The sequence below is a fragment of the Equus caballus genome, chromosome 4 (assembly GCF_041296265.1).
Source record: "Equus caballus isolate H_3958 breed thoroughbred chromosome 4, TB-T2T, whole genome shotgun sequence".
In the NCBI taxonomy this organism is placed as follows: Eukaryota; Metazoa; Chordata; class Mammalia; order Perissodactyla; family Equidae; genus Equus; species Equus caballus.
The window spans coordinates 87,611,616-87,681,726 of record NC_091687.1 but is presented as its reverse complement, the minus strand read 5'-3'; the positions used below and the strand labels follow the sequence as shown (position 1 = coordinate 87,681,726).

The 70,111-nt window shown below is 45.9% G+C and overlaps 2 protein-coding genes across 12 annotated transcripts; both read left to right on the top strand.

The window, feature by feature from the left end:
* The first annotated feature begins 10,591 nt into the window (after window positions 1–10,591).
* On the top strand, window positions 10,592–21,453 carry PRRT4 (proline rich transmembrane protein 4). Of its 10 annotated transcripts, none has more exons than XM_070265041.1 (6): window positions 10,592–10,912; window positions 12,237–12,615; window positions 12,751–12,961; window positions 13,048–13,152; window positions 13,504–13,623; window positions 19,081–21,453. In XM_070265041.1, the coding sequence occupies exons 2-6, from the start codon at window positions 12,310–12,312 to the stop codon at window positions 20,904–20,906; spliced, it is 2,568 nt and encodes an 855-aa protein (XP_070121142.1). In that variant the 5' UTR covers window positions 10,592–10,912; window positions 12,237–12,309; the 3' UTR covers window positions 20,907–21,453. The 10 variants fall into 10 exon arrangements, with proteins under 10 accessions (XP_070121142.1, XP_023495389.2, XP_023495390.2 ...); XM_023639622.2 differs by having other exon boundaries at window positions 10,598–10,912; window positions 12,237–12,961; window positions 19,081–19,307; window positions 20,342–21,453; XM_070265043.1 differs by lacking the exon at window positions 10,592–10,912 and adding an exon at window positions 11,412–11,688 and having other exon boundaries at window positions 12,237–12,301; window positions 12,436–12,961.
* A 3,797-nt stretch (window positions 21,454–25,250) lies between these two features.
* On the top strand, window positions 25,251–55,524 carry RBM28 (RNA binding motif protein 28). 2 transcript variants are annotated; one of them, XR_011437982.1, is made up of 19 exons: window positions 25,251–25,817; window positions 27,068–27,226; window positions 27,538–27,632; window positions 28,344–28,419; window positions 28,868–28,960; window positions 29,749–29,820; window positions 30,636–30,852; window positions 31,020–31,162; window positions 31,999–32,071; window positions 34,549–34,658; window positions 39,413–39,486; window positions 40,567–40,702; window positions 41,690–41,754; window positions 43,546–43,704; window positions 45,556–45,705; window positions 46,036–46,110; window positions 48,359–48,722; window positions 49,351–49,450; window positions 51,426–53,030. XR_011437982.1 is itself a non-coding variant. In XM_001502646.5 (19 exons), exons 1-19 carry the CDS (start codon window positions 25,700–25,702, stop codon window positions 51,558–51,560), a joined length of 2,307 nt encoding a protein of 768 aa, XP_001502696.1. In that variant the 5' UTR covers window positions 25,251–25,699; the 3' UTR covers window positions 51,561–55,524. The 2 variants fall into 2 exon arrangements, 1 of the variants encoding a protein (XP_001502696.1); XM_001502646.5 differs by having other exon boundaries at window positions 48,466–48,722; window positions 51,426–55,524.
* The last annotated feature ends 14,587 nt before the right edge of the window (window positions 55,525–70,111 follow it).

Sequence of the window (70,111 nt, the reverse complement as noted above, 5' to 3'; positions counted from 1 at the left end):
TGATGTCTTTTCCCAACCATTCATTCAATGATTCAATATTTTTGAGCCCTCACAATATATCATTGTCTCCCCTCCTTCCCCCATCACCCCTGTCACCTCGAATACCCCTCTTCGCGGACACTGGCTGTGAGGGCTTATGCAGGAGCAGCCTGCCCGCGTTCCTTCCCCTGGCAGAGTCTGGTCCATCAGGGCAGAGCATGAACTTGCCCAGGGTGCCAGGATGCAGCAGCTCTCCTCACCTCAGCTTCTCAATGTCCACCTCCTGGTTCCCTTATCACCTCCCAAGCTCCTGCCTGCCCCAAATCTCCTGGTGGTCCCCGCCCTCCAAGCTTTTCCTGTCCTTGCTCTCGCAGACATGACTTCACCCTTCTATCAGCAGTGGCCCAGCCCCAAGAGAAGAGGAGGGAAACATTCTTCACAGCCCTGCCCAAGACAGGACTGGAACACAGGTCTCCCAGTTCCCGCGTATGGCTGATTCAGACACCTCATGAGGATTTCAGAATCGGTGATTGAGTTCGATGAATGGCTCATTTCACCTTATAAAACAAGAAGTGTGTTTTAAGCAGTCTGCTCCAATAGTTCCCGAGGCAATCGTATTTCTGGTTAGCCCCCTTCACCCATGTCCTTCTCCTGGAAAGGTTTTACAAAGGGGCTCCTGCAGCCCCCCTCCTACAGGCAACCTGATCAGGAGTTACACCTATGGTACGAGTGGGGCACAGAGGGTGGAAATGATGTGGAACACAAGCTGCTTGTACCCACAGCTTGCACTCTGGATGGCAAACCTCCCACCCACAGCCCAGGAGAGAGGGCAGGAGAGGGGCTGCTGGGGGGAGCAGGAGAGAGACAGAAAGGACCTGGGGGCACCCAGATGGATTCCTCTCTTCTCTCCCACCAGCCCCCAGGACAGAGCACATCCAGCCCCTCATTCCCTGCCCAGCCCAGGCCTTCTGGTAGGTGAGGCAGAAGAGTCACCCCAGCATCAACTTTGCCATTTAGTAATCCTGCCATTTACATAATGAAGGTATCAGGTCTCAGGAAACAGGGAGCAGGGCTGAGATGAAGACCAGAGACTGCTAGGAGGCTGCTTCTCAGCCCTTGGCTGCAGAGGGAGGGAGGCCGGTACAGGTGAGCTGGGGGAGCCGGACCTGTACTGGGGCTGCTGGCATCTCCTCTGGCAGCAGAGGGAGAGGGAGTGCCTTCCCCTACCGATATCCTAACCAGGCCTCATGTGAATGCTGCCGTGATAGCTCTGTTGTCATTCTCCCTCAGCCCCCCAAGCCCCTCAGCTGCTCCTCTCTGTCCTCCAAGCAGCTGAGGGATGGGGACGTTACCAGGGAGGGCGTGGGTCACAGGAAGAGAGCGGCTCAGGGCATCGGGTCTCCCCTCCCCTGCTGCGGGAAACAGCTGAGCTCTCCAGGCACGTGTAGAAAGACTTCAGGCTGTCAAAAGCCAAAGCCCAGCTGAGATTTCCTCCAACCCGCCTTCGTGTGGGAGGAGGGGCTTGGAACAGAGCCACCAAGGCGGCCATCAACCACCCATCACTCCATCCTCCTGATCTTGTGCCTGGGTGGTCCAGGGCTCTGCAGAGGATGGGAGGGGCAGAGGAGGGGACCTGTACTCCAAGCAGGGCGTGAGCTTTTTCACAGGGATGTGAGAACCAGGACACTTTTCCCTGGGGCCTACTCTGCCCTATAAAACTTAAACAGATCAACCTTGCAGATGGCATCACAGCTCCTACCAGCCACAACCTCGTTACCTCTACCTGCCGGCTAGAGCGCACCTTGTGGCCCGTCCCCTGGTAGGAATCCTCCTCTCTGAGCCACTTTCATGTCTCACTTGTGCCCCTCTGCCTCCTGGTGCCCCTATCCCCCACCAGCCTCTTCTGTTCACTGCCCCCAACTTTTCCACCTCATCTATTCCCCCCAGAGGCTTTGCCACTCCTGGAACCATAACACATAGTACTATAGTAGAAAACACTTCCATAATATATATATATATTTAAAGGTTTTTATTTTCCCTTTTTCTCCCCAAAGCCCCCCGGTACATAGTTGTACATTCTTCATTGTGGGTTCTTCTAGTTGTGGCATGTGGGACGCTGCCTCAGAGTGGTTTGATGAGCAGTGCCATGTCCGCGCCCAGGATTCGAACCAACGAAACACTGGGCCGCCTGCAGCGGAGCGCGGGAACTTAACCACTCGGCCACGGGGCCAGCCCCTCCATAATATTTCTATGTGCCATTTCTGTGTGTTCAAAGCACTTCATATATATTAACTCACTTAGTGGTCCCATAACTCTGTTATTATCCCCATTTTGCACATGAGGAATCTGATACACTGGAAAACGACAAGGTTGAGTTAAGTCTAAAGGCGGCAGAAACAAGGAGATGGAGGCCTGCAAAGCAGACATTTGGGAACAGCTGTCCTTGTCAAAAGATTACAGCACTGTTCTTTTTTTTTTTTAATTACAAAGTAATGTGGGCAGCAGACCTCCCTGACCTTTTCCGTCTCCACCCCTGATCCCCAAGAGCTGAAGACACAAAGAGATGAAATGCAGGGCCTCACTGGAGGGACCCTCTGCCAGCCTGCCTCAGCTCCCCCGCCCTAGGATCCAGCAGCAGAAGGAAGGAGGATGGTGACCAGAGCACCGTCAGGCTCCTTGGTCCCCATCTCTATTCCCCAAGCCTCCTTCCCTTCACCATTCTGCTTCTCATTCACCCCCTTTTTTCTTCATCTCTCTTGGAGGGAGCAGGCAGTCACTTGCAGGCACCGGCCTTCTGGGTCCTGGGAAGGTGTTCTGACCTGCTGAGAAGGGACAGCCCCACAGAGCGGGGCTGAGGAGCTCCTGTCCCAGACCTGGCTCTTCTCTCATCACAGACCTGCAGGCTGATTCCTGCCACGGCCCTTTGCTGTGTCATTCCCCTCCCTCTGCCTCCTAGGACCAAACCAAACTCCACTCTCAAGTGGCTGGTGCATAAGTCCCACGCTGTTCCTGGTCCACTGTCCCCTCCTAGGAGTATCTCTGCAACGTAGCTGCAGCCTCTGTCCCAGGGGAAGGGGAAGAAAGCCTCAGAGGATGGTTGGAGAGGGAGTGAGGGAGAACAGCTGAACTCAGGAAGGCTTGACGGGGAAGTGGCCTTGGGGAAGATGTTGGCCAAGCCACTGGGAGGAGGTGAGGGGGATCCTGCTGTGGGACCTAGGAAGATCACAGGATGCTCAGATGGTGGAGATGTTTAAGGTGTTGAGATGTCCACCTGGGTGATGTGTGTTGTATTGAATCTGAAGAGCTCTTTTTTTTTCTGATTAAAAAGTAACCCATGGACAAACCACAGACTGGGAGAAGATATTTGCAAAAGGCATATCTGATAAAGCCTGTTACCCAAAATATACAAAGAACTCTTACAACTCAACAACAAGAAAACAAAGAAATAGATTTAAAAATGGGCAAAAGATCTGAAAGACAGCTGACCAAAGAAGATATATGGATGGTAAATAAGCAGATGAGGAGACGCTCGACATCATATGTTATTAGAGAATTGAAAATTAAAACAATGAGATACTACTATGCATTTATTAAAATGGCTAAAATCTGGAACACTGATAGCACCAAATGCTGGCAGGATGTGGAGCAACAGGAACTCTCAATCATTACTAGTGGGAATGCAAAATGGAACAGTCACTTTGGAAGACAGTTGGCAGTTTCAAACAGAACTAAACATACTCTTACCATATGACCAGAGATCATACTCCTTGGTACTTATCCAAAGGAGTTAAAAATTTATGTCCACACAAAAACCTGGATACGGATGTTTATAGCAGCTTTATTCATAATTGCCAAAGCTTGAGAAGCAACCAAGATGTTCTTTAGAAGGCAACTAGATGAATAAACTGTGATTCAGCCAGACAATGGAGTATTATTCAGCACTAAAAAGAAATCAGCTATCAAGTTGTGAAAAGACATGGAAGAATCTTAAATGCATATTACTAAGTGAAAGAAGCCAATCTGAAAAGGCTACATACTGTCTGAGTCCAACCAAATGACATTCTGGAAAAGGCAAAAGTATGGAGACAGTAAAAGGATGAGTCATTGCCAGGGGTTGGGGAGAGGAAGCAGTAATGCAGGTGGGAGAGTGATGGTGACAGAGAGGGATGCGGGGCACTGATGTGAGAAGTCTTTTGGAGATAAAACTGCCTGGATTTGCTCATGAATTAGATGTAAGGTGAGAGCAAGAGAGGAATCAGGAGCAACAGCTAGATTTTTGGTTAAATTGACTGAGTAGAGAAAGCTAGTACTATTAAACAAAAGAAAGAATGAAGGAGGCTGAAGGAAAAGTTCTTTTGGTGGGAGGTTGATTGTTTTTTTGTGGGAAATGAATGGGAAAAAGAGTTGTATTTTGGACATGACAGGTTTGAAGCATCTCTTAGCTAAGTAGAGATGTCAGGTAGGTGGTTAGACAATGAGTCTGGAGCTTAGAGGTCAGAGCTGATATTTAAAGCCATGTTACTAAGTGAGATTACCTAGGTAGACCATGAGTGGAGGAGGCAGAACGGCGAAGGAGGAAAGCCAGGCAGGTGCAATGTCTCCAGACCCCAGAGGAGTGAGTGTTCAAGGAGGATCAGTGATCAGTGGTATTTACCGTTTCAGGAAGGTCAAGGAAGAAGGCTCGGGTCCACTGGACTTGGCAACCTGAAGGTCATCACGACTTGAAAAGCGCTGTTTCTGTAGGGCAGTAGGATGGAAGCCAGCCTGGTAGGAGGTAAGAAAGTGGAGACAAGAAAGTGCGAACAACTGGAGAAGTTCTGCTGTGAGGAGCAAAGAAATGAGGCAGGGACTTGGCTGGTGCTGTTTCCCAATGCTTTGACTTTCCTGTTGATTCTTGTGCCAGAATCACAGGTTTTTCAAAAAATCATTGCACCTTTGTAACATAGTTTAGTACTTATGTAAATGAATACATACTGTCCAAAGGAGAAAGTTTTTGCCAGACATCCTATTTGTTACGCTTCTTTTTAAAAAGATTCTTAGGTATTTTGCCTGTTTTTCTTACAGATGAACTTTAGAATAATTTTTTCAAATTAAAAAAAATCTCATAGATATTTTAATTGGAATAGTACTCAACATATAAATCAAGTTGGAAAGAATTAATAACCTGATAAAATATTGAGGGGTTCTATCCAGAAACAGGATTTGTTTCTTCATTAATCAAACCCTCTTTAAATTTTTTTCAGCTTTATTGAGGTATAATTGACAAATAAAATTGTAATATATTTGAAGTTTACAGTGTGATGATTTGATACGTGTATACATTCTGAAAGGATTTATCAAGGCCTCTTTTATATCTCTCAGTAAACTTTTGTAGTTTTCTTCACATAGGTTCTTTTCATTTCTTAATACGTTTCTTTCTTACTTTGTGCATTTTGCACATAGTGAATGGGATTTTTCTCTCAAGTCTTATATAGAAAAGCCATTAATGGGGATATTTAGCTTTAATCTAATTATATTTTTTCCTAAACGTTTTCCAAATGTTTCACAGTAGTATAATGACATTTTGACTTCTCCTTTACTCTTTTGCAATATTTTTTACTTATTATTTCTCCTCTTCCTGTTCCTCTTCCTTTTTCTTCGCATCTTTTTGCATTGGCTGCAACTTATAAAACAAAGTTAAATGTCAGCATTGATAACAGAATCTCCATTTCTAATTTTAATAGGAATTTCTCTCGTATTTCACTGTTAGGTATGGAGCTAGCTGTTATTTCGAAATAGACTTTCTGTCAATTAAGGAGATATCCTTCCATTATTCATTTACTTATTTATTTATTTTTTGGTGAGGAAGATTGGCCCTGAGCTGACATCTGTAGCCAATCTTCCTCTTTTTGCTTAAGGAAGATTGTCGCTGAGCTAACATCTCTGCCAATCTTCTTCTATTTTGCATGTGGGTAGCTGCCACAGCATGGCTTGATGAGCAGTGTGTAAGTCTGCGCCCAGGATCCCAACTGGAGAACTAGGCTACTAAAGCAGAGTGTGAGAACTTAACCATTATGCCACTGGGCCAGCCCCTAATTTTGAATATACCTTTTGAATATCTGTTAAAATGATCATATGTTTTTCTTAGTTGACCTATTGATATATTATTTAATACATTTAAATTTTTATTGAAAAGTGTATCAGACATTCAGAAGGGTACATATATAAAAAAAGGAAAAGGTATGTATATCCTTTAAAAAAAATAAAATGAACACCCATGTATCCAGCACATAGGGTAAGAAATAGAACGTGACCACCATCTTAGAAGCCCCCTGAGCTCCCCTCCCCTCATTGTAACCATTCCCTCCTTGCCATAACCACTTCCCTACCCCAGTCTCTTGACTTTCTGGTTAATCCTTCCCTTGCTTTTGTTTATGGTTTCACCGCATACGTGTATATTCCTAAACAATGCTGAGAAGCAATCGTAATTCTAACTGTAAAAGGAAAAGACGATCTTGGGCTACATGAAGACTTCTGGGAGAAGAGATGCTGAGTAGAGCCTCTGGGTCTTGGTTTGGCTTTGGCTTCTCTGAGAATTTACATGAACCTCTTTTGGGAACGTCAGTGGGCAAGGTTAGGCAGGAGTCCTGGGAAACACAGAGCTCACTGCAGTCAGGGCTGTAGTGTCAACCAGACCAGATATCTGGATGGAACATGGTCAGGGCAGTGGGCTGCTCTGTGCTCTCTGCTTCTGAGCTCACTCCTGTCTCCTTCTCTCAGGAGCAGGTCAAAGTGGAGCACTCCCTGAGCAGGCAGAGAGGCATGGAGGGGAGAATCGTGGCTTCGTTGCACTTGGTCAAGACAAGGCAAGTACAAATAAAAATTGGGGCCAGCCTCACCCAGACTATCTGACCTGAGGTTCCAAAGCTGGTGTGCTGGCATCAAGGGTCTTGGTGATGACAGCCGTCAACTCCTCCATCTCCTGAGTCAGTCACACTGCTCCAATGTAAACTGGTGTCTCTCTACATACATGTGGTGCACGGCTGACATCTTGAGATCCCCTTCACTGTCTTCCAAGGAGCTCTCTTTGTCTCTCAACCTGTAGTGGATCTCCTGTGTCCTGCATCCCACGGTTTCTGCTTTCTGTTTTCTTACGTCTTGAAAAACAAAATCATGACAGCAGAAACAAAAACGTCAGTAGAAAGATAAGAAGATAAAGTTGACTAAATCTCATTTGAGATTTACTTTCCAGTTTTGTTAGAGCACTGTCTCTAGTAGCTTTTCCAGAATATGTGCATAGGAGATAAACTTTCTGAAATCTCGTATGTCTGAAAATGTATATACTCTTTTTACTTGATTGATAGCTTGAATGGGTATACGTTCTAGATTGAAAGTAACTTTTCTTCAGAATTCTGAAAGCACTGCTTTTAACTTCTAGTATTGCTGTTGAGAAATCCAAAGCCTTTCTGATATCCAATCTTTTGCACATTACTTGCTTTTTTTCTTTCTGGAAGTTTCTAGACTCTTCTCTTTAAATTGCCTTCATTTGGGTTTATTTTCACCCAACCCACCCTTGTGATCTAGCAGCTCATACCCTTCCGTTCTGGAAAATTACCTCAAATTAGTTCATTGATGATTTCCTTCCTTCCATTTTCCTCTTTTTTTTTTTCTTTTTAGTTATAGTATTTTGATGTTGACTACTTGAATTATCCTTTACTGTTCTTTTCTCTCCTATATTTTCTATCTCTTAGCATGTTTGCTTTACTTCCTAGGGAGATTTAATCAACTTTATGTTTCCATCATTCTATTGACATTATCGTTTCTGCTGTCATGATTTTGTTTTTCAAGACATACTTGTGGTGGTTGCTATCCTGTGAGTGTTCCTTTGTATAGCGCCTGTTCTTGGTTCATGGATGCACTATCTTTGACACTCAACAATGGTCTCTTTGACACTTTCTTCTCTCAATAGAACCTGTTTCCTCTAAGTTACTTTTTCTGATTGTTTGTTTTGTCTCTCTCTTTTACATTAGAAAGTTTTTTGGATGCCTGGTAATCCTTGGCCATGATTAGGGTTGCAGGAGGTGGGAGGGAGGCTAGTCAGAAACTCTGAGCTCACAGGTTGTGTTTGCCACTGTAGGCAGGTCTAGCTGGGCTGTCTGGGGGGAAACCTCTGTGTCAGTATCTTTAGGTCTTTCCTCTTGGGCTGATGAAATACCCCAGAATAGAGTTTTCCAGTTTTCTGCCTAGAGGACAAAGGTCCTGCTCCCAGCACTTTGGGAGCCCGATGGTGGCAGAGGGCTCAGCGTCTCTGCATTCAGCATTCCATACGACATGGTCACTTACTCCCCTTGTTCTCAGTATTTTCAGTATGGTATCTCCGTTCACAACTGTGCTCGAAGCTTCTCCAAACCAGATACCCTCTATCTTACCTCCTCCATAGGCAAATCCTCCAGACTTTACTAGGAGAGGGGAGGACTGTTGCCCAGTGGCTAGCAGCTGGGGAAGAGATCTCAGGCTCTAACTTCTTCTCACCCTGGTCCTTGTTTTAGCAACCTCTTCCACGGTTCCAGAGGTACCTTGGATGGCCGACTTCTGTGCCTTCTGAGAACCTTGCAATGTAAGTCAAATTGGCTCTCAATTTTCCCCCACTGCCAGTAGACGTGTCTTTTCCCTCAGGGCTGATAAGTCAGTAACCACATGGCTGTCTGCCATCCTGCTTCAAAAATTGTGTGGTTGTTGTCTCTTTTCTGTTCTCTCCATCCTTGTAGGTTTATCTCTTGATTTAAAAATCTCTTTATTGAAGTTTTAGTGGGGTTTTGGGAGAGAGTGAAATTAGATATATGCATTCAATCACCATCTTAACCCAGAAATCTAACTTCCCTTTTCGATATATTTTTTTAAATATAATTCCTGGGAATAACCCTACTTGGTCATGGAGGATTGCTATTTTAACGTACTGGGGTATGTTTATTTCTGTGTTTCCATTTAGAAGTCTTTAAGTGAGCATGATTAGCAGGAAATGAGCCTTTCTATGAGGAGGATTCAAGGAAAATGTCTCTAGCGGGATAACTTTTATTAAGTATATGAAAACCAGAAGCTGGATCCCAGTATGCAGGCTCCAGGCAGCCCGTAAAGGACTGGGAGAGGGGTGTCCTGCTAAAGGAGGGACCCTATAGCGACCCCTGAAGGTGCATGCAGGGAATGCCCTTTGCAATATTTTGTTTAGTTACCCAGAATAGATCCCAGACTTCATCGTGACATTCCCTGGAAAGGGGCTCAGCTGGTGGCCTGATTTTATCTTACATAAAATGGGGGGATTCTGTGATAAGACGATGAGTCCTGGATGCCTTTCTGAAATGTAACCCATTGCCCATTTGGGGCCTAGAATCATTCATTCGTTTGTTATTCACTTATCTAATACACACTGAGCACCTCCCCTGGTAAAGTCCTCTGCTAGCTCTCTATACCTGAGACAGAACCAGCCTTAGGTAATCTTTAAGCACCCCCTCCGCAACCTTGCAGAGCAGCAAGGGAGGGGTGGATGGAAAGGGGGTCATGGTCACATCCAAGGCCGTAATACAGTGACAATAATTTTTCCCTCTCTGTGGCCTGTGATGAGGAATGAGTGAGGAGACTCATAAAGCATCCAGCCCGGTTCTTGGCACACAGTAGGATGTCTGGATTTCGAGGGACACTTGAGGGGATCTAGAGACTCAAGACAACATAAATGAACCAGTATCACTTAAATCAGCCACTGCAACAGCATAACATGGTCCACGAAGTGACGGCCCTGCTCCTTAGTCATCTTCAACACTGTGGCAGCCTTGTGGGCTCTCTTACATTCCTGAGTCTGCACACTTTCTTGGACTTCACTGTTCTCCTCTGGCCCTTATTGGAAACAAGTTGTAATCCACCTCTCACAGCAGCTGAGCTCACCATTGTTCCTGGCAGGCATTTCTGAAACTCTAAGTATTTTTGAGTGATCAGTTTTAGCAAAAAGAAGTGTTCCACAGGGATTGACATTTGGCAGTTCACCTGCGAAGTGCTGGAGGCACTTCCCTGTAGGGGTACAACTGTTGAAAGTCACCAGCTGGTGGAGAGGGCATCAGAGAGACTGGGTTCGAGTCTCTGCCAAGCTGTGTAACCTTGGGCAAATTCGCTGCTTTTCTGAGCCTTAATTTACCTATCTGTGAAACGGGGACTAATGAGATAAGAGGTGTAGAAGTGCCTATTACACTTCTACTCACGGCTTAATAAGCACAGTGGTTCTTCTTGCCTGGGGTGCCACCCTGGGGCAGGCTGCCGGTGTGTGCGTGCGTGTGCGCACACGAATGTGTGTGCACGCGCGGTGCCCTGGCCCGCGGGTGTGTTGCCCGGGGAAGGCGTGCGTGTGGACGCGTGTGATGGGCCACCCCGGGCGAGTGTGCTGCCACCGCCGGGCTGAGCACGCGGCGCCCGCGCCGGCCGCGGCTGATTGGCAGCGCTGGGTGAATGAGCGCGCGGGGGGCGACCCGCGCCGAGGCGGCGGCGGCTGGGCGCTGCGGTGCGCGGGCTCGGGCGGGGGGCGGGCCGGGCGAGAGGAGGAGGGGAGAGGGCGGGAGCGAGGCGGGGAGGGCGGGCGGAGCGCGGTGCCGCGGAGCCCGGCGCGGGCGCTCTGGCGGGGAGCTAGGCTCGCAGCCGGGAGGAGGCGCCGCGGGGAGGGAGCGCGGGGTGCCGGCCGGGCTGCCCGCCTGGGGACGGCGCTGCGGGCCGCGGGCCGGGCTGCCAGACCGGGGGCAGCGCGTCGGCGAAGCCGCAGTCGCCGGGACTGGCCGAGGGGGCGTCGGGAGCGGCCGGGAGAGCCGGCGAGACTCGGCGGAGCGTTCCCCAGCTGGGCGCCTGGGCCGCCGCGACCGCCCCTTCTCGGGGGACTTGGCAGAGGAGACCCGCCTGCGGGAGGGAGCGAGAAGAGCAGGTCGGGGAGTGGGAAGGAGAGAGAGAGGGAGAAAGAGAGTGTATGCGCGCCTGCACGGGTGGGTGGGTGTGTAGGGGTGTGTATGTGGGGGGATGACAGTGTGATATGTGTCTTAAAGAGTGTGTGAATGCGTGTGTAGAGGTGTGTGCGCCTATGTGACTGTATATACTGTGTATGTGAGGTAGGAGTGCGTGTGTGTGTGTGTGTGTGTGTGTGTGTGAGAGAGAGAGAGAGAGAGAGAGAGAGAGAGAGAGAGAGAGAGAGAGAGAGAGAGTGGAGGCTGGGAGCTCACAGAGCTTGGGTCTGAACCCACGTAGGAGGGAGGGGGGCTCAGCAGGACCGGACCGAATGTGTGTGTTTATGTGTGTGCGTGCACTGTGTGCAGGGGTGTGTGAAGGGTGAGTGGGTGAGTGTGTCAGGGGTGCTAGGTGTGGCTGTGTATGTGTGATGTAAGGGTGCCCGGTGCACGTGTGTCCCTGGCTGGCCCTCCCCTTCCCCCACCAGATGTGTGTGCGTGGAGGGGGATTCTGGGGAGTGGGGAGGAGTCTGCGGCAGCAGCCCTTTGGCCAGTTTGCCTGCCTGGCCATCTCCCCAGGAAGCCAGAGATGGCCAAACTACCCCTCCCCCAAATACTTCTAGGGTTAAGGGGAAGAGCACAGGCCAAACCCTAGGAAAGGGGGAAAGGCTGAAGGGACAGAGCTTCTTCCTGCCCAGGGCTCCCTGCTTCTCTAGCAGAGCCGGGCTGCCTTCTCCATCTCTCCAGATCACTCAGCCCTGTGCGTTGCCCCTCCCAGGGCCCAGTGCTCCCCTGGGGGCTGAGTGAGTGAGGGGGCCAACATCTTCGATTGGGGCCAGAGGTGGGAGTGGGAATAGGTTGAATAGACTCATCTGTGAGGGTTAGCTTGTTCACAGTTGTATTACCAGAGGGTGCTTGGCACATAGTAGGCCTCAACAAGTATTCGAGGGTAGAAGAGAGGATAGAGAGAAGAGAGGGAGAGAAGGGATCTGGGTCTGGAAGTCAAGTCCACCCCATCTGCTATCAGTCAGGGATGAGGGCAGCTGGTTGCCGTCAGACCCTGGTTCCCAGATTAAGCAGGTCGGGGAGGCAAGGGTTTAGGGAGAGGGAGGCTTAGCTGGAAGAGAAAGGAAACTGCTGGGCAGAGATTTGTGCTGGGGCCTGAATGTACAGGAAGGAGCTGGCATCTCTCCTTGGGCAGAACCTTTGCGTCCTGCCTCCACCCCCTGCTTCTCTGTGATCAGAAGCCTCTCTCTAGACCATCAGATCCCAGGCACCCCGGGCTCATAGTGCCTCTCCTCTCTCCAGGAACTTCGTGCTCAAAAAGTGCGGAAGAACTGAGCCCCTTGCCTTCCGAGGCCACCCGAGACCAGGTGGGGCCATGGCAGGGCATGGCTGTCTGGGACTGGGGCTGTTCTGCTGGGTCCTGCTTGCTATTCCCGTGGGCCCCCAGCCTGCCTCCTCCATCCCAGGTGCCCCTCTCACCACTTTGACCCCACCACCTCAGAGTGAGGCCTCTATGCTGTCTCTCAACCTGGGACTTAACTTCAAATTCCACCTTCGGGGACCTGCCGCTGCTTGGGGGAGCCCTGTCACGGAGACCCAGCCGCTCTCTCCTGGGTTGAGCCGGGAACCAGTGGAAGAGGTGGCCAGTGGGCTGAGAACTGACCCCCTTTGGGAACTGCTGGTGAGCTCCCTTGGGAACTCCCCCCCAGAGTGGGGCTCTGCTGAAGGCAGCTCTACTCCCTGGGCCTCCTCCCTGCCTCTGGAATCCACATCCCCGCTCTCTGGGCCCACCAACCGGCCCACTGCTCCCTATCAGCCCAGGATGGGCACCGTGACCTGGGACACTGCTCTGATGGCCACAGCATCTCCATCCAGTGCTCCCCGGCCCCACCAGAGCGAGCTGGAGCTGAAGTTTGACATGGCACTGAGAGCGGGTGCAGCCCCCACGCTTGGGCATCGAACGCTGCCCCTGCTGCCCAGCCTGAGGGCCAGCCTGGCAGAGATTGCTGGGCGCCTGGGACCCTTTGGTGAGTACCCACCCCATCCTGGGGAGAGCCCCTGCTGGGCAGCCCTGGCAGCTAGGAGGAAGCTTCAGCCTGGGATCCTTTTGCAGGGTTCTTCGGCACTACTCTATCCCCACTCCGGAACTTCTCAGGCTCCAGCTCCCCAGGCCCAACTACATCCCCAGCCTCTGCCTCCAGAGTTTCGGATTCTCCAGGTGAGGGTTTATTTCATTGCAACAAACATTTGTGGAAGACCTCTATGTGGCAGGTGCTATGCTGGGGGCCTAACCGGCACCTCCCTTTCTTCCTTGACTCGAGGGAGGCCTGCATCGCTTCTCCCAGGCCCTGGGACATGAGACACAGCTCCCATGGGGAAATGCCTTCTTTGCCATACTGAGTCTGGTTTGGTCCTTGTGGCTTAGCTCCTGGTGGACATGTGGCTATAATCCCTGAGACAGTGACTCCCTTAGTGCAAGCTCTGGGGAAGGACACGATTTTCTCCAAAGCCCCAGAGGCTAAGGCTAGGTGGTAGGATGGCACTAGAGCCCAACATGTTCCCTTTGCAGGATTCTTTGGCACCTCTCTGTCCCCACCCCCAGCCCCCCTGGAGAGAAAGCTCTCAAGCCAAAGCCCGCTGGACCCAGCTGCTTCCCTAAGCTCTGCCTTGATTGCAACAGCATTGTTAGGTAAGTATCCTCTTCATTTGAACTTGACAATTATTTATTGAGCACTTATTACCTGCTAGCCACTCACTGGCATTTTGGGACCCTTTTATTTCATTCTCATAATCATAATCACCATTCTCTTCATCATCACCATAGAGATATATATTAATGCTCCGAGAACAAGTGTTGCTGGGGACGGTCCTACACAGAGTTAAGTAATGGTCTTCTGGGAGTTTGGCAATCACGGGCAGAGCAGGATGTAGACAAATGTATCAGAGGCCAACAGACACAGGAACGCCTTCATGATTTCCACAGCCTCAGCACTAACCCCGCCCTCCGCTCCAGTCTGTGCTGGCTGCCTTCCCACCCCCCACCCCAACCTTGGGGCTTTCTCCTTTGCCGTCTGATCTGACATGACTTGCTGTCAGATATGGGCAGAGCTGGGTCCTCATTGGGAAGACGTTGAAGAGGAGACCTTGAGCAGACAGACGCCATCCTTATTCAAAGGGGCCTTTCAGAACATGCACATAGACAGGCTGGTGGTGCAGAGGAAAGACCAGCGACTCTTGAATCTTGAGACTTGGCTTTGAATCCCAGTTCACTTACTAACTAGCTGGGTGACCTTGGGCAGGTGACTTAACTTCTCTGAACCTAAATTTTCTCATATATCAAGGATTTAATAACAGTACCTATTTTGTTATTGTGAAGCATCCAGATAATGTAAGCTCCTGGCATGAGGCTGGGCATAAAGTAGAAGCTCATTAAATAGAAGCTATTAACCTTGCTTCTTCCCCAAATACACTTTCTAGACCCTACATCTCAGACACCACAACCCTAGCCCTAAGAAGTGATGGGACAACACAAATCCCACAGGGCGGAGGCCACACTGCTCCAGGAGAGGTTCTGGTAGGTGAGGCCAAGGGAGCCATGGAGAGGGGCCTCCAGGCCCAGCTTTGCTGTGCAGAGGGTTTACTGTGGCTGTGAATCCACCCCACACTAGGAACCTGCTCGGCAGTGGAAACCACTGGTCGTTCCAGCTTCTTCCAGCTCCAGACAACACAGCGCCTGATTCTCGCTCACTCCTGCGTGGTCACAGAACTCCCGGGCATGTGGATGAGGAGGTTGCCGTCCCTTCCCCATCCAGCCCAGTGTGCAGCAGTGGCAGGATCTGCTGTGGGATGGGGGCAGGCTCTGTGGCCTCAGGGGAAGGATGCTGGCTGGCAGTCTGTCAGCCTTAGTGACAGCGCTGGCCAGGCAGGTTTAATGAGTCTGGACAGTATCAGAGGCAGCCCAGCTCACCGGCCCCGCCCTCCTTCACCCGCCTCACTGATGGCTGCAGGAACCCAGCCTCTTCCTGGCTATTCCTCTTGGATAAACCCAGAAGGGCTTCAGGCCTCCTAGAGAAAGAAGGCCAAGGGGACTTGCTCATGCCAGCAGCATGTGTGGGGAGGAGTGTCAAGCAGTTAGGGGACAAAGGGAGTCTCTCTGTGTCTCCTCTAGGATCTTTCTAATCTAGGTGCAGTTAACCTTTGACCCTAGGGCTTCTCTTCTCTTCCATTAGGTCCCCTTCACCTTGGACAGAGCTTGTATTCAGCCAGTACTCAGTGGAACGGTTGTACACATCGTTAGCATATTGAAAGACTTTCATGGCAGTTGATAAGTAGCTACTGCCCTTAGCCCCCTGAGCAGCCCCCTCTGCTCCCTGACCACCCTGGCTGGCATCTGTTATGATTGGCTGGCACCATTTCCAATTCCACTTGTTAAATATTTCGACTGTCACACTTACAAACAGTATCCATCCTCATGATTCTGAACGTGGGGGTGGAGAGAATGATGGGGCCAGACCACTGAACAGCCTGCAGCTTCTGGCATCCAGAGTGGAGAGTGATTCCCCAGCCTTTGATCTGGGTAGCTGGTGGATAATTAGGCCTGACTTTTCCAAAAGTCAAGCCGGCCCCTTTCCCTGACTCCTCCCCAGCCAGTTCCAGCCTCACCAATTACTCATGTTGACATGCAATCTCCTCCCTTGCCCCTGAAGTCAAGAGGGGCCATGGGGCCAGAGTGAGACCACCTTGAAAGGGAGGCCTGCTCAGGAGTGGGATCCTAGGAAGTCATTATCTTCTGGGGGAAACCAAGGGCTCCTTCTGGGGAAGCTTCGAATGGGGAGACAGGAGATGAGGTCAAGTGGACCCTTCAAAGGCAGAAGCTGGGTCTTCTTCCCCTGTCTCCACCCGTGCCTGGCCCAGGGCTGGGCACAGGGGCATGCCCTGCCCCCTGAGAGCAGTGCTGCTGCTTTACAACTCCCTCCTCCAATACCCGAGCTGTGCCAGTGCTTTGCCTATTTTCTGGTTTTTAAGCCTTTTTTGGCTTCTTAGGAATGTTGAAATTTGCTCTAGCTGCCATAGTGCTTTGGTCAGAGGTGAGAGACGGGGTTTCCTGTGGCCCTCACGTGAGAAGTGCAGCTGGAAGAAGGTGAGGTGGAGCGGACATCCGAGAGCTGCACTTGTCTATATAGTGAGCAAGGAGGAGGGCATGAGGAGCAGCAGGCTGGCGCAAGCGGTGTGGGGCTCCTGGTCTCCCTGCCTCTCTGCAGAGCCCACCAAGGCCAAGGAAAGGCCAAGCAAACTCATCTGCTTTGCAAAAGAAGTGGGCTGGGCAAGGGCTTTGGTGGGAACCAAGGAAGCATGGGTGGGAGGGTGTGTGTGTGTGTTTGATCCCGCTAACCTCAGGCTGATGCCCTCCCCCCCCATCAGCAAGCTGTCCGTTCCCAGTGACTGGTTCCTTATTTAACTTGTGGCTGTGTCTTCATTAGGTGTTTAGGGATTGTCAGTCCTTCCAAATGGTGTTCTTTAAACAGAGTTTACAAAGTGAGACAATGTGTTGATGTTCACTCATTTGACTAACTGTTAACTTTCTAAGCAAGTTTAGGATGTGCTAAGGGACAATAGTCTTTTTATCAGTCGATTCAAGACCTAGTTTGAGGCCAGAAATGGTCACATTCACACAAACATGAACTGATAATTGATCGATGATAAACGTTAGCTGATAATGATGCTACCGACAATGATCATATATTGAATGCTCTTTATGCACCAGACACTCCAAAGAGCTTTGCACACATCATCCATTTATCCTCATAACAGCCCTGTGCAGTGCGTACTCTTCTCCATTTCAGACTTAAGGAATGTGATGGAGCAGGAACCAGGGCACATGCTGCCATTTGCAGTAGGCAGTGAGCTGTGTGAAATAAATTTTTTGGTTGCTTCTGCTCTGCCCTCCCCAGTTGTCCAACTCTATCTTCCTCTCCCCTCTCTCCAGAGCCACACTCTGCCCCCTCACTCCTTTCCCTTATTCTCAGGACTGCTCTGTTTCGCCTGTTCTCAGTATGAGCTGGCACTCCCTGGGGGGCGGGGGGTGCTCCTGGGGTCTTCCTGTATTGTCCAGCTGAGGCATGGTTAGGCATTTGGGGCAGGAGTCTAGTTGTCAGAAGCCCCCCTCCATTCTGCATCTGCCTCCTGTGCTCCTCCCCATCCCCACCAGGCTGTCCCCATCCTTCACCACCATCTTCCTCACTGCATCCCTGCCTGTAGATGCAGTTCTGCTGAGCCTGCTAGGTAGGGTAAGGAGAGGTTCAGCCTGAAGTATCTTCCCTTGCTGCCTGGCCATGGAGAGAATCCTTGAGTCTAATTCTTTCTACTCCTCTCTTGTTCCAGGAGAGGAGAATTAGGGATCTTACTCCTCGCCCTCTCTTACTTGACTTCCCTTTCCCCAAGGAATGTGGGGAAGATTTTGAAGCACAAGAGGGGACTGGAAGCTTGAGTTAGCAAACCCAAGAGCACCTAAGGGGCTCACTTACTAAGATGGCATTTTATCCCACTATGACCTCCCTAGTTGTTCCTTGCTGGGGAGTTCAAGGGTAGCCTCAAGGCCCAGGGGACTCCATCTCAATGTCACCTTCCGTAAAAGGGGAGAACCAAAGGGGCATCTATATTAAGAGACTTAGATCAATGGCTTTGTGGTTGAGTCAGGATGGGGACCACAGCCATGGGTAAGCCGAGGGTTGGGGGTATAGTGGGCAGAAAGGCCAGTCAATAGGAAACGTATTCTCCTCAAGGTGCTGGGGACAGGAGGGTCTTACCTCTTCCCCTGCTGCGCACGCACAAGCGTAGGGGCTTTTCCTGAAGAGACAGGGGAAGGGGTAGGCAGTTGAAAAAGGGCAGGGGAAGCTTCTCCTAGCACTGAGGGTAGGAGTTGGGAGTCGGGGTGCAGAACAAGAGACAAGCAAATTAGTGTTTTTTAAAATTTTTTTACTTTTACTTATTTATTTTTTGAGGAAGATTAGTGCTGAGCTAACATCTGCCACAAATCCTCTTTTTTTTTTTTTTTTTTTTGCTGAGGAAGACTGGCCCTGAGCTAACATCCATGCCCATTTTCCTCTACTTTATATGTGGGATGCCTGCCACAGCATGGCTTGACAAGCGATGCCATGTCTGCACCCGGGATGCGAACTGGCGAACCCTGGGCTGCCAAAGCAGAACGTGAGAACTTAATTGCTGTGTCACCGGGATGGCCCCACAAATTAGTATTATGAAGAGGCTCTGAAATCATGGAAAGGGGCTCAGAGTGGTGCTCTGATCTGGATTCTAGTTGCAGCTCTGCCAATTTATGAACTTGGATAAGTCACTTTGCCTCTTGGCAGAGCCTCAGTATTTTCATCTGGCAAATAAGAGGATTCATTTATTCAACGAATATCTGCTCGTTGCCAACTCTGTGCCAGGCACCATTTTAGGCATGGGGATTCAGATGTGAGCAAAGCAAACAAAAATCCCTGTACTTTTTTTTTTTTTTAAAGATTGACCCCTGAGCTAACAACTGTTGCCAAGCTTCTTTTTTTTTCCTGCTTTTTCTCCCCAAATCCCCCCAGTTCATAGTTGTATATATTTTAGTTGTGGGTCCTTCCAGTTGTGGCATGTGGGAGACCACCTCAGCCTCACCTGAGGTGGTCCCATGTCCCCACCCAGGATGGAACCAGTGAAACCCTGGCCCGGAAACAGAGCACATGAACTTAACCACTGGGCAACCGGGCTGGCCCCAAATCCCTCTTCTTAATAAAGCTTCCTTCCTGGTGGGAAGATTGAACTAGAGGGGGCTTCTACAGTTCCTTCCAGTTGTAAAATTCCATGACTTCTTAAGAAAAACCCTTTTCAGTAAAATCATAGAGTGATGAGGGGAAATGAGCAAAGCAGGGAACTGGGGGTGGGTTGGGGCGGAGGGAAGGGATGAGAGCTGAAACCACTGCGTGAGGAGTCTGATGGGGGAGGGGAAAGCGAGGAGCTGAGAAGTCAGGCAGTCTCATCTTTAAGACAAGTGTATCCTGGATGCCATGAGGACTCTTTGACTGGCATACAGGCTGCTGGCTGTCGGGTGGGCAGGGGCAGGGCTGCACATTTGCCTCAGACAAACATTCTTTGCCCACAGACCACGCCATCCCCACCTCTGGTCCAGATGACCCCTCTGCCGCCAGCCTTGGGAACCCCTCGGTGCAGCCAGAGTGCGGGACAGAGGTCTGCAGCATCGGAGAATTGCCCGAAGGGGAGGGCCAGCCTCCTGTGGCCCGGCTGCCCCTCTTCTTCCTGACCCTGGAGGCCGATTGGGCAGAGGCCAGGGCTCGCTGGGGTCTGGCCTGGGAGGCCCATGTGTACGGGGTAGGCGCACTCTTCGGCCTGGTGGCCCTGCTGGCGCTGCTGGCTCTGGCCCTCTTGCCCTGGCGCTGCCCGCCCGGCGCCCCCTGCCTGGCGCTGCTGGACCTGCTCCTGTTCTCGGCCGGGACCACGCGCGCCTTCCCGCTCTTCTACGACGCCTATGGGCACCGCGACCGGCTGCCCGCCCTCGCCTGGCTGCTGCTGCAGGACCTTCCGCTGCCCTGCTTGGCCGCCGGCCTGGGCCTGGCCTGCCTGCTGCTGGCCCGGCCGCGCCGGCCGCGGTGTCCCGCCGGCCTGGCCGCGCTGCTCCTCCTGGGGCTGGGGCTGGCGGCCGCCGCCGCCCTCGGGAGCGCCGCCCACCGCCCGCTGCGGCCCCTGCGGCTCGCCTCCCGCGGGCTGCACGCTTTCCTCGCCGCCCTCCTTTCGGGGCTCCTGCTGGCGCTCTCCTGCTGGGGGGGTCGGCGGCGGCGGGCCGGAGCGCCCCTGGGAGGGTCCGGCTTCAAGGGCGCCACACCTCTCCCGCAGGCGCGCAGCCCCTTTGCCCCGCGGGAGTCCTGGCGGCGCGCGGCGCGCACGGCCCCGGTGGCGGGTACCTTCGGGCTGCTGAGCGGAGCCCTGCAGGGCTACGAGGTGCTGCATGCCCTGGGTTACGGCGGCCAGCCTGGCCTGGAGGGCCCCTGGTCCTGGTGGGCCTTCCAGCTAGGCCTGCGCCTGGGCGAGGTGGGCGTCGCGCTCCCGTTGGCGCTGCTGGGCCTCTACCCCGCGCTCTGCAGCCCCCGCGTGCCTCCGCGCTGCTGGGCCAAGCTCTTCCGCTTGTCCCCGGGCCACGCGGCCCCGCTGCTGCCTGGAGGCTGGGTCACCGGGCCCCCGGACAAGGAGCCCCTGGGTAGCGCCATCGCGCGTGGCGACGCGGAGCTGCTGCAGCTGTGCGCCCTGGCGGGGCCAGGCCCCGACCTCCTACTCCAGGGAGGTGGCTCCCGGGGCTTCGAAGGCGCGGCGGCCAACCCGGCACCTTCCCCGGCCTCCTCCCCCTGCAGCGACTACACCGTGGACTTCCGCCCACCCTCCCCAATCAACCTGCGGCGCAGCATCGAGGAGGCCCTCTGCAGCGAGGCTCTGCTCACGCCCGGCCTCTTCCAGGGCCCTGCCTTCGGGGAAGCCTTGCCCGGACTCGGCCTCTACCGCACCACGTCGCTGGGGGCGAAGACGGGGGCCGGGTCTAGTGGGAGTTTTGAGGAGGCCCCTGGCTCCCCGGCTCCCCCAGAGCTCCCCTCTCCCGGGGCCTGGCCCGCGGGCAGCAGTGCCTCATCCGGCTCGCTGTGCGGACTCTCGCGGGACAGCTCGTCCATGCTGCTATGCTCCAGCCCGGACAGGCCCCCCCGCTGTCCGCTGGTCTGCGTCCTCAGTCCCCCAAGGCCCTCAGGGAGCAGCCCTAGCCTCCCGGCCTCAGGATCCTACCAGGCCCTGTCTCCACCTTCCCACGACTCTCCGGAGCCTGCTCCTGAGCTACAGGCCGAAGAGGCCTTGCTGCAGGAGCAATTCCTGGACGCCTGCCGACAGATCGACGAGCTGAGCATGGGCAGCGACACCATAGACCTATGAAGAGGGGGCCCCCTCGCTGTCCCAGCCATCCGCCCCCTTCTGGCGCCTGCTCCGCCTGAGACCCGCACACTGTAACCCTTCCCCAATCCCGCCTGGCTCAGATACCTCTCCCCGCTTCCTTCCCCATCCAGGGGCCCCTGGGTGGGTGGGTCAGCAGCCAGGCTCTGTCGATTGGGAATTAGTGCCACCTTCTCTGGAGCCCTGGGCGTGATGCCCTCAGCTGCAATCCTAGGCTGGCAGGGGTCCCACTTTCCTTGGCATTCACCAGCAATAAAGCTCCAAGGTGCTCCACTCCTGACCACCACTCCCCACTCTGGTGCTGAGTGAGAGGGGCTGTCTTCAGAAGACCTCGGGACTGGCCTCAGTCCCCATACCCACCTCTGCCATGCCCAGGAATCCCATCCCTGCGTGAGTGAGACTCCCTGTCCTCCATGGGACTCTTTCCCATAGAAGGGTCTGTGGCCCATCTAGCAGACTTCACAGCAGTTGGGTGGGAGGTGAACGCTTTCGGAGTTAATTTATCAATAAAATATTTTCAGAGGAGAAAGGTTTGACTTTCTTGGGAAAGCTCAATGAGGCAACAGCAGCGGTGGTTCATCAGAACTGGAAGAGAAGCAGCGTTTGGGTGGGGTGGGTCCATCTGAGACCCCAGTGACCTTCGCTCCTGACTGCAAAGAATCTTATCCAGTGGCTGGGATGAGTGAGTGTCCTGAAAGTGGCCCCCTGAAGACCATTCTGACTTTCTGGGAAGTGGCTTTTCAGAGGTGGTACATGGCCCCGAGGGGTGAAGCAGAAACTCTGCAGTCATTGGTGGAAATGTCTGTGTTCCTAAGAGTCTGGCTTCAAGTCTTGGTGGACAGCAGCCTAGGGACTAGTTAGTGGTAAAGTTCTTCCTGATACATGTGTCAAGGGCTTGATCACCTTGAGCTGGGAGGCCCAGCAACACCTCTACCATGTTCCCACAAGTTTGAGGTTCATGGAGTAAACTTCTCCATCCAACAACAGAACCTCTTCAAGGTTAGACTCACAACTCCCCCTTCCCCTGCAGAACACACATCTCCCATAGGTGCACATCCTCCCTGGAGAAAATCTGTCTTCCCCAAACCTCAGTCCCATCCGACCTACCAAAGCAGAACACACAGTGCAGAAAACCAGGACCACATCCGGCTGCCAACTGCTCTGTAATCCCTCCCTTGTCTGGAGCGTTTGGCTCTGAGCTCTGTAGTATGCATTTGTCATTTGGCTAAAATGCTGTAAATTCAGAGTGGCACTAAAACAGGGTTGTAGATTAGGTTTGAAAACGAAAATCAAGCAGTGTTTTGGCAGCTGTCTTGCACATCACAGGGAGACCTGCAGGGGCACACAGACTAGGCTTGAAGTGGAGAAACAGGAATAGGAGTGTTTTTTCTTCCAACTCTGCCCATCAGCTCCAGGGGTTTTGAGAAGGGAGGTGAGGGAAACAGGCAGGGAGGCTGGGAGGGGGTGAGGCCTTTGGCCAGATGAGGTCCGTCGCACTAGTGGAAGAATTAAAGCACTGCTCTCCTTGCACGTGAAGATCTGTCTTGGCTGAGTGGAGCATCCAGGGCCTGGGCCCTCAGAAGGAGGAGGGGAGTCACTGATGTTTGGGGGAGAGTGAGCGTCATGGTAGGGAAGAGAAATGAGAAGAGGGTGGTGCAGGCACGGCCGAGGGATGGGATTAGAGTGGTTCTGACTGTGTCTCCTCCATCACCTGGCTCAGCTTGGCTCAGAAATTCTTTCTGCATTGTCACTCTGGGCTGAGGCCCAGAGAACTGCCAGCCTCCTAATTACAGGCATTTCTCACTGGTGTCGTAGTGGCTGTAGCGGTCCAGCATCGGAGCTGCTTTGTGTCATGGAAGGAGTGCTTGCTGCTCAGAGAAATTGCTCTCTTTCTTCCCCACTTATTCTTCCATCTGCCTGTCATCTGCCTCTGCTCACACTCAACTCCTCTCTGCCATCTCTTCCTCACCTTAATCCTTGCCAGCTGCTGTTGCTCATTCACTCTCTCCATCAAGGGTCCTGGGATTCATGCACACACCTCCTGACAAAGTAGTCCAAGGCCCACATGCCCCCAGTCAGTCTCTCTCTCTTCCCACACACACACACACACACACACTCCTTTTCTGTCTGGAAGCTCTGAACGGGGCTGGTGAGATGGGGAGGGGGGCGAAGGAATACAGCTAAGTGTTCCCCAGCTCCAACACTTCTTTGATTTTCCTCAGCAAGAATTACCTCAGCCCTTTGACTTAATAAACAGGCCGAGATTGGTGAGACAATCCTTCCCTTTTGTCTCATGCCTCAGCTCTTACCCAAAGCAGGTTCCTCAGAGGAGTCCAGGTAGATCCTAATGTGTACATCCTTGGGTTCCAATTCTTCGTATTGTATGCGACTGAGAAACAAACTCACCTTCATTTATTCAATGTCTTTAAAACATTGTATAGAATGCTTACAAGGTGCTAGGTGCTGGGGATTGAAGGCTGAATGAGGCGGATACTAGCCCTGAACTTATGAAGTTGAAAGTCTTTTGGGGAAGGCAGATATTAAACAACTAGTCACACAAATAACTAAAATAGCACAAGAAACTAATTACAATTGTGAAAAGTGCTAAGAGCAAGATGTATGTGGTGTTAGAACACGGCTTGGCTTGCAAGGGGGAGTGGAGCCTGAGGGATGGGGCCTGGGAGAAGCTGGCTGAGCACAACCCAGGCCTCTCTTATTTCCTTTCCAGGCTCCTGCACAGTGATGGATGAGGGAGAGGCCAGCAGATTATTTCCCCTGGAAGCCACGTTGCTGGTGTGGTGCAGTGTACCACGACTCCTGCTATTCAATAAAGAACGCTGCATGTGTCCTGGGTAGATGGATGAGCAAATATTCCTGACTTAAGAACCACGTGGCCTCAATAGATAGGAGGGGCTGAGGCTGAAACTGAGGCTAGGAGACCGAGATGGGGAGCCAGGTCTGAAACTTGGAAAGTATAGAAAGGGTCAGCTGCATTGTTATCCCCACCTAGGGGCACAGAGCTCCTCCACACTGTGGGTGGCTGCTGCCCCCTGATGGGCACAGGGACAGTTTCATTTTGTCCTTTAAGGAAGATTTGAGTCCGAAGCATTTAAAATTTAGCATTGTAGGAGGTATCCCAAAGGGATGTCGGAACAGCCTTCTCAGGGTTCTCTTCCCTGTGCACCCCGCAGCCAGGACTGGGAAGGCCTTCCCATAGCTAGGGCCCTGAAGCTTGCAATTTAGTCTTTGGGGCTGGAATTAATTTTGATTTCTAAGATGGTGAGGGGGCAAGACAGGAAGAGAAAAAAGAGGGAGAAATGTGGAATCCCATACCAACTTTATTCAAATAACCCATCCCATTTCCTTTGTATATTTGTCTCTCTTTATCCTGGATAGGAGTAACCCCATAGCCTTAAAAATCTGTTTTGTATTTCAGTACTTCCTTTCCTGAGTTATGTGTTTAAAAATAACTGTGGCGTTTTCTTTTAAGCACTTGTTACTTACTTGGAGCTAAGGCTTCACAAATATGATGTTTACCATTCTCCCTCCCTGCCCCCATCACTATCAACCAGTCATCCATCTATCCAAAATGTGTTGAAAGTGGCTTGGATTTGAGGAGAAAGGGAAACTTTTCACTGTACATTTTGTACTTTTTCAATTTTCTACTTACCATATGTTCAGGTTATACCATTTAAAAACAATTATTTTAAAAATGCATTGGGTACTCTTTTCAGCTGGACATTCTGCAGGACGCTGCAGTCTTGCGCATAGGTCGGTGCCAGAGCTCAGTGGGATGGTAAACACTCTCTGTGTTCCAGGATCCAGGAGCACCCAGATCTCCTCCTGGCCAGTGAGATCCCTCAATCTTGGGTCTGTCTGATAAACTGACCTGAGAGAAGATCTTCTCCTGTCTCTGGGGGGACCTGGGTTCTAGGTCTGTTTGTATAAGCTGGATGCTATGTTTGCTTTGGGTGTGTCCTTATGTGATCTTGCAGTGTGTGTGCTGTGATTTATTTGTAAGATTTTTTTTTTGGATTAATGTCTTTCTACCCCCACTAGACTATATTCTTCATGAGGGCAGAGATCCTGTCTTTATTAGCTCACCAATTTTATCCCTAGTGCCTGGCACATAGTAAAAGCTCAGGAAATACTTATCGAAAGAATGATCGTGTGCGATCTGTGTCTACATGTACTTTAGTAGGTATAATTTGCGGAGTGTTACAGGCACAGTTACAGTTATCTATTACAGTCTGACAGATGTCTCATATTTTCTGAGAACGTGAGAAATGTCCGAATGATGTATGTGATATACTTGTGTCTATTTGCATTCTGGCTGTGTTTCATGCATGTAATCTGAGAGACTGGGCGGCACCTCGGAAAATATTTATTAAACATCCGTTGTATGTCCGATCCTTGGTTAGGCCAGCAAAAACGACTTCTCCTGCCTGCCCTGGTGAATTTGGGATCGATGTCCTGAAAGTGCGATTTTAAGCAGAGTAGGAACTAGCGAAATCGAGTTTCCCTACAGAGGCAGGGGGAGGTACTTGGACTAGGGGTGGAGCCCAAATCAAGTTCAGCCCCCAGGCGTCACCATTTTTTCATTCCGGAATGTTTTTTCCCCTTCCCACCACGTTTTCCTCCGGACTCTTTTGGGTAACGAGCACTTCCGGGGCCTCCCGGCAACACGGCGTGTTCTGCAGGCAAAGGCGACTCGGTGACTCTCGTGCGCCGGCCTGGTTTGCTTGCGGCCTCACGCACATCGGTTTCCCGACCTCATGGCTGGGCTGACCTTGTTTGTGAGCCGCCTCCCGCCCTCGGCCCGCAGTGAGCAGCTGGAGGAGCTGTTCAGTCAGGTGGGGCCGGTGAAGCAGTGCTTCGTGGTGACTGAGAAAGGTATGGGGCGGGGCGGCCGAGGGTAGGGTTGGGGGTTCCTGGGAGCGGGATGGGGGCGAGGACACCCAGACTTCGCGGAGCCATATCATTCTTTACCCGCCCCTAAGAGAAGGGACTGGGCCTTGAGTTTCTTTTTTAAACTGATTCTGCTTTAGATGAGTCCTTAGGTGTTTGTTTTTGAAAGTCAAAGCATTCCCTTAACTTTATATAGCGCTTTCCGCTTATTGTGTGCACTCACATGTAAGATCAGGTTTTGTAATAATGAAAGTAGCTAACTTTTAATAAAACGTCAGTGAGGCTTACTGAGAGTCAACTGATTGCCAGATGGGTTCTGAGTCTTCCATGTATTATCTTATTTGATTTTCTCAACTATCATGAATGCCCACTATGTCACTCTCTCAGCTAGTCGGGGCTTCCCTGGCTGCTGTGTCTACGCAGTCGTTTAATGACAGGCATACCTTCTGAGAAGTGCATCGTTAGGCGATTTTGTGTTGTGCGGACATCATAGAGTGTACTTACACAAACCTGGGTGGTATAGCCTACTACACACCTGGGCTGTATGGTACCAATCTCATGGGACCACCGTCTTATGTAAAGTCAGTCCTAGACCAAAACATCATTATGCAGCTCATGACTGTATTCATTTGGAAAGAAGGGATGATGATATTCGCTTTACCTACCTTGGTGTGTTCTGAAGATAAAGTGAGATAAGAGATTTGGAGCCATTTTGGAAAGTTTAATTTGATGTTGGTTGCTAAGGGTTGGTAATAATGGTAATGGTATCTGCAGGCTCCCGAAGCAATGTTTATCGTTTGAGGTTCTTTTGTCAGGGCCTCAGCCATTCATTGCTGATCTATTCTGAGGAGGGGCTGCATTATTACATTGTAATTTTTGAAGCTACCTTACTTTCCTTACTTCTCTGGTGATGTTCAGTTCTATCTGATGTTGAGTTCTTCTTTGGAGCTGCAGTGTGTTTCATGGATCCTCCATATCCTTGAGATTATCAGGAAAGGAGGAAGAAGAGGAGCTAACAGCGAAGACACCAGGTTAGAAGAGGAAGCCTGACGATTTGTGAGCAAAGTGGAGAAGGGGCCACTGATGCCAACCTTGTTTCTTTCCCTCCTAAGAATTTTGGCAAACTGACAACAGGATCACCCCGCTGTATATCTGCTAGTTTAGGACTTTGAGAATTTACTGATTTAGGGCTCTTGGTTTACGATCGTCTCCCTCCCACCCCGATACTGTTCCAGGGAGTAAGGCATGTCGAGGCTTTGGCTATGTCACTTTTTCTATGCTGGAAGATGTTCAGAGGGCCCTCAAGGAGGTTACTACCTTTGAAGGCTGCAAGATCAACGTGACTGTTGCTAAGAAAAAACTGAGGAACAAGTCCAAGGAAAAGGGGAAAAATGGTGAGTTTCTAGTAAGTGAAGGGAGTTTTCTCCCAGAGTGAAAGGGAGGCAGAGTGGCACTGGGGTTAGCTTCTAGACCTAAAGCTTTCCAAATTTCCTTTTAATGTTCTAAGTCATCCAGTGTATTTTGTTACTTGTTTTAGTCTTTTAGTTACTTCTAAGTCTGGAAAGTCTGGTGTTCTTGGGAGTTGCTTTACTTAACCCTGTGGTAAATGTCATCTGTTGCTAGTAGCTTCTTTCCTGTAGTGTTCTGGGCCGAGAGGTGGGTGGTCTTGGAGCACAGACTTACTCCATTGCCTCCTACTTTTTAGAAAATTCAGAGTCCCTAAAGAAGGAGCCGAAGCCTAAAAAAACCAAAGTGGCAGATAAGAAAGCCAGATTAATTATTCGGAACCTGAGCTTTAAGGTAAGTGACAGAGAAGGCTAACACTGTGTGTTCTGAAGGCTGTTGGAGCCAAGGCATGCTCATTGGTGGAACTCCTCACTAGGATGGTGTAATTGGGCTTACTTCCTTCTGGGAATGAACCTTAACCTTGTTGAATTCAGAAAATGGGCTTGTAGGGGCCAGCCTAGTGGCATAGTGGTTAAGTTCATGCACTTTGCTTCAGTGGCCTGGGATTTGCGGGTTCAAATCCCAGTTGCAGACCTACACAGTGCTCATCAAGCCATGCTGTGGTGGCATCCCACATACAAAATAGAGGAAGATTGGCACAGATATTAGCTCAGGGCAAATCTTCCTCAAGCAAAAGGAGGACGATTGGCAACAGATGTTAGCTCAGGGCTAGTCTTCCTCACAAAAAAAAAAAAAAAGAAAGAAAAATAAAATGTGCCTGTATAAACAAGACCTTATTAAGGACAGTAAGTGTGAAGATTCCCTCCTTTTTGGGAAACTACTGCTGAGAAAGGGAGGGGAGAAAAGCTCTCTGATATCTGTCTTTTTTGCCTTTTAGATACAAAGCCAGATGTCTTCTATTCTGAAATGTTCCATGTCCTAGTCTCAAAAGTGAAAAAGGAGTGCAAATATTCAGGCTCTTCCTAGTGAACTACTTTGGTAGTTGATGTTTGTGTTTATTTGCTGTGATAATCTCTCTTTGTCTTTCTTCACTTTTGGCCTCAGTGTTCAGAAGATGACTTGAAGACAATATTTGCTCAATTTGGAGCTGTCCTGGAAGTAAACATCCCTAGGAAACCAGGTACTAGCAACCCTTCTTTTGTTGTGGATTAGATTAAGATTATTTTACAAAATGGTCTTTTTCCTTATCGCCTTTGAACTAAGCGCCATTTGAAGTAGAAATACAAGGTTCATGTCATACTCTTTGTGAGCCCCAGATGATATGATATACATAAAGTATCAGGCACAGTCCTTGACAAGTAATAAAAACTCAAATACTAGTGCTATTCTCCTGATGGTAGTTTTAGTTAGATCAAACTAGTTTTAGAAGATGAGTTACAGTTTGAGAAAATGCGTTGCTTTCCCCAAGCCTGAGTCAGGGTATGCTCAGCAGGACATAAGCTGTTGCTTTGGGCAAGGGGCTGACTGGTTGGCAGGATTTGGGCCATCTGGGTTTGCTGTCACTTCTTTCTTAGTGTCTGTTGGCTCCCTACCTGCTGCCTCTAACTTCTTTCTACTTTTGCACACAGATGGAAAGATGCGTGGTTTCGCTTTTGTTCAGTTCAAAAACCTCCTAGAAGCCGGAAAAGCTCTCAAAAGCATGAACATGAAAGAGATAAAAGGTAAGTTTTCTATACCCATACCATTGACCCAGATGTTTCTGGTGTTGGGGTAAATTCACACAGTAACCCACTTTCTACATTTTCAAAAGGTGTTTGCATTGTTGAAAGTCTCACTGCTAATATAGAAGCTGTTTTGGTGAAATATTCCTAGTACTTTATTCTAGGGTTAAACTTGAAAGAACCCATGTCATTGTTCTCTTTTCTTTATTTGGTGATGAGTGTCCTTTTAAGTCCCTAATGAGAGCTGTCCCTGAAATAATCACTGATAGACGCAGGCTGCTGTCTAGGGGATGTGGGATCTGCAGGTTCCTCCCTCTTGGTTATCGTCACTGTTTACCATCTGTAGGCTCTTAGGTTGACTGTGAGGCTACTCTGGTATTGATTTACGAGGTACTCTGCCTGAGGAAGGGATTGGCTCAGAGACTTCCTAACTTCTGAATAAGGTGCAGATTATGCCAGAATGCCTGTTTTGCCTCTTGCTAATCTAACTGGAAACTTAAGTCTAACTGGATGCACTCTTCTAATTCTTTATTTATGTTTTACTCTATCTTATCCCAGGCATGGTGGCTGTGTAGAAAGGCAAGATTTCTGTTCGTTGTTAGAATGATTAAAGGTTAAAAAGAATTGACAGCTACTGGAGTTTTATTTAGGACCAACATTGTCTGAATTGGCAGTTTCTTTGTCTCCTTTGGTTCTGTTACAGTCTTTGATGAATAAGAAGCCATTTACAGGAGATAGGAATGTTAAAAAGAAGAAGGCCTTTCTGATGCTACTTTTCTGTCTTACAGGGCGGACGGTGGCTGTGGATTGGGCCGTGGCAAAGGATAAATATAAAAATACTCAGTCTGCTTCTGCTCCAGGTAAGATGTGGTGGTGTTGGGTAGGAGGGGTTGTATGTCCCAAGGTGAGTGCAGAAACAACTATCTACAATAAAAGTATAAAGGAACCTGCTTGTCAGTGAGAACATTGGCCTAGAGACACCCAAAGCGTAAGATTAACCAGAAGAATGAGACTGAAGAGTAAGAAAAGCTCTGAATTCCTTCTGTCTCACAAATGAGCCCAGAGCTCTTTGTCAGTTCATATCATACCATCTGGTGATCTGGTCCCAAAACATAGGATCTTTTGAGTCTAAGCTCCCTCTTGGATGCGGATGCAAGTGAGGGGTGGGGCCTGAGTTCATTGTCCCCTCTACTTGCTGTCCTCTCCAAGCTTTTCATAATAGGGAGTGATAGAACATAAAGAATAGGGAGACTTAAAAATTTGAGTTTTATTTAGAAAACAATTGGCTTTTGAGTCACCAGGTTCTCAGAAAACAGAACTCACTGAGACTAAAGTTCATGGTTGGGCTCCAGAGCAAGGCTTGTGCTGGCCGTGGTGCACAGTGGTGGGCTGTTTGTGGAGGCTTGGTTGCTACTTCTCTCATTCCAAGCCAGGTTAACCTTGAGGTTTCTGATGAATGAGACAGACTCCAAGGGAATCTCAGTGATGAGGGGTTTTTGTTGGGTTTTTTTGCTTTTTTTCCTCCATACTTTCTCCTGTTAAGTACAGTAAGAAAACTATGTGAGATTCTGTAAAACCAAAGAAACTAGGAACTTGGGGTATTAGTTGCTCTTGTTAAAATAACCCTGTTTTGGATACTAAGTGAACTCCTAACTTTCTTTACTTCCCTGTGTAGGTGAGGAGAAGAGGCCTGAACCTAAAGATCAGAAATTAGGTAAAGAGAATGTCAGGGAAGAAGAGAATGTGGGAGAGGAAGCGGAGGAGGAGGGGGAGGATGAAGATGATATGGAAGAGGAAGAGGAGGAGGAGGAGGAGGAGGATGAAGAAGATGAAGAAGAGGAGGAGGAGAATAAAGAATCAAAGGTGATGAAGGCTGTGCAAATTCAGAAGAGGTAAGCAGCTCAGCTTGTTCTGAGACAACAGAGGAAGATTTAGAGTTGTTTCTGAGAGGAAAAGTGATGTCTTTTCCTGCCCCCATCATTGCAGAATTGACACGGGTAAGGAAGTTGGATAGGCCCGTCTCAGCCCAGATCCTTAGTTCTGAACTGTCCCGTTGCAGAGCAGTGAAGAGGGCAGCGCCTGCAGAAGGCAGTGAAGAGGAGCATTCCGATGAGGACGGCGACCTGGAGGACGGAGAGAGTATTGACAGTGGAGAGGAACAGGCTCAGAGTGATACCAACACTGAAGAGCAAGAGGACGAAGGTTTGCCAGGGATCTTTGTAGATGCCTTTAAATTTAAAATAAGTTACTGAGAGATATGCCTCAGTTCAGCTCATGCCTCTTTTTAAATAGGACCCTGAGGTGTGCTGTCAAATTTATGTTTCAATGCCAAAGATGAAACCTTTATATTCCTGTCTTCTAAAGGTGTTTTTGTTTTGTTTTTTAAATGAGTTTGGAGTGGTGTCTGAGAGTTAAGATTCTTTGTTAGGGAATTTAAAACCTAGCTTAGGGGCCGGCCCAGTAGTGCAGCAGTTAAATTCGCACATCCCGCATGTGTGTCTATTTTTAAAAACAAACAGTGAGTCTCCCTTATACCCTGTTCCTGACCACTTAGGGCCCCTCCCCAGAGACAACCAAGTTTCTCGTGTATTCAAAGATATTTAATGCCTTTATAAGCAAACACATACACATATATACGCACATATATACAATATAGTGTATGTTGTTTGTGGGTATGTGCATTTTTTCTCCTCAAATGTCCTACATATTTTATATTTTCAGAAAGTTTACACTGTCACAACAGTACGTGGGGAATCTCTTTTTTCCCATACCATTACCACAGTGGATATCATCTGTCTTTTTGGTTTTTGCTAATCTGTTGGTGAAAAATAGTATCTTATTTCTTGTGCTATGTTTTTCTTTAATTATGAGTGAGTTTGAGCATCTTTCTCTATATTTAGTTTCACATACTTTGTTCATTTTTAATCAGATTTTTTCTTATTGATTTATGCAAGATCTTTATATATTTAAGAAGTTAACCCATTGTTGTATGGCTTGCACTACTCTTTTTCAGTTTGTTACTTTTCTTTTTACTGTAGATGTGCAAGTCTCAAAGAAAAAGAAGAGGAAGCTACCCCCTGATGTGAATGAAGGGAAAACTGTCTTTATCAGGTATCCCCTTCTACCTTGACAACTGCTGATTATGTCGCCTTCAGAGGGTTCTCTTTTTTCTTCTCCCTCCTTCCCTCTTTCTCCTTTTTTTTTTTGGTGCTAGTTCTGTTAGCTAAGCCAGAAAGTTAGATGCCTCTAAGACCATTAGCACATCTGGCCCTAAGAACATACCAAACAATGAGAAACGTAGGAGAATCAGAACTATACAAAGAAGATAAATAGCAGGGGTCTTCATATCTTGTCCTCATTTAGATTCCATTCTTTGTAATTGGGGTGGCATAATTTGGCACAAATCAATTCTTTAACTATTAGAAACATCTTGCTTCTGGCCTTTGTTTTAGAAGGAGTGCTGGGGAGGGAGTAACACCGCTACTCCAAAATGATTTCTTTCTTCATGCCTAACTTATATTCTAAAGTAGTGTCCAGAATAAAGTAAGGCATCCTATTTCTAGGAAAACTGAGGGAGAGAGTTGGGCTGGAGTTAGGTTTTATTTCATGTTGTCATTGCTCTTTTAGTCCTATTGACTGCAGTAGATTGGTTTTTTCAGAAGGTTGGGATATCTTCAGTACACTTCAAGCATGCCTTCTCATCCTTGGGTCTTATTTTAGAAATGAATATTTTATCCTCTTGTAGAATTTTCTTTTTTGCAGGGGATGATTTGCCCTAAGCTAATATCTCTAGCTTATCTTCCTCCTTTTTTCTTCTTTCCCCCTGCCCCAAAACCCCAGTACATAGTTATGTATAGTTCTAAGTTCTTCTGGTTCTTCTACATGAGCTGCCACCACAGCATGGCTACTGATGGACGAGTGGTGTGGTTCCGTGCCCAGGAACCGAACCTGGGCCACTGAAGTGGAACATGCTAAACTTTAACTACTAGGCTCTGTACAATCTTTTAAGATTGTTTTTGTTACACAGTTAATTTATGTTTATTGTGGGAAATTTAGGAAATAAATGAGCAAAACAACACCAAAAAAATTAACCTTAATCACTACTCAGAGAACACCCGCACACATGCCCGTATCATGAATATTCACAAAAATGAGTTTAGCCTATGCATGCTGTGCTGTAGCCTATTTTCTTCCTCTGCAGCATATGTCTACATAATTTTTTTTTACTGTGTTATTTAGAATTGCCATATAAATAATTTTGTATTTGTAGAGGATTCTATCTAAAAGGAAGGAAGAAATGTCGCATTTAGAAGCCTGTGACCTCAATACCAAGGGTACCATTCCTTATACATCTTTTAGTTAATAAAGAACTTAAGAAAGTCATGGGATGGAAGAGAAAAAACTATGTACATGATGAGGCAAATTCGAAGAAATAATGTGGCTGGGATATGTCTTATTACAGAACATCTTCTTTATCTTGGTTACTCCATAAGGCAGGATCATTTATGGGGTCGTGAACTGAGTGTAAGAGAAGTCAAATAGGTATTTATTTGGGACTGTTTTTCTTATCCCTGGAAGGCTGCGCATAGCTGGGGAGATGAGGAATCTTCACACTGTGTTGAAATTTAGTAGAACAAAATCTCCTTCCAACATTTTTTAATCCCATCGAGAGAAATAAGTAATTTTCTTTTTTTGCACTTAGCCAGTAAACTTTACCATATTTGCTTTTGAGTTATTATTTTGAAGGACTTTATGACTTTTGTAAAATTTTAACTGAAACCTGATTTCATAGGAGCACAGAGGAGAAAATGGCTAATTGAAAGACAGGGAGAGTTTTGACTTTTCTCATTAGCCTGCTGTGAGTCTTTTGGTTGTAGTAAGGGAAACTAAATTTGGCCAGTTTAAGTGAAAAAGCGGGTTTGTTGGATGAACATTAGGGTGACTCACAGAATCAAGCTTGTCAAAGAGCAAACCTCAAGAAGGGGATGAAAATCTGGGTAGTTCTGAGACCCTAGCTGCAGCAGGCCATGGGTCTTTTCTCTGAGGATCCCCACCGCCCTTTTTTTTCCTTCTTAAGGTATAGCATGCATTCTGTAAAGTGCGTTAACCTATGTGTACAACTCAGTGAAATTTTTCATATATATATATGAAATACATATATATATATACACACACACACATACAAATATGTATAGCTGTATATATATTACCATGTAACCACCACCTTGATCAAGATATGGAACATTTTCAGCTCCCCAGAAGTTTCCCTCGGGTGGGGCATTGCTGTTTGGAAGTGAATCTGCATCTGTAACTTCTGGTCCTTGTTGTATGTCTGCTCAAGTTTTAAATTCCTGGGAAGGAGAATCTGATTGACTTGGGCAGGTCAGTCAGTTATGGCTGAAGGACAGAGTCATACATCAGAGACCTGGCCACTGGGGGCCACCCCTGTTGGTGCTATTCCTGAACAGGGGAGGGTGGTCATGGACAAGAGAACCCTCTAATTGATGTCTGACTCGCTCACCTTGTACTGGAACACAGAATCTCACTTTTGTTATTGACCTTTCTTGTGACCTGATTGTCTTCCATAGAAACCTGTCCTTTGACTCAGAGGAAGAAGAGCTTGGGGAGCTCCTCCAGCAGTTTGGAGACCTTAAATATGTCTGCATTGTCTTGCATCCAGACACAGAGCATTCTAAAGGTATTTGCTGTCAGCTGGTCAGGCCCTAAAAGGATTGAGACCACTGTCACAGGCACTGAGTAGGTTATGTGAGAGCATAACATGTGCCCTTCTGAGGGGTTCACAGGCCATCCAGGTTTCTTTGGTCCATAGAAGCACCAAGGACATTTTGAGGTTGTCTTCCATCATGTCAAACTCATCACCTTTAATGGTGCTGCCAGCCGTAATTTTGTCTAAGCTTTTCAAGCTCTTGCTTATTTACTTTAGGGTAATGAATTCCATTTGTTGTTCTCCTTTGAATTTCAAATGTGATAACATTTCCTGGGTATTAATCATTCCACATTGCTTGAAATTACTGGAATCTTCCTCAGCTCTTTTGTTAGAAATGGAAGCTGACACAGAAACTTTGTTGCAGTGGCAATAGTCAGAAGGAAAACTGTGTAGCGGTAGTGCTGCCTTCAGGTTTTTTTCCCCTAAAGCTGTTTCTTTTGATCTTCAAGGGTTGACCACTCCTTATTCTAGTATACTGTTGTTAGGGGACCATCTTTTCAACCCATTCTCCATTCATAATCTTTGATTTCATCAACTGCAGTCATTCTCCTAAAGCAGTGAATTTTTAATTCGTTATGATTCTTGATTCCTTTGAGATCTAGGAAAAGCAATGAACCATCTCAGAAAAATACCACTTCTGAGGGTTTGTGGGCTCTCTGGAGCCTATCCATGGATTAATAACCTCCATTCTAAACTTTCTTATTTTCTGAATTGATGAGATCTGATCAGTTTTGGTTTTTACTCAGCTAGAAAAGATGTAAATAAGGCAATTTGATGGAAAGAAAATCCAGCTGCTTCCTGGAGATTAGGGATCTAATCCCAGCTAAGCCATAGAACAGCTGGGTGATTTTTGGCAAATCATTTAAGCACCCTGGGCTTCAGTTTCTTATGTGTAAAATGAGTGGGTTTAACTAGAGTAGTCACTTAAGGTGCCTTCAGCTCTGATATTCAGTTATACTTCTTGGACCTTCTCCATTCTAGTATGTTCTTCTAAAAATGGGCAACTAAAGTTGCATAGAATGTTTTAAGCAGTAAAGGATATTGCTTTACTTTGATGGTATCTTTTATTCCTTTTTGAGTGCAGTAGTATATTGAGTTGATATTTTCAGAAGGTAGTCTACAGTTGACCTGCTCAGTCTCTTTCTTGGTCTATTAATGTTAGCTGAGAGTTAATGATCTTAATAAGCATAGTTTTCATTATTTTTTCATAATGCATTGTCTTTCCCTAGCTCGTATTAAGGTTTTCTGGCACTTTTTCTGCCTACTCACACAACTTTGGCCTCCTGCTACAATATTTCCCCGTCAGCATGCCATTTCACTGCCTGAAAGAGCTAAATATTATCTGAAGACTTTTTGGGAAGTGTTAAGACTGAACCCAGTACTGATCCTGGAAATTCCAATGATAAAATTCATACCCATTCAGAGAGAAGTACTTACTCACTTTCTTCATATTGGATAAATAGGCGGATCTGCCTATTAGAAACATTTTTTCCTCCATATTTATTATTTGTTTCTTTTGAGTATCTGTTAATGCTGGACATTATGGTAGGTACTAGGGATCTACAAACAGCCAAGAAACATGCCCCTTATTCCTGAGGCATTCACTCTGTTTGGGAAGGTGCCACCTGACCAGCACTGTAATAGAGATGTGAGTGGAGGACCTGTGGGTGGGGTACTTGACTCTGCCTGGAGGAGGCAGGGAAGACCTAGATGGTGACCCTTGTGTTGGCCTGCTACATGTGTCTTTTCAGTTAGTCTGCTAACATTCATTCATATTTTTTTTTTTTTGAGGTAACATTGGTTTAAAACAAATAAATTTCAGGTGTACATCATTATATTTCGATTTCTGTGTAGACTACATCATGTTCACCACCCAAAGACTAATTACCATCTACCAGCATACACATATGCCCTATCACCCCTTTCGCCTTCCCAATCTCTGTATCTATGTGCTTATTTGGTGGTGGTGTTTTTATTTTCTTATGAGTGAAATCGTACAATATTTGACTTTCTTCATCTGACTTATTTTGCTTAGCATGCATAATACCCTCAAAGTCCATCTGTGTTGTCTCAAAACAGCAAAATTTCATCTTTTTTATAGCTGAGTAGTATTCCATTGTGTATATACACCACAACTTCTTTATCCATTCATCCACTGATGGACACTTAGGTTGTTTCCTAGTCTTGGCTATTGTGAATAATGCTGCAATGAACATAGGGATGCATATATCTTTACACATTCACGTTTCTGTGTTCTTTGGATAAATATCCAGAAGTGGAATAGTGAATCATATGGTAGTTCTATTCTCTTATTTTTTTTGGCTGGAAAAGATTTGCTCTGAGCAAATCTCTTGCCAATCTTCCTCCTCCCCCCGCCACCCCAAAGCCCCCAGTACATAGTTGTATATTTTAGTTGTAAGTCCTTCTAGTTCTTCTATGTGAGCCCCTACCACAGCATGGCTACTGACAGACAAGTGGTGTGGTTCCGCACCCAGGAACTGAACCCCAGCTGCCAAAGCAGAGCATGCCCAACTTTAACCACTAGGCCATCAGGGCTGGCTCTCTATTCTGAATTTTTTTAGGAGTCTTCGTACTGTTTGCCCTAGAGGCTGCACCAGTTTGCATTCCCACCAGCAGTGTATGAGGGTTCCCTTTTCTCCACATCCTCTCTAACACCTCTTATTTCTTGTCTTGTTAATTATAGCCATTCTGACGGGCATGAGGTGATACCTCATTGTAGTTTTGATTTGCATTTCCCTAATAATTAGTGATGTTGAACATCTTTTCATGTGCCTGTTGGCCATCTGTAAATCTTCTTTGGAATAGTGTCTGTTTAGATCTTTTGCCCATTTTCTAATTGGGTTGTTTGTTTCTTTATTGTTGAGATGTATGAGTTCTTTATAAATTTTGGATATTAACCCTTTATCAGATATATGGTTTGTGAATTATCTTCTCCCAATTGTTAGCTTGTCTTTCATTTTGTTGATGGTTTTCTTTGCTGTGCAGAAGCTTTTTAGTTTGATGTAGCCTCATTTGTTTATTTTTTTTTTGTTTCCCTTGCCTAGTGAGTCATGGTGTTCAAAAAGATGCTGCTAAGACTGATGTTGAAGAGTATACTGCCTATGTTTTCTTCTAGAGCTTTTATGGTTTCAGGTCTTACATTCAAGTCTTGAATACATTTTTGTTAATTTTTGTATATATTGTAAGATAATGGTCTACTTTCATTCTTTTGCATGTGGCCAGTTTTCCCAACACCATTTATTAAAGAGATTTTCCTTTCTCCATTATATGTTCTTGGTTCCCTTGTCAAAAATTAGCTGTCCATAGATGCATGGGTTTATTTCTGGGCTCTCAATTCTGTTCCATTGATCTGTGTGTCTCTTTTTGTGTCAGTACCATGCCATTTTGATTACTACAGCTTTGTAGTATATTTTGAAATTAGGAAGTGTGATACCTCCAGCTTTGTTCTTTTTTCTCGGGATTCCTCTGGCTATTCGGAGTCTTTTGTTGTTCCATATAAGTTTTAGGATTCTTTGTTCTATTTCTTTGAACAATGTTGTTGGGACTTTGATAGGGATTGCATTGAATCAGTAGATTGCTGTAGGGAGTATGGACATTTTAACTATGTTAATTCTTCCAATCCATGAGCATGGACTATCTTTCTATTTCTTTGTGTTGTCTTCAGTTTCTTTTAAGTGTTTTATAGTTTTCAGTGTACAGGTCTTTCACCTCTTTGGTTAAACTTATTCCTAGGTATTTTGTTGTTGTTGTTGCAGTTGTAAATGGGATTGTATTCTCTTTCTGCTAGTATGTTGTTAGTGTATAGAAACACAACTGATTTTTGTTTGTTGGTTTTGTATCTTGCAACTTTGCTGTGTTCACTTATTATTTCTAATAGTCTTTTGTTGCATTCTTTAGGTTTTCTAGATATAAAATCATGTCACCTGCAAATAGTGGTAAAAGATCAATGTTCCAGTAGCTCTAGGAAATATGGCATTGTTTTTATATGTGAAAGAATATTTGAAGTCTAAAGGAATACTAACAAAATATTATGTAACCTGTATTTCTTTTTTGGAGTTTTCTATGAGGTGAACTTTTTTTTATTTGCTTGTAAAAGCTGTGTTTTATCAATAGCAGAAATTAGGATGGGCTGATTGGCCTTACATCTAGCCAGTGAAGGGTGGGCCTGTGGAAATTTTAGAGCATGAATCAAGAATTGAGTTCATGGCTTTCTGGTTCACTGCTGTATTCTTGTGATAGAGACCAGGAACTTTTACTCCAAGAGACAGATCTGCCCTTATCTGATACCTCCCACCAAGTGACTGTGATGACAGTGAGATCTGTAATTAATTTCAGGGTTAAGTGGTTCCTGCCTTATTTTTAGTCCTCTAATAGACATGCAGTAAGTGAATTAAGTGTTAAGCTGGAATTTCTCTACCATTTCGTATGGATCTTTCTTATTAAGGAGGGAGATGGTGAGACTAAAGCTCTAAGATGTATTGGAAAAGATGAAGGAAGTAATAAAATTTCATTGTGAGCAGGTGTGCTATCTTATGTCTTTGAACTCTTAATGCCTGACACAGTGCCTGTCTCGTGGTACTTAGCAAAAGGATGCTACTACCCCTTCCACGTTGTGTCAGGTTGCCACCATTTGTAGTGTTGTCTTTGGCTTCCTGGTGGGCCATGGGAGTTTGTGATCTCACTTAATTTTGTCTCTTGAGTAGGTTGTGCATTTGCTCAGTTCATGACTCAAGAAGCAGCTCAGAAATGCCTTGAAGCTGCATCTCCAGAGACCGAGGTAAGGAAGACATTTCCTTTACTCTATAACTTAGGTGATAGTGGCTCCCAGGGGCAACATCTGATGTTTACAAAAAGCAATATTATTATTATTGTCAATAATATAATAATAAAGCTAACACTTATTGAGCACTTGGTTAGGCACTGAGCTTTACTTGTATTACCTTATTTTAATCTTTATATCAGCCTTATAGGAGCATATAAGGTAAGTACAATTATTATCCCTATTTTATAGGTGAGGAAACGGGTATAATGATATATGTAATATTTCTTGATCACTATCTGTGTGTTAGCCTTTATCCTAGCTGATGACATGAAAGACTGGGGCAAGAACGGATTAAGGCCATCTATGAAGTAGAGTAAATGTTTTGTTTTGTTTTTCTGAGGAAGATTAGCCCTAGGCTAACTACTGCCAATCCTCCTCTTTTTGCTGAGGAAGACTGGCCCTGAGCTAACATCCATGCCCATCTTCCTCTGCTTTATATGTGGGAAGCCTACCACAGCCTGGCTTGCCAAGCGGTGCCATGTCTGCACCTGGGATCCAAACTGGCGAACCCTAGGCTGCCGAAGTGGAACCTGTGCACTTAACTGCTGCACTACCGGGCCAGCCCCAAGAGTAAATGTGTTTGAGAGAGAAAGTGGGTGATGAAGAATTTTTCTGTGTATTCTATGAGCAAGAGTATACATTGTTTTGAGACAAGTTATCCTGATGCCATTGTCTCCTAAATTTTCTTGAGTAGAATTAACACTATTATTTCATTAGCTTTCTTTAGAATGCTAAAAATATGCCTATTTACAGATCATTTTCCTCAATTTGGGCCTACTTTGGGACTAATCAACTCCCCAAAAATAAATTATTTACTGCTGACTGCCCTAAGTACACACGTGGCCTTTTGCATGACTATACTAAATACTGTTAGGCTCAGTGATCCACTTGCAGCCAGCTGGGCTAAAACATCCTGGGGGTTGGGTTCCATAGCATAGTTAGGGCTTGCTGTTTCCGTTTCCTTGGTGTTCCTTGTCAGGTGCTTAGTTTCTACTTATTATGTATTTTAAGAGAGAGGATTACAACCTCTTACAGGGTGGTGGGCTTAAACTGGATGGCCGGCAGCTCAAGGTTGACTTGGCAGTGACCCGTGATGAGGCTGCAAAGCTCCAGACAAAGAAGGTGAAGAAGCCAACTGGAACCCGGAACCTCTATCTGGCCCGGGAAGGCTGTGAGTAGTGGAAGGGAGACATGAACCACCCTTCTCAGTAGCTGGCTCTGTGCTATGACAGTGACCCAACAATAGTGTGTTTGGGATCATGTTTCAAATTAAAAACCCAAATGTCTCTTTAACAGTGTTATATTGTGATTCCGCTTTAGCAGATGTGGCTTTCTCTTAGCAAACTTCACCCAGTCTGTGGATTAACTGGTCCATTTGTTTTTCTGCCTGCATGCCTCTAGACCTTTTCGTCAGAGGATTGCCAGGGCAAAGAGGAAGGAAAAACTCAAATTGCCTTCGCTTCTTGTCATCATTTCTAATATGTTTTCTGAAGGAGTTGAAAATTATGACTAGAATTATTCTTTTGGATTATTCATGAATTTAACATGTACAATCAGTGTCTTTCTCTTAATGTCAGAAAGAGAATAAAAAATTAGCTTTAATTAAAAAAAAAGAAGAATCTCTTCTTCAAGGTCATACAGTATTTATTGGCCCACCTTCTGCACCGCCTAGACTATTAATGTAAGGCCATTAGCCTTTCGGACTAGGCCTTTATATGGCAGCGTGGCTGTTTTCTGGGCTGGCTTATTCACTGCTTAGTAGTGGCCCCCAAGTACATGAAGAGCAGCAACATTCTAAGGGCAGATTATAGGGGGAGCATTTTTGCATTCCAAATGTCTAAAATGTACTTACTTTCAGAACTTCCTCTGGGCCTTGCCATCTGACTTTGGGCATGTACATGAAGCTTCTCTAAGGGGAGGGAATGAGAAAAAGAGCAAAAATCACAAAATGTTCAGAGTTTTGGTCCTTGAGAGCAGCTCTGAGCCGAGAACTTAGCCCTGTAGCCTATTTCTGGACCTACCCAAATGCCACTGTCTCCTGGCCAGCATAGTCCTCTGGGCCCTATACAGAGAGCTTGCATCATTCAAATCACATTCTTCTTGTTGCTCAGTGAAAATTCCCATGCTGATGTCTTGGCCTGTTTTCCTCTTTCTGCAGTGATTCGTGCTGGGACGAAGGCTGCAGAGGGCGTGAGTGCTGCTGATATGGCCAAAAGAGAACGAGTGAGTGGATTAGGCACCAGCCGTCAGGTTCTGCATGACTTATTATAAATCAATAAAAAATAATAATGAATGCTAGAGGTGCTTATCAAAGAGCTAAGTATTGATCACAGACCCAACTTACACTTTTGTTAGAAAAGAAACACACAGGTGACAAAACAGATAACCCAACATTATACATAATATTATATCAGCATTATATGCCATTATAAGAACTGGGTCTTATTCTTTATTTTCCTAATGCTCAGCAGTAAATATTTGCCGAATAGTATGTTTGTAGATCATGCAGTAAATGCTTAGAGGCTAGGGCTATTTATAAGTAGATATCGGTATAAATGCAGAATAACATAAGAAAGGAAGATCAGAGCAAGCTGGAGTTAGTAGGGAAGGAGGTAGATGTGGGTCTTGGAAGTCAAAGTTAAGATAGACATTTTGGGCAGGAGGGTGATATCCCTAGATTATAAAATCATTTTAGGAAAACTCCGTATTATGGGAGTTTCCACTGATAACTGCTACCATTAAGTTCCTTTGCTGCTCAGTAATGTTTGTCCCCAGTAATTTTTACTTTTGCTCATATAGCTTGCTTTCAAAAGGCTAAGGCAGCTTAGAATGGTAAAGATGCATAACCAGTAACAGAGTTAACTATGGAACCTGAAAGTGCAGAAGATGGTGGACAGAGATGAGAAAATAATGACAGCAAGAGGCAGTGTGTCTTTTCTGTGTTCGTTTTCTAGACCAGTGTTCTCAACTGCCTTTGATAGTGAGCATCTGGAAATCATGGTATTGGGGTGTGTTTGGGGGACATTGTATGCCCTTTTCTGATCACAATGCGATAGTGACACATTTAGTTTCCTCTTAGAATGAATTTTTCTAGCAAAAAGCTCACTAGATTATATGCATGATAATTCACAGCAAACACAGTTTTTCCTGGGAGAAAAATCAGACTGTTGAACTTCAGCATGATAGCCTCCTCAAATAGCCCTGTAATACTCATTTCCAGAGTATCTGTTTATTTTGTGATTTGTTAGTACTTTTACCAAAGAATAGCAGTAACGAGAAGACTTAATAAAAGAAAATTTCAATTTAAAACTTTTTTCTACTAACCTAATTTTAAAAAAACAAATCAGGAGAAGAATGTCATCTTTTCACTTTAGAGACAGGTTGCTCTGAGACCACTGTTTTGTGCAGCATAGTTGAGGCTGATGCTCTAGAAGCAGAATGCATTTCTGTGGTCATGAATACTCTTTTGCCTCAAGGTGGCAGAGTTGAGCCAAGACAACATTCTCTCAAGTATTCTTTAAATAAATTCTGTTTCCTTTTGAAAGGACTAGATAATTAGTTTGAGTTGGTGGGTGAATAAGGACTGTGCATAGATGTTAAACACAGTGTTACTTATTATTTGCTCTGGGCCAGGTTTCAAGTTTGAGATTTTATGTATATTACCTCATTTCAGCCTCACATCAGTGCTGAGAGATTGCTTTTTTGATCAGCAGTTTCACTTGTAGCTGAAAAATTGAGGCTTAAAAAATTTCACGTTTGGCTAGTTGGGGATGGATATCTAATTGAGTCTGACTCCAGAGCCCATGATTGTGTGTACCGCCTACCCACCATGCTGCCTCCTTGAACCTTTCCCTGTGAGGGTGGCCATCGTAAGGCTGCAGTGTGGGTAATTCCCCTCCTTTTATCTGCAGATGTGGTTCTTAGATGGGCGTCATGGTTCTTCCCTTTTGGAGAGCTATGAGCCTGCATTTTTAAAAGGTGGATTGTATTCTTAACAGTTTGTTGTTCTTTCAGTTTGAGCTACTGAAGCATCAGAAATTGAAGGACCAGAATATCTTTGTCTCCCAGACGAGGCTCTGCCTGCACAACCTCCCAAAGGCCGTGGATGACAAACAGCTCAGAAAGCTGCTGCTAAATGCCACTAGAGGGGAGAGAGGGGTGCGCATCAAGGAGGTGAGAGTTGGCTCTGCCCTCTCAGAACTTTGGTATTCATCCTGGGTCAGATCAAGCATTATTTCAGGTTGTGGTGCTAGCAAATTGACAGATTTTCTTTTGGACCCATTGTCAACAGACAAGGCTGTGTTTGGTAGTTTTCTTTCCTTTTTGTTTTTTCTCTTCTGAGAACTGCTTTTCACTGACCAAATTGTAGCAGAATGTGAGGAAGTCCCTGCCCGGGTGAATTACTGTAGCAAGCATTTATTGAATGCCTGCTGTGTGCTCAGCCTTATAACAGGTGCTGTAATGTTAATTTTCTTCCAGAGAAAATCATCTGTTTTGCTCTTTAGAAGAGCATTTTACTACCATTTAGGCTGTTAGCCTATAGTAAGAGTTCTCAGTGCCCCGTGGTGAGCACAGGGAGCCACATGGGTCTTTGACAGTTGTATCAGACAAGTGCTGGATTCATACCGACTTGGTTAGACATGGTGTGAGTACAGAAACCTCTTTGCCACTACAGCACCCTTTACATACCTCCAGTAGAGCACTTACTGTTACACTGTCCTGTGGTGTCAGTCAGTCATTTGTCCCAACTGGTTTGAGCTCTTTGAGGGCAGGAGTTAGCTCATTGTTCCCAATCCTTGGCATAGTACCTGGCACATAGTAATGTCTCAATCAGTATTTATTGAAAAAGTAACATAGCCAGTATTATGAATCTGCTTTGCTTTGTTTCATCACCATAAACTGTTTTCTAATCCCTGAAAGACTCTTCAACATGTGTGGTATTGGTATTTGGGTAATCACATGAGAGAATGTGAACGCTCAGCATAGATCCAATACCACTCTTAATAAAACTATTCAAAGTGTTAGTGGCACAGGGGTCACTTGTGTAATTTCTCATATGAACATGTACAATACTTAATGTCTGCACATTTAAAACCTGTCATTTAGAACAATTTATGTGTGTTTTACAATATTTCCATTATATTGAATTTTCTCTTAATTCTTTCATATGTGTAAATATAGTGTCTCAGTAAGATAGTAAGCTTCTAGAGGACAAGAACCTCATTTAATGCTTTTCTGGATTTCCCTACAGTACATAGCACAGTTCTAGGCACAGTAGCTACTGGACGTCTACCAAATGCAGCGTCCAAGTGTCCCCAATACCTAGACTTCTTCATTACATGAGAACTACAGCTTCCAGGAGTAATAGCATGTGAATGATCTGTTTTCCTAAAATATCCTACCGTACCTCAGTGCCCCAGCATGTCTATTACATCCAGCGTAAGGATTTAGGGAAAAATCATGCTGAAGTGTATCTAAGCTCCAAGCAAAGACGGCTAAGGTTTCTTCCTGTAATTCTGAGGCTGTATCTTGGGCAGGCTCTTCCCCATACCTGAAATGTCTTTCTTATCTAAAGCCATCAGGCCTTCTTCAACAAGTTCCTTTCTGAGTGGTTTCTTCAATTATGAGATCTGTGGACAGCATGTCATCCTTAGTGATAACTTATTATGCAACTTACTGTATAATAAATACTTATTATAAGTACCGTGTACCTCTCGAGTTGTACATATTGTCACCGGTTAGCTATTATAACTTTTCCTTGGGAAGTTTATTTTATTTACATGCTTATTTGTAGATTTGTGTTGATGTCTGTAAACTCTTAGGAAGTGAGAAAATATCTATTTAATTTGTTTTGTGCTCTCGCTAGGTGTATTCTAATAAGACAAACATAAGTGTTATTCCAGTGTAATTCTTGTGATGACAATATAGATGAAGATTCTGTTCCAATAATCTGATTTCTTATTGAATCTGTTAAGATTTCTCATCATCTCATAATTACTGCTCTTTTTCTTGTTCTGCTCATAGTGTAGGGTGATGCGAGACCTTAAAGGAGTTCACGGGAAAATTAAGGGTCAGTCCCTAGGCTACGCCTTTGCAGAGTTCCAGGAACATGAGCATGCCCTGGTGGCCCTGCGCCATATCAACAACAATCCGGAAATCTTTGGACCTCAGAAGGTGAGCCTCATCCTGTGGGGACAGCTGTTTCCTGAGAGCCATTTGCAGAAAACCATTTCTCTCCTTCATGTCCAGTGTTCTCTGACATTTGAATGGTTGGAAAGAGTAGAAAGTCAGTGGAGGGAATGAGCTGTGATTCAAATGATAAGACGACTAAAAGGAACTCTAAATTGGGTAGACTGCTTGCAGAACTGACCTCTTACCTTTAAGAAGAGTATGTGAGTGGCAGCCTCTGACTTGCAAAAAAGAGGGCAGTGGTGGGGGACAGCTCAGCTCGTTGCACTCGGAGATTGAGAAAGCTAACGAATGACTTTCTGTCTCCTGACACAGAGACCGATAGTGGAGTTCTCTTTGGAAGATCGAAGGAAACTCAAAATAAAGGAACTGAGGATCCAGCGCAGCCTGGTACAGAACTGAAATGTTTCTTTTGTTTTTGTTTTTTTAGTTGTGGTAAAATACACATAACATAAAATTTACTGTTTTTAAGTGTACAGTGCACTAAGATAATTTTTTTAAGGCCGTATTTAAACTCTTATATTGTTCAGTTTAAGGTTTTGCTGCCTTGAAGTAGGTCTCTACCTCATTAGGTTCTTTGTTACCCTTTGCTCTTTGTTCCCTGGAACTCTCCAGGCCACCTTCTCCTCTTCTAGCCTATCTTGTGATAGCTCCACAGAAGAGAGAGGGAGAGAGGAGAATTAGACTGATGTTATTACCAATCAGCAGTTCTTACACAGTGTTTGCTGACCGTACATATCAAATTAATTGCCAAGATTAACGTTTTACATTCCCTGTAGATTTCAACTATCACTTCCATAATTCTTTTTTCTTCTTAGATGGCTCCAGAATTGTGATGTCTGGTAGTTCTAGTACTGTTTTTAATCTAGTGTGGTATACAGGAAAGAACAGGAACTTTGGGCACAGGAATACTCATGTTTAAACTCTGGTTCTGCCCTTTTCTTAGTTCCTCGGCAAATTATTACCTCTCTCAGCTTCAGTTTCTAGTTTGTAAAATGAGATTAACAGCATCTTCCTCACATGATTGATGAGGATTAAATCAGATAATACATGTAAGTTGTCTTGCATACTGCATGGTCAGCACACAGTTAAATCTCATTGTCTTACCCATCTTCCCTCAGGGCACATGGGACCAGATTATTTTTGATATCATGATTCTTACAGCCTTCATGGATACGATACCTTAACTTGCATATGTATCAAACATTTGCTGTCTTTGTGGTGTATGCTAGGAGCATGACCAATAGAGGACCAGTTTCACTGGTTAATACAATGGCCCTGTGTTGGAAAACCTGGGATCTAGTTATTCAAGCCTGCTTTGTTATCCTAGGTATAGAATTGTTTACTGCCTTAAGCCATTGTTTAGAAGTGATTCTGAGGCTACTGGCTTAAAAAATAAAATTCAGATGGCTTTATCTGTTGCCTCCACTTATGTACATACTGCTGTGTCTCCCCTTTCCCCTGAATCAAGGATGCTTCTACTCAGTTCCATACTCAAATCAAATGTACTTCTTCAAGGAGCATTTTCCCACCTCTCTCAAGAGATAAGACCTCATTACTTGCACTTTTATGAACTTCCTTAGACTGTTCTTTAGTTGTCTGCTGTGCCTTATTTGTGTATACATCTCTTCTCTCCATTAGGCTGAGTCCTGAAAGGTAGATAGTTTATTCTTTGCATCTGTACCCTTACAACTTAGAAACAGAGAGTGGCACAAAACAGGCATACAGTAAATCTTTGGTATATCAATGTCCCTATCTAGATTTTTAAGGTGAAAATGACAAAATAACGCTTATTATTATTACATTAACTTCACATGAATCTTCTACTTTAATGCTACGTAACTCTGTAACATACTTTATGCCTTTCTTCTCACAGTGTCTTTTCCTTGTCTTCTTCACTTCATTTATTCCTTCTCTAATGCTCTTCCTTTCTTTATGTAGATTTGAGTTTCTGACTTGGGTCGTTTTCCTTCTCTGAAGAAATTCATTTAGCATTTCTTGCAAGACAGGTCTACTGGTGACCAATTTCTTTAATTTTTCCTTGTCTGAGAAAGTCTTTATTTCTCTTTCACTTTTGAAGGATAATTGCACTGGATACAGAATTCTAGGTTGGTGATTTTTTTTCCCAAAAAACTTTAAATATTTTGCTCTATACTCTTCTTACATGGTTTCTGAAGAGAAATCTAATGTAATCTTATTTTTCCCCCTCTGGCTTCTTTCAGGATTTTCTCTTTACCTTTGATTTTCTGTGGTTAGATATGAGAGGCCTAGGTGTAGGTTTTTTGGTGTTTATTCTGTTTGGTATTTGGCTGAGCTTCCCGAATCTGTGATTTAGTGTCTGTCATTAAATTTGGAAAAATCTCAGTACTTTTTATCAAATATGTCTTTGGTTCCTTTCTTTCTTCTCCTGCTATTCCCATTACACATTCGTTACACCTTTAGTAACTGTCCCATGCTACTGGCCTTTTCTTTTCCTTTTCTCTACCATCTTTCGAGTCTTGGTCATGCATGTACTTTCCCCCTGTTTCTGCATATGGAATGGGAAATGGTTGTTTTGTGTCCCTTACTCAGTAACCTTCTGTTACTGTGTCAGGGCCTGTGAATTACTTGTGTTCACTTTCCTCTGGTCTCTATTTAGGGGAAGAATTCTCTTTCTTTTACCAAGCTCACATAAATCTCCTCTTCTACTGAGTGTATTCAGCAAATAGACTTCATCCAGAAATGGCAGTCTGTTGTTTTATGCAGCAAAAAATGAAATCCAAGTCCATGACTGGCGAGCCCCAGCAGAACCAGCCAGAGCTTGGAAAAGACCAGCAACGGAATGCAGGCCAAAACCACACCCAGGAACCAAGCCAGGCTCCCCTGCAGCAGAAGGGGAAGGCGGGCTCCATCTCGTGGACAGGGTTCCAGACCAAGGCCGAAGTGGAACAGGTGGAGCTGCCTGATGGAAAGAAGAGAAGAAAGGTCCTGGTGCTCCCCTCACACCGAGGCCCCAAAATTAGGTGAGATGCAGGATGGTACCATTGAGCACTGAGTGGCTCCTCAGGGTGTGTTCTCGTTTAACCCTTTTCCTCTTTGTGGCTTTTGTTTGGATAAAAGGGATGCTTGGTGCTGGGCCAGTCCCACATGAAGGGTAGTGCACAAGTATCTTCATACCAGCGGAGTTGTCACTCTTGGGCCAATGGAAGCCAGGACATGACTGGCAGAGGGGACCTTGGAGGAGCCTTCCAGGGCAGGCTTTCATGCCATTTTTCTCCTTTCTGAAGAGCTTCCTCCTGTCCACATGGCCGCCCCTGTCAGCTGAGACCCACTTACTTGATGTTTCCTTGCAGTTTCTGTTGGGGCAGCAAATTAGTTCTATGAACAAAAGTTGATCTTTACAAAATATTTGTTAAATAAATGAAGGTTTTTGAGATTCTCTTGAGGTTTGAAGCCAAAAGGAAAAAACAAGTATACAAATGTTGAGCCTTAGGATATTCTGTTGCACTCTCCCTTTTTAGAATGACTTATCGAGGGCTTAGAAAGAGCCAGTGTAAGAAAATGAACTTTATCTTCCAGGCTGAGAGAACCTCAGGGGTACCAATTAGAGGAAGAACTCGGGGTGACCCTTGCTTGACCGTCTTATTTCAGGTTGCGGGACAAAGGCAAAGTGAAGTCTCTCCCTCCCAAAAAGCCAAAGCCCCAGATAAACCAGTGGAAACAGGAGAAGCAGAAATTATCTTCTAAGCAGGTGAGTTTTGTAGAGTGTAAGACTTTGGTATGGCATGACTCTGCCGGGGCTGGCAGCCACTTTTTTGCCTTGATTAGTTGAACAAAAAGGGCTTCTGGATTGCAGCTACACACAAGACTGCACCTTTTGAGGATGCTGAGGTACACAGTTTTAAAGTAGAGAGAATAGTAAAGTGAACTCCCATATATCAGTTACTCTGCTTCGACAATTACCTTGTTTTACCTGTTCCCCATACGTGCTTCCCCCCCGGCCTAGAGTACCTTAAAGCAAACTGTTTCACATGTAAATACATCTTGTATGAAAATGAAGTATATTGCTCAGAAAAATACCTCAGAATGCATCTCCAATTGACCAGACCTTAAAAATACTTACACATACATATGTATATATTATGCCATTATCATGTCTAAGAAATTAATAAGCATCTCTTAATATCACCTAATATTCAGCCCATATGAAAATGTCCCCATTGCCTCAAAAATGTTTTTTTGTAGTTGGTTCATATAAATCAGGATCCAAACAAAGTCCACACATTATATTTGGTTGTTATATCTTTTGTCTTTTTTTCCCCTGTAATCTTCCCTCTTTCTCATCACCCCCCTTTTTTCCATGCTGATAATTTGTTGGAGAAACCAGGTCATTTGCCCTTTAGAATGTGTTAAATTTTGAATTTAGCTGCTTGCTTCCTTGTGGTGTCATTGAACTTTTTCCTGTAACACCCCGTATTGCCTATAAAATGGTAGTTATATGTAGAGACTTGATTAGATTCAAGTTCCACTTTGTTGGCAAGAGGATTTCATAGGTAGTGCTGTGTACTTTCTATGACATCGCATCATAAGGCACATACTGTCTGGTTGCCCCATTTTCATCGATGCTGAGATTGATCACTAGGTTGAGGGATTGTTTACCTCATCTTCCACTGTGAAGTCCCCATCAACCTCTCACCTAATGGTTTTAGCACCCAGTGATGATTGCTATCCAGATCCATTGGTTCAGTGCAGGTTACAGAATGGTGATTTTCTGATTGTATCAGTCCTTTCGCATTTTTTTAGTAGAATTCTGGAAGAAAGAACCTTCCCTTGTCAACTATTTGGTTACCATGAAATACCATTTGTATAGGAAAGGCAGGTTAATGCTTCATTTTTTTTCTCTTTATCAGTTTCCAGAGTAATGAATTGATATGCTGCCAATCTCCTATAGTGATAAGTAAGATTTTTTTAGTATTATGAATTCCTGAGTTTTTATATACTTGATGTGTTTCACTCAAATGCAGTTATTATTCCTGTCTCATGTGAGGCCAACAGAAGCCTCTCCAGGAACAGAAGGCTTCTGAGTCCTGATGTGAACCTGTCTTCGGTAGTGTCCTTGCTTTCTAATACAACCAGACAGCTCAGCTCATCTTATGTATTTCTTCCCTGGGCCTGGCATTAGCCATTTTTCCAAGGAGCCTTATTTCTTTTTAGTAGAAAACGGTGGTCCTACATTCTTGAACATTTGAGGTCAAGCTTTCTTTTCCCCTTCCCTAGTCCTTTTATTTTAAGGTAAAAGAAGCATTAGCTTCCCATCCTACTCAAGAAGTCTGTGTCCCTGGGAAGTCTGACCCGTGCTGCACTATCTTACAGAGCTCTATCTCTGAAATCCCCTAAGTGTTCTTTGTGACAGAAGGGAAAGCCAGAACATCCAGACTCTGGGCTGACATCTGTGAGGAGATTCACGTGAGCATTTGGGGGCTAGCTTGGGAGAGGCCTCGGAACAGTGTGTTAGTTGGGCCCTTCTTTTAGGCATTCCTGGTCTGGTTTCTTACTGATGGATGATTCTTTCTGGATTTTCCTCTCAAAGAGTCACTGGAAGTCTACCTCTTGCGGCGGACTAGATCTCTGTACCTACTTATTTTCTCTCTTGGGTGTCCTGAGGGTAAGGTGATACTTAATGCTTGAAATTGATTATCTTGTGTTTCCTTGCATTTCATTTGTAGGCACCTAGGAAAAAAGCTAAGGGAAATAAGACAGAAAACCGCTTCAACCAGCTGGTCGAACAATATAAGCAGAAATTATTGGGACCTTCCAAAGGAGCACCTCTTGCAAAGAGGAGCAAATGGTTTGACAGTTGATGATGGCAACACACTGGATAAGAAGCGGGATTGTGCGCTTCTTGATAAAGCTCCCAGGCCCCCCCACATCCCCAGTGTCATTTACTGAGGGTAAGAAACCCCTTGAGTGCATTGCCACTTTGTTGGGGGGCCCCTGGGCTGTGCACATCTGAACTTTGGTCTCTCCCTGGTGTGTGGTCAGTTAACCACAAAGAGAAATCTCAGAAAAACGTCGTGATGCTTCTTGCCTATTATCCGGATTATTGTGTTGAAGTTGTGTCTATAATTATTACCCATTTTAGTTCTTTGTTTCTCAGATGAAAACAATTGTAAAAAGCATTCTTGAGGGCTGAATTTTTAAGATGTATATATATATTTTAAGATGAGATATTTTGTGGCTTTTTGAATAACAAATGATCTCTCATTTCTAATACATGTGAATCTTTTATTATTTATGAATGTTTTTGACTTTCCTAACTCTAATTCAGTTATGTAGTCCTGTATACTGCAGGGATTAAGAGCAGAGAAAAATTATTTCCAACCTAATCTCTGAGGGTGAGAGAAACTTGGAAAGTAATTAAGGGCAGTGGGGCCTGGCAGAGAGCATGCCTGATAGTTATTTACCAGATGAGTGGGTAATTGTTAGTGGTTGACTAGAAATCACTTTGCAGTGGCCCACAGACACTAGCCTGGGTGGTGATAACTTGCATTTTCTCTCATCGTGCGCCTCATGCTGAGGACTTAGAAAGGTAGAGGGTAGTGGAGAGAGCAGTGAGCACAAGGCCTTGGCTCTAGCCTGACCTGCCTTTACCTAATGGGTGGACTTGAACCAGACACAGACTCTCTGGGCCTTAGTTTCCTCATCTATAGAATAAGAAGTTTAATTACAGGCTTTCTCTGATCCTTCCCAGCTCTAAACTCTGTTTCTAATGCATTCCTATCCATGTTCATATTCTTTCTATTTTTAAATTCAAGTTATAGGTGGCTTTCATTACTTTTCAAAATTTTAGAGGTGTCACAAATGCTGGGCGGGATGGTGAATAAATATTAGAGAATCAAGATCCAAAAAAGATCGTGATCACCTGAAGAAGTGGACTGAATCTGATAAGATGAAAATCATTGGAAACAAACATAAATTCTCTCACTTGGGACCAAAAATCCTACTGCACAAATTCTGGTGGGAGAGTTTGAGTCAATTATGAAGCAACAGTGGCTACCACAAATGCAGGAGGACTGTTAGGCTGTATTAGTAGGAATGAGATATCTCAAATGAGTGAGCTGCTAGTACTCTGAGCTGGCCAGACCACACTTGTAAGACAAATGTAATGACTAAATTGGTGAAGGAAATCAAAATGTCAGATGGGAACAAAAGTGGTCATGAGTTTATTGTTATTGAAGCTGGTCATGGGTAAATGGAGATTTGTAATACTATTCTGTCTGCTTTTGTGAACATTTGAAATTTTCTGTAATAAAAAGTTAGATGAGGAGCCAGCCCAGTGCCATAGTGGTTAAGTTCATTTGCTTCACTTTGGCATCCCGGGGTTTGCAGGTTTGGATCCCGGGCACAGACCTAGCATCACTCATCAAGTCACGCTGTGGCAACATCCCACATGAGAAGTGGAGGAAGATTGGCAGAGATATTAGCTCAGTAACAATTTTCCTCAAGCAAAAAGAGGAAGATTGGCAACAGATGTTAGCTCAGGGCTATTCTTCCTCACATACAAAACAAAGTTAGATGAGTAACTGAAGAAAACTGGTACTGACCTGCCTGAGAAGGGGGTTCTTGGGATGTAATAGCTGTTAGTAGAGCCCAGAAGGATATGTGGAGGCAGATGTGTAAAAGTGACAAGGAATCAGATTTTGGCTCAGTACAAGGAAGAACTTTAGCATAGCTGTCAGAGGAGCATGAGTTCTGTCTCTGGAACTCTTGAAGTGTAGATGTAGTAAGTCCACGATATTGTCCAGGGGATTCCAGAACTGGGGGATTGGGCTAGAGGAGGTGGTAAGGATCGGTCAGCCCATTAATGTTTGGACCCACGATGACCTGAAGATGTGCCTCATGTCTCACCCTAGGCCCTGAGGCCCCTTTCTAGAGAAAAGCTGATCAGCATTCTCTGTGTAGTATCCTTCATACACTTGGTCCTCCTTAGGTCTGCCCCATGGTTGAGATGGCTTAGCTTCTGCTTAAAACCCTCCAGTGCCTTCTCATCTCACTTTGATCGAAATTTCAACTCCTTTCCATAATGTGCAGTGCCCTAGGTTCTCCAGCCCCCATCATCTCTCCTACCTGTCTTTATCCACTCTCTTTCTTTCATTTTTGGCCACACAGGCTTTCCTTCAGTTTGTTTGATTGTTTACCACCTCAGAACCTTTGTATTTGTTCCCTTCACCTGGAGAGCTTCTCCCTCGGATCTTTGGATTATCACTCAGATCTCCATAGAGCTGTCACTGCCTCTTGGAGCCCTTCTCTGGCTAAAGTAGGGCTTTTCTTCCCCTTCTCTTTATCCTGCCCCCATCACTGAATTCTGTTACCCTGTTTATTTTCTTTCTAGCATTCATCTCTATCTGAAATTATTTGTTTGTTCCTCCTAGTTAGAATTTATGCCTTGTGAGAGGAACTTGATCTCTCTTGTTTGGTCCTGTAGACACAACACCTAGAATTGAGCCTGGCACATAGTAGGTATTGAGTTAATATTTTTTGAATGAAAAAAAATAATAGGGCAAAGAAAGAAACAGTACTCAGCAGGCCAGAGAAAGAGTTGGAAATATAGCCCAAAGTTCTTGCTTCCCTAGTCCAATCTGGTGCTATAGTGATGTTTTTCTCAGAATCATTCCTGACCGAGGGATATGGCTATTTTATTGCAATATCTTGGGAAACCAGTGAATGCTCAAAAGATTCTTAATTGGGTTAAAAATAGATAAAGGGGAGACCCTGAGAATATTTAAACCTTCTTTTGGAAAGAACTTAAGGATGAGGGCTCTATCTCCAGAGTTACCCTGAGACATTGTGACTTGAGGAATTTGAAACATTCGTGCAGCGACTTGGCAGCACACCTGTCCTGGGAAGGGCTGTGAGCTATGGAGGGAGTCAGGTACTTTATTATGGAGGATACACAGTATCCACAACCTGTCTGTCAGCTCATCTGTTTTCCCTTGGTCACCTGTCTGCTCACCAGACACCTTTTCCCCTAGTATGCAGATATCTATAAATTAACATTCCAAAATATATCTTAACATTTAGAATAGATGAAAGTTGGTGTTCATTCAGATAGCTTTGCTGGATTCTCTTAGATCCAAATATTTCTTTTGACAGCTTTGGCAACCCAGTATGTTTAAAACATCATTCAACTGCTTGGAGGGGCCGGCCCTGTGGCCGAGTGGTTAAGTTCGCGCCCTCTGCTTCGGCGGCCCAGGGTTTCACTGGTTCGAATCCTGGGTGCGGATGTGGCACCCCTCATCAGGCCACGTTGAGGTGGTGTCCCTGTCCCACATGCCACAGCTAGAAGGACCTGCAACTAAGATATACAACTATGTACTGGGGAGATTTGGGGAGATAAAGCAGAAAAAAGAAAAAAAAAAACTGCTTGGAAAGTTATTGTGCAGCTCTTTAAGAAAGTGATAAGAGGACAAATCATCCATTTTCTCACCACCCAGATTCCTTGTATGGTGTCTTCCTGTGGGACACTTTGCTGTGGTTATCTGGACAGCTCCTCCCCTTGCCTTGGGTGTGTTAATGCAACAAGAGTTGTGCTCACTCCTTCACTTCGGAGCCTGATGTTTTATTTAATGGAATTTTCTCACTTAAAGACGAAGGTGGAAGTACAGACTGCTTGGTTAAAAAACAACAACGATAATAACCATTTTTGTTAACATGCAAGACTGAAGGCCATCAGCCAAAACTGTCAAGTTTCAGTAGCATTTTCCTGCTTGGTTACACAGTAGCCTGGCTCAGAGATAATTCTTTAAATAAAGAGTCTTAAGATTGTGTGCTGGCTGTTTCTTTCTTTTTTGGGCTGGGGGCGGCTGCTTGGCAGTTTTGAGGAATCTGCTCTGATCCAGGATGTATAGTCCCTTCCTCTAGAGTTAGCCTGTGGCAAGGATTATACTTCATCTGTCTTGAAATGAGATCTGTAGCTTCCTCTGTTACAGAGTTAGGGCGTGTGAATTCATTCTTCAGAATACTTCCAAGTAGCCTTTGGTAGTTTTTGCCTTGAAAAGAGATTTTCCAACTAAAAATTCAGAGCTGAGAACCTCAAGGCTCCAGAGATTTCCCATTTACCATGTATTTGGCCTTCAGTCATTTGAAGAGGCAGGAGGTCAAATATCCCACAGTGAGTGCTGACTACCCAGAATCTTCAGTCTTATGCCCTCTGGCTGACCCAAGTAGCTAGTTGTCTGCTTAATATTCCTTCAACTCACTTTTTATGAAGTGACTGAGAGGCATCTGCCAATTCTGTCATGTAAGTAGCAACTCTGCCACGCAACTTGGAAAGTTCCTGAACTTCTCCATAGGCTGCTCTCCATCATGGAAGTAGCCACATCATCAGACTAAGGATGCCCAAGATAAGTTTGTATTTCAGTTTGCTCTGAGTGATGCTCAACTATGCTTTCTCCCATCAGCCCTAACTTGTGCTTTAAGGGCCAGGATGAGGTTGCTTTGTTTCTCTCAGGCCAAGTAAAACTTTCCAGACTTCCCTTTGCCCAAGGTGGACCAGCTTAGAAGTTACCCACATGCATTGCCTTATTTTGGTTGGTTTGTTCCTGTCTTGGTGCCTCTTCCTTTCCAGGATTAATGGCAGAGTCTGAGACTGCCCATTGATTGGGATGTTCAGTGGCCCCGCTATGGATGAGTTATAGGTGCACCTGCAGGTTCTTTGGCTTCTGTTTTGAACTAGTGTTTGCAGACAAGCATCTGTGCTTGTGAAGGAATATACTGAGAAGAATGTGAAGGACACAAGATGGACAGAGCCTGGTACCCAATTCTGAGAAATAAACTGTGCAGTGACGAATATCTTTTGGACCACCCCCAAATGGAGCATCTCGATAGATAGCGAATCCAGGTTACTGTAGACTTGTCCATGCTGCCCAGAGCCCGCTGCCTTTGATCGCACATAGGGCTTCACTGCTGCAGAGTCACCCCCACACCTCCTTCACTGGCCGTTTGACAGAAGGAAAATCCTTTCTGTCCTTGAGAGCAGGGACTATATTTCACAGTTTTCCACATACTCTACAATACTTAATGAATTACACATAGTAGGAGTTCTTTCAATTCTGTTGAACTCACTGAAGGCCATCTGTTCCAGGCTTAGCTGGGCCTGAGAAGGACAACAGAGTCATTTCCTGAGTCAATGTATATGAAAGGGCCCCAAAATACAAAGTGGGAGAAAAAGAAGAATAAGCTGCTGGTCATGGTCCCTTGAACACACCACCTGTGTTCTTTTTGCTGTGCCTTGTCCATACTAATTTGTCTGTCCCTCCTCTCCACTCAAGTGCCATCCAGTATTTAAGTTCAGGCTCAAGGCCCAATTTCTCCCTGGGGACCTCAACCAACCCAGGGCATTGCGATCCCTCCCTCAGTCCCTGACACACTTAGTGGTTGGCATCCACTCACCAACAGAGCATGGGCTACTGTGGCTTCCTTGTCATTTCTTTGGGTTTTGCCTCCCCAAGTAGACTGAGCCCCCCGTGGCAGGAAGCAGCCCCTGTAATCCCAGCCCCAAGGCCTGGCACATGGCTGTCCTAAGCGATTGGTTATTGAGGATGATGAAGAGGATGGATATAGCAGACGGGCATCTGCAGTCATCTCTCCCCAATCTATCATTTTATGTATTTTTTTTTTAATATTGGCCCTGAGCTAACATCTGTTACCAATCTTTTTTTTCCCCTTTTTTCCCCTTCATCCCCTTCCTGTATATCCTAGTTGCAGGTGCTTCTAGTTCTGCTATGTGGGACACTGTCTCAGCGTGGCTTGATGAGTGGTGCTAGGTCCACGCCCAGGATCTGAAATGGCAAAACCCTGGGCCACTGAAGTGGAGTGCGCGAACTTAACCACTTGACCACGGGGCTGACCCCCATTTTGTGTATTTTATCTTCTTTCTTTCCCAGCCTCATTCCCAATAGTATGTGCTCAATAAATGTCAGTTTCTCTCACCCTCTCCTTTTCTCTTCCTCCTCTTCCCGGCATGATTGTCTGGGCCGCAGTCCACCAAGTCAACCTCAGAGGTTGCTTAATCTGCCTTGTGGCCAGAGCCCATTCCTGTCCCCCTCTGCTGAGGGACTCCAGCGCTATGCACAGGGCTGGACAGTGAAGGCTGTATGTGCAAAAAACCTAGCTGTAAGAAACCCATTCTCATAGGTCCCCTATTTGTCTGACTCTCAACCTCTTTCCGTTTCTCCTTTTCTTCTCTCCTCGGCCTGACACTCCATTGTCTGCATGCCCTTTTCAATCAAAAGATATTCAAATGCTGTGCTTTTGATATGGTTTTTCCCTTTGGATGCTACTGCAGAGAAGATACTATATGTCAGCCTACATTTGGGAAGACCCCATCATGGCATTTGGTGCCTCAGATGGAGGGAGAGGTCTGGAACATTGTTCCTATACTATTTGCAAGGAGAGGATAGGATTCAGGTACACCCTTCTAAAAAGATAATGTGATACTGTGATTTATAATGAAAAATATATATTTGATCTTCATCCCCTTCCTGACACAGAGCTCCTAAAACCCTTGGAATTTCTGTGATGAGAACCATAAAGGTGTCTTTTGTTAATGAGGAGACTGGGAAAGCACCTAGGGTTGGGGGCTGGTGGCCAGTGGAGCCAGCCCTGTGCTTAGAGGGTTGGAACTTTCAGTCCCACCCCTTACTGTCCTCCCCTCTACTTAGGAGGAAGGGAGAGAGGCTGGAGATTGAGCTCCATCACCAATGGCCAATTATTTAATCAATCATGCCTATGTAATGAAGCCTCCATAAAAACCCAAAAAGACTGGGTTTAGAGAGCTTCCGGGCTGGTGAACACATGGAGGTGCTGGGAGAGTGGTGCTCCTGAAGAGAACACGTTTTTCTGAGTTCTGTGAGGCACTCTAGCAAATTAATCAAACCCAAGGAGGGGATCCTTGGAACCTCCAACCTATGACCCATATATTAGAATACAGGTGAGAACCTGGACTTGGTGTTGGCATCTGAGGGGGTGGGCGTCTTGTAGGCCTGAGCCCTTAACCTTAACCTGTGGGATCTGATGCTATCTCCAGGTATAGTGTCAGAATTGAGTTGAATTGTAGGACACCCAGTTAGTCCTAGAGAATTCCTTGGTGTGGGGAGAAAACCCACACATTGGAACTGGGTGCAGAATTGTAGTTGGTGTCAGAATTATAGATTGTATATATATGTATACACACACATATATTTTTTTGTGAGGAAGATTGGCCCTGAACTAACAGCTGTGCCACTCTTCCTCTATTTTGTATGTGGGATGCTGCCACAGCATGGCTTGATGAGCAATGTGTAGGTCCGCACCTGGGATCTGAACCTGTGAAACCCCAGCCACCAAAGCAAAGTGTCTGAACCCAACCACTACACCACCAGACCATCCCCTAGATAATGTATTTTTAAAGGCACCCCAATGAAATCCCTCCCCCAGTAGCACAGTGGCCATCAGTTGCCAAAGTACATGAAGCTGGCCAGCCCTCAACACCACCGGCCCTGCAGCAGAGTTCTGGGCAGCAAAGCAGGCCTGCACTACTTCAGAGGTGGGTAACGCCACAAATAAGATGAAGAACAACTTAGAGGCAGAGTGCTTTGGCTCCCTCCAAGCCAGCGGTGTCTGCTTGAAGTCTGGCTCAGCCTCCCTTGTCAAATCACACCCCAGACCCGCCTCATATGTTAGGTGGAGAGGAGGCTGTGATGTCCATTTCAGAGACAGGGCAAACTGAGGCCCAGACAGGGAAGGCAGCAAGGATGGGGTGGGGTACAAGCCCAGGTCTTCTGACTCCCAGGCCATGTTCTGTTCTCATCTGATCTCCACTGCCACATTGCCTGCCTGCTGTCTGGGCCTCAGTTTCTCCATTTGCATGAAAGAGAGTTTCCTGAAGGAGCATAGGTTTCTTTCACCCTGCCTGTCACCAACTCCTCAATGATATGGCCCAGAAGAGCCCAGGGCTGTTGAGAGGGGCAGGGCCACAGCCACGGGCTCTGGATCAATATCAGAGTGTGGGCAAAAGCAAGGCTGGGGCGCTGGCAATCAGCCTCAGCCTGTGTCCCCAGGTCATCCTGGGGCCATCCAGCTCACGGGAGAGGGCAGCCAAGACCCAGGAGCTGAGTGGGAGCAGAGATGATGGGCCTCTCCATCCTTCTGGCTTTAAGCTTTTCTCCGATGGGAGAGAAGTCACAAAGAAAAACATCTCCTTCCTTCTCATTTCCCTTCCTGATCCTTCCCCGGCAGGGTGAGGGCAGCCTGGTTGTTTTAGACAACCAGCTTGCCTGTGGAGATGTGGCCTGGCTGTGACAGGCGCTCAATCCAGGTTTGCAGAGTTGTGATCATGATGCCCCTTTGATGGGTGCTGGGTTTGAGTGTTGCCCCACTCACCTCAAGACTGGCTGAGCAGGGCTGCCCGCTTTTCCAAGCCTTCATCCCAGTCTCACAGCTGAGGAAAACAGGACGACACTCTCCTAAGATCCATTGGCCACCTGACCTAGAACCAGAGGAGGGCTCCAACCTGGCCCGGAGCTCTGTCTCTGGGGCCTTTGATCTAAGGAATTATCTTGTATTTGAAAACATTTCTTGCCAGGTACACCGAAGGTTTTTACGGTAAAAAGTGGTTTCTCTTTTTCAAATTACATGGTAAGAAAAGGACATTTTCATTCTCACACATTCTTTGGATAGTGGTAAAACCTTTTAAAACTTCTTTCATGTAAACAATAATGTCAAGTTTTTATGATAAATTATTAACTTAAAAATTAAGTCCTGGGGCAAGCCCAGTGGCACAGCAGTTAAGTGCCCACGTTCTGCTTCTTGGTAGCCCGGGGTTCGTCAGTTCAGATCCCGGGAGCGGACATGGCACCACTTGGCAAAAGCCATGCTGTGGTAGGCGTCCCACATATAAAGTAGAGGAAGATGGGCATGAATGTTAGCTCAGGGCCAGTCTTCCTCAGCAAAAAAGAGGAGGATTGGCAGCAGATGTTAGCTCAGGGCTAATTTTCCTCAAAAAAAAAAAAAGTAAAATGCTTATCCCATCCCTATCCCTATACCCAGAGGCCCAGATGAAGAGGACAGAAGGGAAATCTCTGTGTAGGAAGGCGAAAGGTCCCTTTTCCCTCTGCTTGCAGACCAGGGATAGGAAACTCACCACCTGCCCCAAGCACCCCATGCATTTTCACACAGCTCAGAACACACATCTGTCAGAGACTTGGGCTAATTAACTGAGCGAGTCCCTTCTGCACACCCAGAGTGCCGATGGATCCCTCAGCATGCCACCGAAAGTCTCTGTTCTGGGCCTTCTTCCCCTCTGGGGTAGGAGCTGGAGGAGAGGGTGGGGTGGGGTGTTTTTCTTTCTGTCTGCCCAGCCCCAGGGCATACTTGGTAGAGTGCAGGCCCTTGGGCAAATGATCTCCAGGGGCGGCCCCAGCAGGGAGCCGGGTGCCTAGTCTTTCCAGGAAGCTTAAATGTTCAGGGGAGCAGAGGCTGCAGCCTGGGCCAGGGCAGGGACCACACGGCTGACCTGCTGCAGTGCCTCTGGGTTTTGAGCCCCTGGGTAAGATTTAAGCAATTTAGGGTCTTAACCAGGGACTGGTATCCTTTCCTAAGGAGGCCGTGAATGATTTGAACTGCTCCAGGCAGGCAAGGGACAAAAGGGGGAAGTGAAAGAAAGGCTAAGCCTCCTCCCAAGAGATTCCAGGTTGTGGAGGACAAGAAGTGCTGGGATACTTGCTATATGACGTGGATGACTCTTGAAACATGTGCTAAATGTGTTAGCCCGTTCAGGCTGCCATAACAGAATGCCATTGACTGGTGGCTTATAAACACCAGACATTTATTTCTCACAGTTCTGAAGTCTGGAAGTCCAAGATCAAGGCACTGGCAGGTTCTGTCTGGTGAGGACCCAATTCCTCATTGATGGCCATTTTTTCACTATAACCTCACACGCCTGAAAGGGCAAGAGATCATCTGGGGTCTCTTTTATGAGGGCATAAATCTCATTCATGAGGGCTCCACCCTCTTGACCTCATCACCTCCCAAAGGCCCACCCCCTCATACCATCCCCTTGGGGGTTAGTTCAACGTAAAATGTTTCGGGGGACATAAACATTCAGTCCATTGCACTAAGTGAAATAAGCCACAAAAGGAATATATTGTATGATTCCACTTACTTACGGTGCCTAGAATAGGCAAATTCATGGAGACAGAAAGCGGAATAGAGGTTGCCAGGGGCTGGGAGGGAGGGGGAAGGGGGAGTCACTGTTTAATGGGTATAGAGTTTCAATATGGGATGATGAAAACGTCCTGGAGATAGATAATGGTGATGGTTATACAACATTGTGAATGTACTTAACGCCGCTGAATTGTACATTTAAAAATGGTAAATTTTGTTATATATATTTCACCACAATACAAAAAAAATGAAACCATCCATAAACTACACTGTCCAGAAGAAAGGATAAATATTTTGGCTGATTTTAACACTTGGAACAGTATTATGAGAGGGAAACAATTTTTACTGCACCCTTATTAATATAAAATATTGTTAATTTGAAAGGTGAAATTATCACCTTTTAATTTATATGGATTTGATTGCTAATGAGGTTAAACATTTTTTATGTTACAGTCACGTGCATTCTGTGAATTGTTTGCTCCTGTTCACCCAATTTTCTGTTGGGGTTTTAGAATTCTCCCTCTATCTTAAGAATAATGGCCACTTGGAGTGACATCAGCATCATGACGGAGCAAGTTGTTCCCTTTTTCTCTCTCCTCTGAATTATAACTAAAGAGACATCCATCAACCAGCAGGATTCCCTACACAGCACAGCAGGACGCCTGAGAGATCCACGCAAGAATAAGGGCCACTTTCCATTTTGTGACATATCTCCCAGTTTGCCATTTACCTTTTAGTTTTGGTAAAGCTATTTTATATGTAAGTTTAAGTTTTTTAGATATAGAAAGTATTGATTTTCCCTTTGGATTTTGTCCATCACTTTATGCTTATGAGTCCTTACTGCTTTTGAAAGCACATACATTTTTCATCTATATTTTCTTTGAATTTTTTAAATGGTTCTAATTTTTCCATTTGTATTAATTTCCTTGGGCCACTGTAACAAAATACCACAGACTGAGTGGTTCAGAGCAACAGAAATTCATGGTCTCACAGTTCTGGAGGCTGGAAGTCTGGTGATAGCAGGGCCACACTCCCTCTGAAATCTCCAGGGGAGAATCCTTCCTTGCCTCGTCCAGCTCCTGGTAGCCCCAGATGTTCCTTGGCTGGTGGCATATAGCTCCCATCTCTGCCTCTGTCTTCACGTGTCTTCTTATAAGGATGTCAGTCATAGTGGATCAGGGTCCTACCCTATTCTAGTATGATGTTATCTTAGTGAACTACATATGCAACAACCCTATTTCCAAATAAGACGCTGGGGGTTAAGACTTCAGCATATCTTTTTTGCAAAGGATACAGTTCAACCCATAACAACAGTTAACTCTTTCATCACCTGGAACTTATTTGGATGTGTGGTGTGAGAGAAGGTATAATTTTTTTTCCCCAAATAGTTAGCCAATTGTCTCTATACCATTTATCAAATAATGCCACCTCTTCTGATGCTGGATTCTTGCACACTAACTTCTGCTTGTAAGTATGACCTACTGATGTGTCTGCCATTCTTGCATCAGAGCTACACGATTTTCATTATTTTAGCTTCATTGTATTTTTAATATCTGGCAGAACAAAACTCCTCCTCATTCATCTTTAAATTTTTGTCTTAGCTATTCTTGTCTATGTATTTCTTCTGAGTAAACTTGAGAATAACTGTAGCATGTTTAACAACAACAAAACAAACCTCCTTGGGCGTTTAATTGGACTGTGTTAAATCTACAAGTGAACTCAGTCTTCCCATTTAGGAACATGGCATGCCTTTCCATCTCATTAATTATTTCATGTGTTTTAGAGAAGTTTACATATTTTTAAGATATAGTCTTCCCATTTCCCACATTTGTTGGTAAAGTCAATCCTGGTTGTTTTGTTATTGTTATTGCTATTTTGATTTTGCTCTCTGCTCCCCCATCCACCCACCTTCGTTATATTTTCTAATTGGTTATTGCTGGTTGATGAGGAAGCTATTGAATTTTGCATGCAGCCACTTTATTAAATTCGCCTGTTAGTTCTAATAGCTTTTCAATTTATTCTTATAGGCGCTCTGGAGCCTTTTGCACAAACCAATTCAAATGAATAATTAACTCTCCAGCTGAATCAATGACCTTCCCTAAATCAGGTCTCTTATAAATTTAGGAGTTTGGCTGAAGGAGAATGCTGTGTAAATGCAGTGTTAATAGGGGCCTTGGAAAGTTCTGGAAGCCTCAAGAACGCTTATATTCTTTAATTCATAATTTCATTGCTCAAAATCTTTCCAAAAAAAGAGATCAAGAACTGTGGACAAAAGAACGTAGGTATCAAGACATGTATTGCAATTTTTTTCTTTTTATGACAGTGGAAACTGGAGACAACCTAAATGATTAACTTTCGCAGGTTGGTTAGGTCCATGTTCCCTTTGTTTTCACCTCGGTCTCCTGATCCTCTCATTCTGTTGCTCCATCACAGCTCAACCTCTCCCTCCAACTGCAGCCTCACAAATCCTGCTGCCTGCAGAAGGCTCTGGTTACCTTTCAGAAGCTGTCTGCGCCTCTACATGCCCCAGTCAGAGCTCAGCCCCTTCCTCCTCTGACTAGGTCAGGCATGTGGGAAACACTGTGAGACAGAGTGGGAGGGCTTTGAGAGCAGCATCTGTGAGGGATGAGGGAAGAGGAGTGGGCAGGAGAAGAAGAGCTGTGATACAGTTACAACAGAATCATAAGCTGATCCCGTGGGGAGATCTCAAGCTGGGATGGCCCTTCAGAGCTGTCCCAAACAGTAAGGGGGCTGAGCTCTGATAAGCCCCACATGCGCCAGTCTTTGGGTGGGGGCTGTGCTCTGAGGGCGATGTCACTTAGGGGGAGGACAGTTCCTGGAGAGAGACCCAGCTGTGAGCAGCCAACATTCCCAGCAGGCAAACAAATGCCTCCACCTGGAAGGGGGAGCCGGATGGCTGTGACGCTTCATTTTATGTGTCAACTTGACTGAGCCACGGGGTGCCCAGATATTTGGTTAAATATTATTCTCACAGACACACAGTGTGTCTGTGAGAGTGTTTCTGGATGAGATTAACATTTGAATCTGTAGACTGAGTAAAGTAGATTTCCCTCCCCAGTGTGGGTGAGCCTCATCTGCTCTGTGGAAAGTGTGAATAGAACAAAAGGCTGAGTAATAAAGAATTCTTTCTCTCTGCCTGTCTTTGAGCTGCGGCATAGGTTTTCTCCTGCCTTCAGACTCAGACTAGGGCTGGAACTTACACCATCAGCTCTCCTGGTTCTCAGGCCTTTGGACTGGAACTATCACATTGTCTTTCCTGGGTCTCCAGCTTGCTAACTGCAGATCATGAACTTCTCAGCCTCCATAATGGTGTGAGCCAATTCCTCATAGTAAATATAAAAGAGGTAGATATCTATATCTGTATCTGTGTCTGTATCTATATCTCTCCTATTGGTTCTGTTTCTCTGGAGAACACAGACTAACACAGTGGCACACCGCAGCGTTCACTATACCTGCTGTGGTGGATTAAAGATGGCTGCAAATTCTTTGCTACTCCTTCCATTGAGAGGTGGAATGTGTTTCTCCTTCCTTAAATATGAGATGGCTTAGTGACTTCTTTTAGCCAACAGAGTGTGGCAGAAGTGACATCGTGCAATTTCTGAGGCTGAGACTTGGAAGATATACAGCATCTGCTTTTGACTCTTAGACTACACCCTCTTGGAACCCAGCCACCATGAAGTCCAACTATCCTAAGACCACTATGCGGTGAGGAAGCCTAAGCTAGCCGCTTGGAGAGAGAGAGGCCATGTGGAGGAGCACCAAGGTGCCAGACACGCATGAAACCTTGGACCTTCCAGCACAGCCAATGGCTGAATGTTGCCAAAGGAATGACCCCGAGTGAAGGTGTGTGGAGCAGAACTACCCAGCTGATCCCTGCCCATTTCTTAACCCACCAGGGGCCAAGGATTCCAGACTGGTCATCTCAAACTCCATCCCTGGCTGGGATCATCTCCCTAACATGCGTATCACCCTCTCTCTTGCTTAAATCCTCATGACAGCTCCCCATCAGCTGCAGGATAAAGACCCAACTTTAGCCAGACATGCTAATCGGGGTCCATGGCTATTTGACCAAATTTTCCTGCTCTTCAAACTAAACTTCAGCCCTCAGCAACAGAGAACTCTTGTAGTTTTGCTACTCACGCGCTGTTTCTCCCTTCCACGCCTTCTCTCCAGAATGCCCACTTTTCCTTCCTCCTCCCAACTGATTCTTGGCTCAGAAATCACCTCTTTCTGGAAGCCTTTCTCCTCTCCACCCCGAACACCCACCACACATGTTGGACTGGGTGCCCTTCCTGGAGTTCACTGTTATCATTATACCTACCGCATATCATCATGTGTTATGTGTGGTCTGTTTCCTCAACTAGACCATGACCTCCTGGAGGGCAGGTATTACTCTAAATCCTCTTTGGTCTTCAGCAGAATCCTAATTTAAAAATAATAGTGATAATAAAACTAATAATAACAATAGCAGCTAACACTTTCAGAGTGCTTACTCTGGGCCAGTGCTTTCTAAATCTTTCTACATGCATTATCTCATTGCATCCTCACCCTAAGAGAGAAAGTATATCAGTATCTCCTATGTTTGGTTTACAGGTGAGGAAATGGAAGCACAGAGAAGTTAAGCCACCTACCTAAGGCCTCTCAGTTGATAAGTAACAGAGCCAAGATTTATTCCAAGTGTCTGCTGCAGAGTGTGGGTACTTAGCACTATGCTACAGGCACTCAATATGTCATTTTGAATAAATATGTGGGTAGATATATGATACAACTTTTTTATTAGAATTCTCCAGAGGATCTATCTATCTATCTATCCATCCAGATTTATTATGAAGAATTGGCTTGTGATTACGGAGGCTGAGAAGTTCCATAATCTGCCATCTGCAAGTTGGAGACCCAGGAAAGCTGGTGGTTTAATTCAGTCCAAGTCGAGAGGCCTGAGAGGCAGGGGAGCCAATGCTGTAGATCCCAGGCTGAGGGCAGGAGAAGATGAGATGAGATGTCCTAGTTCATGCAGTGACGCAGGAAAAAGAGAATTCCTCCTTCCCGCCTTTTGTTGGTGTGGGCCCTCAAGAGATTGGATGAGGCCCACCCACAGTGGGGAGGGCAACCCACTTTCCCAGCCCCTTCTTCAAACGCTAATCCCATCCGGAAACAGCCTCACAGACACACCCAGAAATAACGCTTAATCTGTGCTAGTCAAGTTGATACATAAAAGTAAATTGACCGTCACATTCAGCCTTGAAAACAACATTTATGAAATGTTTAATATCATAGGGAATAGCTTTGTCATCTACTGTTAAGAGAAGCAAGCATGACACAAAATTAAGAGTGCAGTGTGATCTCAACTATGTAAAGGAAAAGAAAACAGCAGAGAAGACTGGAAGACAATATGCCAGAGTTTACTAGTGGTTGCCTCTGGGTAATGGACCATCAGTCATTGTTTTTCGACTTCTTTATATTTTTCTGCACTTTTCATATTGTCTATATTGAGTATGCATCATTGTGAAAGCATTCATTGAAAGTATCATTGACAAGAAAGCAAACCCTGAAGGCTTGCACAGCACTGGAATGTCTTTGCTTCCCAGAAGAGTCAGTTCAGGGGGTGCCTCGGAGCCTCCGGAGACCCTCAGCTGGGCCAGCAGCCACATCCTCCTCCTCCGTGTGGAACAGTCCCCTCAAACAGGGGAGAATCAGGCTGCTGCAGGGCTGGAATTCTGCTTATAGAGTTCCCCCCTAACCATGACGCGCCCCACGAGCACTGGGCGAGACAAAAAGGAGGGGTGTGGAGGAGAGGGCAGGCCCATGAGAATGGGGCCTTGGCTCCCTCTGTATCACCTCCCCCCTGCCCTTCCTCTCCACACACAGCCTGAGGTGTGTGCCAGGAGCTGCTAGGTCCCCTCTGTGAAAGCACCTGGGGACACAGCGAGGGGGCACAGCCCTGTCCTGTCCCCCTGTGGGAGACTGGGGGAGAACAGAGGGAGGCAGGAGGATGGAGAAAGGCTGACTCTGCAGGGAGGCCCTGCAGATGCCCCTTCTGCTTGTAGGTGGTTTCCCTGCGAGGCCCTCACCTGTGCTGAGTTCCTGTGGTCACCACATTAAGGCCCAGGCTTCTTCCACCTCCTCGAGTTTCTCTGGATAGCCAAGGTGAACTAGCAGGGGAAACTATAGGTGACAGGACCCTCTGGCTGCCCGGGAGAAAGGCCAACAGATAAAATCCAAATAAAATAGAACTCCATACCCTCTCCTTTCCAAATCCCCAAACACAGTTAAAAACCAAACACCTCTTGGCCATAAACATCCACTGTGACAGAAAAAAATGCATGGGCAATTTTAGAGTTAGCTGGTTCCCACTCTCATCAATGAGTAAAAGTAGAGATGGTTTTGTGAGCCAAAGGAGCAGCCAAATTGGAAAGAACTTTCACTCCCCACAAGGTTGACTCAGGTGGGGGCTGTGGTGAGGTTCCCTCTTGACCCAATTCCAACCCTGGGGATCAGGGACGGTGAGCTGGCTTCCAGACCTGGAAGGAGGACTCATGCTCAGAGAAAGCATTGCTGGGTCCACCCTAGGAGAGGGAGGCTTCTGGCCTCACGTGGAAGTGAATTAATACCTTTCTCCTTTTCCCCTCCCTCCAGTCCCAAACTGCCATCAGGTTATTGTCATTCTACCTTGGCTACCCAGACAATGGAGCCAACAAGTGAATTCAGGGGCCCCAAGACCATTATTCTTTTTAACAAACATTACTGGTCTTCCTTAGGCCCAGTCTGTTGGAGAGTAATTCTGGTATTTCCTGTCTGAGGTATAGGGTTCTGTCACTGCAGTACTAGTGGCTACAGAATTAGTGCATGTAGTATTTAGTGCCTGTAGTATATAGTGTTTAAAGTATTTAGTGCCTGTAATATTTCGTATCTGTAGTATTTAGTGCCTATAGTATTTAGCATCTCTAGCATTAAGTGCCTGTAGTATTTAGTATCTATAGTATTTACTGCCTGTAGTTTTTAGCATCTATAGTATTTAGTGCCTAACATTTAGTGCCTATAGTATTTAGTATCTGTAATATTTAGTGCCTGTAGTATTTTTCATCTGTAGTATTTAGTGCCTATGGCATTGAGTATCTGTAGTTTTTAGTGCCTGTAGTATAGCATCTATAGTACTTAGTGCCTAACATTTAGTGTCTGTAGTATTTACTAACCATAGTAGTTAGGGTCTGTAGTACTTAGTGGCCGTAGTACTTAGTGGCTATTGTAGCTGGGACCTGTCGTATTTAGCGGTCGTACTATTGGGCTGCTGTAGAATTTGGTGACCTCCTGGAATTCGGTGATGAAGAACGTGCTCTGAGTTTCTCTTGCTGCCTCTAAAGAAACCGCGCTCCCAGCAGTTCCATCGGCCCTGTCAGTTCAACTGCTCCCTGGGCCGCTGTCCTCTGCTCATAAGCAATTTTTCAGTCCCTTGGCACAGCTTCATTTAAAAATGCACTGCTCTGCAGCGCCTGAGAGATTTTTCTGCTGTTTTTCAAAGTTCAGCTGTTTCTGAATCATTTCCTAAACCTCTCCTCTTTCCACCCCTCCCTTGCCCCCAAATTGAAGTTCTTTTCAAAGTGGAATCTGTGGATTTTTCCATCCCCTGCCTCTACCTGCAGAACAAGAACTTGATTTGGCATAAGCTTTGAGACCAGACCGGCAGGTGTTTGTCCAAAGGGATCACTGGGGGCGAGCTCCGAGCTGGAGAGAAGAGGGCTACTTGCTGTGACTTCAGGCCCAGAGGCAGCGGTGGGGCAGGTGTCGGGGGACAGGCAGAAGGAGGATTTGTGACCCAGGCCCTTGCCCTGGCCAGTGGTGTCACCCAGGGGCCTCTTTGACCCGAAGGTCCTGATGAATACACTGGACATAACAACAGTCCCTCCCTCCACGGGCTGCTTGCACAGGGCTCGGCTCAGTGCGGCCCTTACTGGGCGCTGAGTTAACGGAGAGCAAGGAGGACAAGCACGGGTAACCGTACTGACCGGTGCGGCGCGGTGCCCCGGCGTGAGGTGAGAACCAAAGGGAAGGCTCTTCTCCCCTTTTCCCCACCACCAAGAAAACCTTCCACTGAGAGCTGCAAGTCCACTATCAGAGGGTTAATTCTGCTAATACCTCCTTCCCGCTCCTATCTTAAATTTAAGATCTGACTGGAAGGGAAACATATCAGGTC

Excerpts from the sequence above, each read along its gene's own strand:
- PRRT4 (XM_023639621.2), top strand. The coding sequence starts at position 12,310 with ATGGCAGGGCATGGCTGTCTGGGACTGGGGCTGTTCTGCTGGGTCCTG. Across the intron at positions 12,962-13,047 it reads TGGGCGCCTGGGACCCTTTG|GGTTCTTCGGCACTACTCTA; the intron begins GTGAGTACCCAC and ends ATCCTTTTGCAG. Across the intron at positions 13,624-19,080 it reads GATTGCAACAGCATTGTTAG|ACCACGCCATCCCCACCTCT; the intron begins GTAAGTATCCTC and ends CTTTGCCCACAG.
- RBM28 (XM_001502646.5), top strand. The coding sequence starts at position 25,700 with ATGGCTGGGCTGACCTTGTTTGTGAGCCGCCTCCCGCCCTCGGCCCGC. Across the intron at positions 27,633-28,343 it reads TTCGGAACCTGAGCTTTAAG|TGTTCAGAAGATGACTTGAA; the intron begins GTAAGTGACAGA and ends TTTTGGCCTCAG. Across the intron at positions 43,705-45,555 it reads GAGGGGTGCGCATCAAGGAG|TGTAGGGTGATGCGAGACCT; the intron begins GTGAGAGTTGGC and ends TTCTGCTCATAG.